This window comes from Pelodiscus sinensis, chromosome 16 (assembly GCF_049634645.1).
Source record: "Pelodiscus sinensis isolate JC-2024 chromosome 16, ASM4963464v1, whole genome shotgun sequence".
Taxonomy (NCBI): Eukaryota; Metazoa; Chordata; order Testudines; family Trionychidae; genus Pelodiscus; species Pelodiscus sinensis.
The window spans coordinates 40002285-40073786 of NC_134726.1; the positions used below are offsets into that span (position 1 = coordinate 40002285).

Sequence of the window (71502 nt, forward strand, 5' to 3'; positions counted from 1 at the left end):
TTAACAAATGTGCCATCTGCAGGAAACAAGTCACAAGAAACCAGAGCAGTGAGCATAGGAACACAAACAAAAAGGATAAGGGCTCCAGCAAGCAGCCAGCAACTTGTCTGGAGCAGGTTGCTGTTTATACTGCTGGTTATTTGAAGGCAGAAAGGTTGAGAGGACCTAAGAGAGAGATGGCATGGGTGGGGTCCTGCCGGTTCTGTTACTTGCCAGCTAGCTGGGCAGAGGCGTGTGTGGAGAACAGGCTGCCGTCTGGATTTTTCTGTTTCTAGAAATGTACATCGAGCAAAATCACTATTGAATTCACGTGCCACGGACAGCTCAGTCTCTCCTTTGACTTTTCTCCCATTTACTAAATCTCCCGTTGTCATTGACAGCCTTTATTCCGATAGCAAGCTTGTAGCAGTACAATTACTTCATCACAATCACTCCCTGAAAAGCTACTGATCACAGGAACCGCTTGCAAATCAGCACTTTCTAGGTACAGGTGCCTGTGGGGGAGGGGGACGTGCCGAGGAGCCCGTACTCTCTGAGGACTGACCAGATGGCAGCAGTGAATGACACCCTAATGTCAGTGCCTGCCCGCCGCGCTCTCTGGGCGACGTTGCTTTACAATGAGCTTTGTGGCCTTTGCATCCCCTGCAGCTTTCAGAAAGAACAGAGCCCAGTGCAGAGGGAATGACCAGGCAGAGCCGGCATCTCCTCAGCGGCCAAGTGCAGCGTGAGGTTCTGAGCTGTTCAACTGGCCTCTGCCTCGCTGTCTGAGTCAGCGCCAGCCAGTGGGTCTACGCGCAGCGAGTCGTAGTTGGGCGGGGGGGTGCCTGGCTCCTGGGGGAGTGCTTCAGGGGGAAGAGCGTCACAACTGCCGGGGATGTGGGCATCCTCGTGTTGGAAGCCAAGGTTGATGTGAGCCTCCACCAGCTCGGACACTGTTGGAGGCGCGTCTGGGTACTGGGCCCGGGCTCGCTTCTGCTTCAGGCCCTTGCCCCAGTTGCTGATCTTAATTACGGTGATCCACAGAAAGTCAATGATGATTTCTCCAAATTCAATGAGGCACAGCACCGAGCCTCCCATCCAGAACCCAAACTGGCCTCCCAGGCTTGACAGGAGCCACACAATCTGAAATAAGGAAGTGAGGTCAGGGCCCCGTACCATCGGCCCCAGGAGCAGCCGGACAGCTGTGTATTTCGGGGGATACCGCTAACGAGTTGACTAGCCACCTACATCGCTTCTGCGGCATTTAGCTCAGCCCCTCATGCTGCAGGTACAGAGGGCGAGAAGGCTGCTCACTGCAAAGGAGATTTCACAGTTTTCCTGAGCATCCCACCTCACCCTGTAGCCCCCGAGGATAAAGGAGAAGCGCAGCAGCAGCAGCAATGAAGAACGGGTTAGGAAGCAGCCTGTACAGAGCGGTGCTGACCAGGATTAGACGTGCTGTCCCCCACTGCCCTACATCAGTGCGTTTACCACACAGTCCAGGTGACGGGGACACCCCTAAATCCTTCAGATTAATCTCTATGGGGAGCTGCGAGGACACTGCTCAGAGACCGAGTCATTTCAGTGGGAACTCTGTAAGTGTTTGGCTTCGGGAAAAGGCCGGGGACATATGCTATGGCGGGGTTGTTAGCAGCAGGAGCCTGCTGCAGCACTTACAGTTGTAGCAGCAGACTCCGAGATGGTTCTGTAGTTGTACTCTTGAAAGTAAATGTTTAGCTTGATGATCCCGTTTCTGTGGGACACAAAGTTTAGTTCAGACTAAATTCTAGCCCTGTGTATTTACACACGTGCAGTTCCAGCTGGATTCTCATGAGCCGTGGGAGGGGAGGGCATTGTATCTGGGATCAGGCTTCCCAAAGCAGCACTAAGGGTGACATTTATAATATTTTTAGTATTAAACACTCAGGCTAGGTCCAGACTACTGGGCTTTATTGGAAAAAGCTGTGCAAATTGTGCTCTGAAATTTGCGTAACTTTTTCCAATTGCTTTTGCGGAAGAGGCTTTTCTGCCATTTGGCCCAGTCTATCCGGAGCGAAATGGCGGAAAAGCCTCCTCTTTCAACGGAGCCCTTATGCCCCGTGACGTGAGGTACGCAGGGCTTCCCAACAGAGTGTCTGCTCTTCCGTGAAAAAAGCAGAAGAGCAAACGCGTTCCTTGGACGTGGCAGGGTTTTGCAGTACCTCTGGTACCGCAGTCTAGATGTCGCCTCAGTCTGGCAGGTAGAGGAGGTAGGAATGTTGAGACTTGGGTGCTGGGGGAAGACCTCTTATAAAGTGCCTGAGAATATGCTGACTCCAGGAGGGGTCAAAGTGCATGAAAAGCACAGAGCAGCCTAATGGTTGCATTGGAAGTGCTTTGAGACTCTTGGGGGACTTGCCGGGAGCAGATCCCTGGGAGCCAGTTATCACATGTTCATCTGACACACATCTGAATAACCCCTGGGGTCTGTTCGGGAGGCAGCCCAGGGCTGCGTATGAACTGGGAGCGAGGGAGGTGCTTCGTTTTGCCTGTTCTGCAAGGTTTTTGCCGTTTCTGGTGGTTCTTAGAGCTGTTCTCGGGGGGAGGAGGGTTAGTTTTGTAGCCATTTGACACCACTTTGAGAGAAACATGCCACAGAGTGAGGCTTCTAAGGCCATGTTCCAGCACCTAAATAAGGAGCCTGCTTTTCAGAGAGGCCCGGCAGCCCCTCTCCCATTGAAGCCAATGTGGGCTCTGCGCACTCCTAGAACTGCCTGCCATTGAAGTAGGAACATTTTGACCATCCCCTGGACTTGCTCTCTTCTGCCAACTCCTCCTGCCTCAGTCTCTGCAACCCACCTGTGACCAGAGTACAGGCAGTCCCCGGGTTACATGGATCTGACTTACATCGGATCCCTACTTACAAACGGGGTGAGGCAACCCCGCACTGGCTGCTTCCCCCCAGCAGACCAGGGAGACGCGGAGCGGCTTTTCTCAGCAGACACCTCAGCTTGAGAATAGAAGACTGAGGGAAGTGAGGTGTGGGAGAATAAAACTGAGCTCTGGAGAAATGTTTGGCTAGAGTTTCCCCTACAATATGTACCAGTTCCGACTTACATACAAATTCAACTTAAGAACAAACCTACAGTCCCTATCTTGTACGTAACCCGGGGACTGCCTGTATATTCTAAGCTTAGGGTAACTACAGTTAATGCTCCTCTGTGGTTTGCACAGAACTTGATCTCTTGCACATCAGCAGGCCTGCTAGCTGGTTTGCTTTCATGCTCCTCCACACAATGTTCCTGCTAAGCTTTTCCACCCGGGTGTGGATCTTGGTGTGCACAGAGGCATGTGTGATGTGCACCACCAGGAGAAACACAATGCCTGGCTGTGGGTGCTCTGCTGATCAGCGTGGTGGCACTGGAACCTCTCCTGCGTGTCTGCACAAGTGCCCAGCTCACCGGGAACACTGCTGCCAAGCATTCTTATTGCGCTACCTCTGGCCATTTCTGCCAGACCTTTTATGGCCAGCCTCACGTTCATGCTCTAATTCAGCACAGAACCTGAAATGTCGTCGCTTTTCATCTCTTGGGCAAATGGGCGTCAGCAGCAGCAGACCTCCCTGTCCTGCCTCTGTTTAAAACACCCAAGTCGGCAAATAACCCCCAGCTAGCAGCAGCTAATACGGGAAGGCCAGAAGGAAAGAGTCGGGGGCACAGCCTGCTCCAGGGGGTTGCCTCTAGTTAACTTCTCCCTCAGAACCTAATCACCGGGACACATTCTGCGCAGCGGCAGGATTTCATGGCCGCTGGAGGCTGGACATAGAGCCAGCTCTGCATTGTGCGGACTGGAGGGGAATATGGAACCATTCTCTAGTTAATAGTGTCAGTGTGGGAGCTGGAGTTCTCTAGAAACAAGGAATGCAGCTGCTAGGTCTAGGAGCTCTAATGGAGCACAACTGCCATGCAGAGGTCAGCACCGTCTGTGCACTATACACAGGGCAAAGGGCCGTGGCAGAGCAGTGTGCACTCGGCTGGGAAATCCAAGGCACCGGTTGTCTGCGAGAGGAGACTGTTCCTGAGCACAGACTTAAAGCCAGTTTCCTGCTGTTAGGGCCCACTGGGACTAATTGCACTACAGTCCATGTAAGAGGACTACAGTCCATGTAATCCAAGTGTCAGGCCCATTTTGGGGAGAGTCATGTTCATGCCACTTGGTTAGAGCCACCTGTTCCCCCTGCATTTTGTTCAGCCTGCTCTTGGCTGCACGCAGAGGTGCTGAACATTGGAAACGTGTGGCATTTTCAACCCTGGTCTCTGTGAAAACGGCCTTGGAATGGAAAAGAACCTGCTGCTCAACGTTTCAATTCCTCTTGCAGGGTTTTGATTTGCCTAGTTGGTAGCTCTGGAGAGCAGGGTTGAGGGATAATCTAGGTGGGGCTTGGTCCAGTTACGAGGGCAGGGGACTGGACTCGATGCCTCTCAAGGTTCCTTCCCATTCTAGTGTTCTAGGATTCTAAGGCAGTAGTCTCCAGCACGGTGCCCGTGGGCGCCATGGCGCCTGCCGGGGCTTTTATGTGCGCCCGTCTACTGACCAGGGCTGGCCCGAGCCATTCTTGCACCCAGGGCGTGCAGCGCCACCCCCAGGCGAGTGGCACATGCGTGGCCCCCGCCCCGGCTGTGCGGCGTATGCATGGTGCCACCCCTGGGCGTGTGGCACATGCATGGCCCCACCCCCGGCAGTCCCAAAAGGTTGAGGACCACTGTTCTATGCTATCTGCATGTGCTACTTTTGTGGTTGTCCATGGAGGCAAACAATCAGGTATAAACCATAACAGGGAATTTGCTCTCCTCCGACATGCTTGGGTTGATTGTCAAAGTTTGAGCTAACCTAATGGCAACAGGTGCCTTGGAACTTTTCTCTCGAGTCTGTTTTAACTCACCTGTCCAGAGTCGCGTTTCTTGACTGATCTCTTTCATACGACAAAATATGGAAAATCCAGTCCTAGGGAAAGAAAATTGAATCCCATCTGAAAGAGCCAATGTTCTCAGAGTCATGTGTGCTCTGGGCAGGTCAGATACCAGCCTACAAGGTCCTCAAATTGTACACCCAAAGCTGGAACCTCTGGCGCCTGTCCATGCTAAATGACCAGTGATGTTACACTACATAAAGGAATTAGTGATTCAGTTAATAGCAGTTGCATACTAGTGACTTCCCTCCAGGCCAGAGACCCAAGGTCCCGAGATGCAAATCCACAGGAATAGTCCTGCTGAAATGGTAAAAAGGGTTATTTTGCAGAGGTTCCAGTTTTCTTTCAATCCATGTGAGGCGCTGGTAATTTAGCTTAACTCTTATCAAATGGGGTGAGGTGACTTATGGACACTTTGGGAAAGTGGGATCAGACTTGAGGCAGAGTTCACATTTCCATCACTGGAAGGCTTTAGGGTCTGAACTCAACAAATGAAACCTTCCAAAAGGCCAGTTTGATGAAGTGAGCTGCCTATTCTAGGGTAGGGAGTGGCAGGGTTTCTTCACAAGTGGGTCTGTAGAGGAGAACTGGGTAGAGTTGGAGCAGGAGGGGGAGTTAATTAAGGAGAAGCATGTCCCTTCACAGAATGCTCAACATAGTTTTATACCCAGCGGGGATGAGTGACAAGTTAATTGCAAATAAAACTAGAGCTCCAAAAATATATGATGATCTGCATCAGTGTGAGGGGAAAGAATGTAAGGAGATAATAAAGCACAAATGCATAGGGTAGGAGAATCAATATGCTGGAAGTCAGCAAAACTAGAGACCAGGAAGCAGAGGTGTTACGAAGAGTGGAAGTGGGTAATATCAAACCTGTTCTCAGGTCTGATCAGAAAGAGGCCAGCAGCGCTGACTAGTCTGTTCTAAACAATCACTCTTATGAGTACCTAGAGAAATGAGGGGAGAGTTCAATGTATTCCAAAATGTCACAATCTGCACAGCTCGAGTGGATCGGCTGTCAGTCTAGCTCCTGCCTTTCTATTCTCCAGGTGATTTCTTGGTTGCCTGGGGCTCTCTTCATTGTTAACAGCGGCTCTGTGCTGTGCTGATCTGAGTGAGCTGACCTAGTGAATGGCTTGTACCAGGGCAGGGTTGGTTCTGCAGAAGTGTTTACTAACTATGGAACAGTCCCTGAGTCACTCGCACATTTGCATAATTGTTCTAATCCTTTCTTAGATAAGCAGAGACTATATGGGCTTGTTCCAAAGAAGGTGACACAACTTTTTCTATTGCCTTCTCTGCTCTCAGAAACCTGCTGCATTCCTGCTAAATCCTCCTCACATGACAAAATTCCCTCTGAAGTCTGGAGGTGGGTGACAGGGGAGGGATCACATGAGGATTCCCTGTTGTGTTCCCTCCCTCTGGGGCACCTGGTGCTGGCCACTGTGGGCCAACAGGAACTGAGCCAGATGGACCTTTGGTCTGACCCAGTCTGGCCGTTCTGATGTTCTTAAGTGATAGAAATGTAGCCATGTTAGGCTGGTGTAGCTGAAACAAAATACAGGACTATGTAGCACTTTAAAGACTAACAAGATGGTTTATTAGGTGATGAGCTTTCGTGGGCCAGACCCACTTCCTCACATCAAATAGTGGTATATATGGTTGTGACTATTTTCTTCCACTATTTGATCTGAGGAAGTGGGTCTGACCCACGAAAGCTCATCACCTAATGAACCATCTTGTTAGTCTGTAAAGTGCTGCATAGTCCTGTTTTATGTTCTTAAGTCAGCCATGACTAATGAGGTTGCGGGAAGATGAGGAGAACGGAGAGTGAGAGAGAGATGGCCTTTTTAAACCAGGGGTGGGGAACCTAAGGTCTGGGGGCTGAATGTGGCCCCTGGCTTCCCTGGATCCAGCCCCAAGGCTCGGGGCTCCCCCCCAGTGCTGGGGAGCCTGGGCTGGTGCTCCAGTCCATGCCCCCCACCACCACCACAGGGCTGGAGCACACAATCTACTAGCCTGGTCCCTCCTAGACTCTGGTGTGTGAGAGGAAAGTGGAGAGTGTCTGCTTCTCAGTAGGGGACCATGTCAGTGAGGGTTTCTTTGGGTTTCTTTTGCTTCTCACTTGTGTGCAGTCCCCAAATGATTTTTCTGTAGGTCAGCAGCCTGCGACCCAGAAAAGGTTCCGCACCCCTGCTTTAAACACCAGAAGGCTTGTTTTGATTACAGAGCATGTTGAACAAGACGAGAAGGTGATCCTGGATATACACAAAGTAGCACACACTAGAGGGTGTTGCATATATTGGAACTCCTGTAGCAAATCTGTATTAAACATATACAACGTGGTCATATCATTAAAGACTTGTCATGAATATGCAGAGCCGTGTGCAAATACAAATTTGTGTCTTGCATGCGATTTGCAAACATTGTCCAGAGGCAGAGTTAAGGCTGTGTGTGAAACCTTGTTTGACATTTCCTGACCTTTGGCTGCTTAAGTGGACAACTTGAATATTTATGGTCTGTTGAACTCTCATTCTGGCTATTCCATGAGATCTTACCACACTTTTCTACTTCAGACAGCTTTTTCATCTGGCACAAAGGATGGGTTTGTTGCTCTCTGCTTTTGTGAGAGTGAAGTCAAACAGATTTCCTGTTGCTTATGTAGCAGCTCACAGCTGATGTTGGGTAACTGGACAATAGTGAGGTGTGTAAGCTAGATGGGAAGTTTATGGGGCAGTGGCGATGCTAAACCCAAATACAGTAGCCTTCTGTTACAGCTGGGAGTCCCATACTGTATTTCTGTTGCATAGCTTTGGCTGGGTGGCTCTCTGGTGCAGTGAGCTACAAAAGCGAGTGCTGTCTTTGTGACAGAGTTCTCACTGTAGTTAAGTATCAGAGGGGTAGCCGTGTTAGTCTGAATCTGCAAAAGCGGCGAGGAGTCCTGTGGCACCTTATAAGGTGCCACAGGACTCCTCGCCACTGTAGTTAAAGAACATCTAAAATAAGGAATAATTGGGATTGGTCCTGCCTTGGGCAGGGGGCTGGACTTGATGACCTCCTGAGGTCTCTTCCAACTCTAGGATTCTCCTCTCACTGACTCCAATTTTACATGATTCTGACTATCAGAAAGAAAGAAATGAAAGAAATGAGGCCTTATCTGCTTTTTAAAACCAGTTATTATATTCCTGGCTCCAGTTCTGTTAAAGAAAAAGCTTTCGCTCCCTATTCGTATTTCGCAGTCTTGAGAGTCTGTTCTCTGCTGCTCGCTGACAAAGGTGTCAGTTAGCAACAGGAGGGAGACTGTCTAGCTGCACACATGAACCTCAAATATGAAAGGATTCAGTTGGATAAGAACATCTCATGATCAATTTACATTTTAGAAGTTAGAAATTGCCTTACCTCAGAAGCTTCTGACGGCCAGTCTGCCATCGATATGGTCATCTTGTATTGAATGTCACTGGAAAGAAGACACAAGAATATTAATACACAGAATCTTTTACTTCTCTTAAATCACCAGAACTTTAGCTTGATTTCAAACGCCCCCAAAAGGATTTTATGATCAGTATTCTCCGAGCGAGGAAACGCAGGATTCCCTCCACCTTGAGAGCTACCAGAGAGAGTTAATGTACTTACTTGCATGTTTCCTTACAAGAGTCAATACAAAACTGCCTGTGTCCTATACTTGATCTCAGTGAAGAATAGCAATATGCTGTTTGGTGAAAACAAAAAGCAAACAAGCCTTTCAGATCAGAACTTAGCTGCTGCACAAATCTGTATCCCCTTAAACCTTTTGGGGTTTTTTGGAAACGGTTTAAGCAAAACCAGAAACTCTTAGGCGATGTAACACTTCTGCTGATAGCTGTTATTAAGGGCTTAATAGAGTGATTATGCTGCACTGTACTACGTAAGTAGATCTTACATAAGAAGGGCCGTACTGGGCCAGACCAAAGGTCCATCTAACCCAGTGTCCTGTCTGCCAACAGTGGCCAGTGTCAAGTGTCCCGGAGGGGGGACCGAAGACAATGATCAAGCGATTTGTCTCATGCCATCCCTCTCCAGCCTCTGACAAACGGAGGCCACGGACACCATTCCTACCCCCTGGCTAAAAGCCTTTTATCTTCATTCCTGCAGGAGGTATCCGGAGCTGGCACTTGAAATAGACCCTCGTTAAATATACGAATGCACCTGATTTTACTTCAGTTCATTTCCTATGAATGGCTGTTACAAGGAAACTGCAGCTCTCCGAGCAGACGCAAGTTGTGCTGCAGATTCCACCTTGTACTGACGGGCATGGAATCTATCTGGGGAGCTGTAGAAATTCATGGAGAAGTGCTGACGAAAATTTCCCGTGCTAGACCTGAAAGGCAGCAAGCCCAGTGCACGGCTTTCTGCTCACTGCATAGCAGAGGGTAGGAATCTTTGTCACCCCACCTGGTGTTGGTGTTACCAGCTGCTATGGAATTTGAGATTCCCTATAATCTGATGCCAGAGCTGAGAACTCTGCCTCCCTCCTCACTTATCCACCTTGTTAGCAAACAGAGCCACTGCCCAACTCACACAAGCATAAAGCCAAGAGCCCCTGGTTGTCAGCAGGAGGGATTGAACCTGCGACCTTAGGGGCTAAAGCCATGTGCCTTTACCACAGGAGCCAAAAGCCAACTGCCTCTTGGCTAAAGCTGTAGCACAGGCTTCACTCTCCCTGGTCAGTGGGCTCAGTGCAAAGTGTTATTTAAAATGCTCCTGACAGAGCCCTCTGTTTCCAATCCCTTCTCTTGTGCATCATGAGGCCTTGTTACTTTATGTTCTTACCCCAGTCTGGATCATCTTCACTGTTGCAATAGCTCACCCCTTCGGGTAGAGGAAAGAGATAGTGACCACACCCGCAAGTTTCAAACATCTGAGCTTGGAAACAGGAGCGCAGACAAGCCTGCGAAGAGGGCACAAGCAGCCAATTAGAACTGGGACAGGCTCTCACACTGATCAGTCAGCAGCTCCCAGATGCCTTCCTCTCTGGCTCCCAACAAGCTGATTCCTCTCGCAGCGAATGGAAGATTTTGGAGACTCATGTTAGGAAAAGCTAATTTCACTCAAGGAGCCAGTTTTGCTGGTTGAGCAAGACGAACTGCACTCTGTGACGGGAGGCTGATGGGTTTTTACAGGTGGCGTGATAAGCATGCTGTAAGGGATTTTTGTCTCCAAACTGCAGGTGTACAAAGAGAATGCCCTGGCAGACTATGGAACTCAGTCGGAGCAAACAGTTTGGTTTACAAATCACAGCTGTTCAATCTTCTTTGCGGTAGAACTCCAGCTTGCATTGCACTTTTACTGCTTTTATCTCTAGTGATCTCAAAGCATTTTACCATGGTAGAGATAGTAACCCCATTTCAGAAGTGGAATAATTGAGTCACAGAGAGCTTAAGCAGCTTGCCTCCCCTCCAGTCACATAAAAAACTAATTCTTTAGTGTTGGGGGGTTGGGGGGGAGTTAAGTAGGATTTCCAAACAGAAATGAAAAGTAAGTTTAACTTCTGGACCTTGAGATTGTTTCTTGGCCTTATCTGGCATATTTATTTCCTTTGGTTTATGAATGTAAATGGATAACACTCCTGACTAGATTTTCAAAATCTAACTCCTATTAAAATATGAAAAATTACAGGGAGCAGCTCTCAAAGCTGGAATTTTCTTCTCCACTCCTCCACATCCTTCCCCTGAAACAATCATGGCTGCAGCTCACCATGTGACTGAGCGCTACAACAATCTGTTTAGCTTTTCAGTCTCAAGCCATAGTGAAGCAGGGTGGTACCCCTAAGTTGTTGGGCTGGGATATTTGATGAAGGCTTGAGAAGAAATTTTGGAGCCCTTGAAAAAATCCAACACCTCCAGTTGGATGAAGGGCCATATCTCCCATGCAACAGAAAACGTCAAAGGACTGTGCCATAAATTAGTCAGTGAGCAGTGAAAATGTTCCATTTTAATGAGAGGTATTTAAACTTGACTGAGACAAAGTTTAGAAGCTTCTAAGCTAAGAATTATTTATTAAGTATTGATGATGTCAGTTAAAGTATTTGCTTTTAAAACATCTGTTAATGCTTAAATGTGTGTGTAAAGTGGTCTAATTAAAACATTTCTATTAAGTTAGAGAAATGAAATCCCTACTAATGCATATACTATCGTCATGGTTGGGCTGTGTGCGTGAACCTCCAATCCAGCTGTAAATGACTCAAACAAAAGGGCTTCTGGAAGCTGGTGCCCAGCAGTGTGACATTTACCACTCTTAGGGAATATGTTCTGCTGAAATCTCCCTCAGTTCTCTTGTGTCTCTTTATGCCTAGTTACAGCCTCTTAGATCATTAGAAACAAATGCTATGAAAAGCACCACATAAATTCTAAGCAAACATTCCCAGTTTCTGTTCCTTCTTTGATTCTGAGGCAAAAGAAAGGCTGGGGTGAATTTACATTTCCTTACAGTAAAAGCCAAACCTGTATTTTCAATCTCAAATAATTTATTTCACTTAAGGGAAACAAGATAATGAAAGAACCAAAATGAAATCTTCGTGACAGAACTGTTTGAGTGTTAGTCCCTGTAACAGGCAACAGCCGCTGTGCCTGCCTGTCTGCAGAAGGCACAATTCTTAGCAATTTAAAGTTGTATTACACCAGCGTCTAAAGATAACATTTATACAGCTACATAGACCAGAGATGCCTTTAACCTCATAATACCTATAAAGCAGCAGTAGTCATTCTGTTTCCTGAAATACCAGAATATGACAGTCTTATAGAAAAGCAAGTCACCACGGAGTGGCTTCCTATCTGGAATCATGGTTGCTCTTTGTGTTGCAATCCACCCCGGGTGGTAGTAGTACTACGAAACCAGACTGACCATCCTCCACAATTCTAACTGAAGTTGTGGGCGAAGTATACACTGATTGTTCAATAATCCCTTCTGAGTTCAAAGCACATCCCTGGTGCCCAGGTGTAATGATTATAATACAACGCCATGCCCCCGGCTGGTTAACTCACCGTTCTCTAATAAAAGGATTTCAGTCAATCATCACACACACAAAATCAAACATAATCCTCTCACGACTAACAATGAAATTCTTTCCTTATTGACACATTGTAAATAACATCACATTGCTCCCTTACTGGAGACCTGCAAAGACACTGCTTTGTGCTCTTGCTGCTCTCTGATGGGGGAGGGTCAGCACAGGGTTAGCTGCGAGAGAAGCTATCTGCTGCCCTGTTTGTGACTTAGCTGAGAGAGATCAGGAATGCAGAGACATCTCTTTTTCGTTAGAGGACGTTAGAGAGGCCCTAGTTATGGACTAGGAGCTCTCTCAGTCCATACTTGAGGGACTGGGGCATCCTGAAGCTTTATCTAACAGATCTCTTCTTCTGACCGTTTATAAGCTGCGGAAGAAACAGGTGTAATCCAACCCAAGTAGAAATTTCAAACATCCAAATAAAAATCCCACCTCCTCCCCTAGGTAGGACTTCTGGGTATCTGTGTCATCACAATTCTCTATAGCGTCTTACAAGACAAGCAGAGCTGAGAAGGCCTGCCTGTGAGAGGTATTCAGCTGAATAATTTCTCTTTACAAAGTGTTTCAGGCCCCCTTTATCCTTCATAAAGATGCACAGAGAGTCACCCCCCCACCGCCACCCCATCCCCGTTAACAGAGGGGCTGTGCCCAAGGGCAATTGTCACCTTGCCCTGCCTCCAAAGCAAGTCTAGGACTGATGGAGCAACACTAATCCTCCACAATGTCTCCCTGCTGGCTGAGGCTTTTCTTTAGGTTTTGGTCCGTTGGCTCTTCTTTCCCTCTTGGCTAACGAGAAACGTTTGCAACATGGGAGACAAACTTCCATGCAGCATCTAGCCAAGCCCCTTGGTGTCCTGTGCACTGTTCACCAGGAGGGGCGTGCCCCAAGTACGTCTGACTTTGGAATCACTTGAAGACAAATCCTCTCTCCGTAGGAAAGGCACAAGAATGATCAGTTTTCCCATAGAGTCCAATTAGCCAGATAAAATGCCCTGTTTCTTCTCACCCTCCAGCAGTGGAGAAAACATGAGGGGAGAAGAACTGTAAGGACAAAACTCCTCCCTGAGCCAGCTAAACTAGATGCTGGTGGGGCTTGTTTATGTAGGGCATTTCCAAAGTGATTGATAGAAACGGGCCATGTCATGGCCAGAGGGTTTTTAATCAGTCAGTGTCATGTTGCCTGATGTTTACATCTGAAATGTCATGGCATTGGAAGTGGGGTGTATGTGTGTCCAGCCCAATAAGGGGGGGGAGGAATCGCAAAGCTGTTGTAGGGGGGCTGCAGGATTGCACCCTCACTTCTGGACTTCCTTCAGGGCCAAGCTCATACAGTAGCTTTAGCAGTCATTTGATCTGGGCCCGTTTCTGCTCTGCTTTTGTTATGCCCTGCTAGAGTCACGCTAAATGCTGCAGGCAGTGAAAACCCACGTGGCCTTAGAGGTGGGTAATTCACAGACACAGCACTTAGGATGGGACCAGGAGGGATATTTGGAACACTGTGATTGGAGTCGCTTTGCTGATGCCTTTGCTCTGATTTCAGAATGGATGGGGACCTCTAGCAGACGGAAATCTACTCTGGGAACCTCAGGTCCGAGACAGAAACCGAGTCACAACACAGAGGCAATAACCAAAACCAGACAAAACCCACAAGTGCTGCCCGGCTGGACCAAGGAAGGAGGTAAATCAACCTGCTGTCTACCAGTACCTATTGTCCTGGGTTTGTTCACTGACGTTTTGCAGGGGGCACTTGTCCCCGAGGGCTCTGTGACTACTTCCTAAAGCCCTAGGACACAAAACCAGCGCTCTGGGTCTTTCTACACATCCCTTTGGAATTTGTTCTGGGCAATGTTCTCAATGAGTGAGAACATCTCACTGGAGTTCTTGTGCATCTTAGCATAGGGGTATTGGTTAAATATCGGTTACTTGCATCGTCTGTTAACCTCGTGAATTCTTATTGATTACTCGACTATTCTGTAGTCCCCAGGGACAGGGCCAGCAGCCAGTGAGCTCCGGCCCTGCTCCCAAGAAGCCCCGTCACGCTGTGCTGCTGCCTTTGTATCAGGGCAGCAGCGTGGGGTGCCAGGCAGGAGCTGGTCTGTGAGGGGAGCCGGTTTAAAAACCAGCTTTCCTGGCGGACCGGCTGCCTGTCGCCCTGCGCAGCTACCTCTGATACAGAGGCGGCAGCAGCGGGGGGTGGCAGCAGCCCCTCTCCAGGGGCTGGGCTCTGAGCTCCTGGACCTGGCGTGAGCCATACTGCCTGCCTGCCTGGCTTCTAACACACTTTAAATGCAGGGCCCAGAACTGGCACAAGCCAGGGCTGAGCTGAGCTGAGCTGCAGGCCAGCCTGCTAAAAATTTCCTGGCCAAGGGGGGGAAATGCTTGTAGTCTATAGCGTTAACTGATAAGCTTTAATCGACCACACTATTACATCCCTGTCTCGGCATTTCTCTCGTTATCTCTCTGGCTCCTACAGGTCCCAGCTTCGCTTTATTCAGTAATGAATTTGCCCATTACTTTTACTGCTAATGCACTTGTTTTGGTACATCACTTTTTGTTGCTTCTTGCAATTTATCCGGAAACTTTTCCTATTTCCCCTTTGCAGTCTGACCCATTCAAGTTCACCCAACCATTCCCCGTTTTCTTCTAAAATGTGCCCTACTGGAATTCAATGTATGTTCTATACTCCGCTCCGGTTTCCTTCGCAGTTTTTATCTGGCAGAGAGACATGCAAGCTTTTGGATGCTTGTATGAACGTAAATAAAAGGGAAGCAAATGGGGAGGGATCCAGGGAGAATGTATAATGTTACTGGAGGTGTACAGCTGGCCTCAATTCTGAGCACTTGGCTTCTGTGTGATAAGTGCCCCTGTCACCTGAGCAACCAGAGTCTCTCCCAGGGGCCAAAAGGACAACTAAAACATGTTGCCTTTTCAATTTACAAATCGCTGCTTTGTTTGCAAGTTTCACCTCCTGGAATTCTGTGCAACCATAAGGCTTGTTGCAAGGGAAACTTGCTATGCTACCGCTTTGCAGAAAGCTACAGAGATGCCCGAACCAAAACAAAACAAAATGAAGCTTCCGGCTGGGTGGAGTGAAATGACCCATTTTCACTTAGCGTTCACTCTGCTCAGCAGTTTGTGTAGCGAGATTTTTAGAGAATTATAATAAACTGTGTTCTCTGTCTAAGCCATTTAAAAATTCTTAGTGGCTTAATATACCTTTGAACAGCTAAGTCATTGGGCTTTGATCCTGCCAATTATACACTCCCATTTTCCAAGTGAACTCAATGGAAACATTCACATGCATGACATTACTGCCATGCGTAAGTATTTGCAAGATGAGTGGTCTCATTTGTGTTTTTAAAGTGTTTCTTTTGCTTAGTACAGGCTTAATGGTTATTTTAGAGCAGGAGTGGGCACTCCAAGATTTTGCAAGTGGTCAAAGGCTGCACGTCTATGGAGGAGGTAAGGGGTCTGGGAGGCAGTTTGAGTGAAGGGGGCAGTTATGACCTGGGGCAGGGGATTGGGGTACAGGAGTGAGGCAGAGGTTTGGGTTGGGACCTAGGGCCAGAGGGGGTTGGGACCTGGGGCAGAGAATTTGGGTGCAGGTTCTGGGAGGGGGATGTTGCAGGAGTGGGCAGAGGGTTTGGGTTACGTGGGGCAAAGGGGCAGAGGGTTGGGGGAGGGAGGAGCTGGAGTATCTGGGTGACTCGCAGCCCAGCATGTTTGAGGCGGCTCCCTGCCTGCCCCGCCCCTACACAGGCTGCAGGGGCCATGTGCATGTTTGAATAATTATGAGTTGGAGGGAAGGGGCATGGTGCTTTTCAAATAGGCACCTCCCATTGGCCAGAAACCGGCCAATGGGATTGTGCTGGGAGCAGGGGCAGCGCATGAGCCCTCCACCACCCCTACGCGCTCACGGTTGTGAAAGAGAAGCGGCTCCAGCAGCCTCTTTCCTGAGCAGCGTGGGGGGGTGATAAGGCAAACGGGGACCCTGCCTGGGGCTCCCTGCTGCGTCCGCAGGCCAGATCCGGTGGCTTGGTGGGCCAGATGCGGCCTGTGGGCCATATTTCACCCAGCTCTGGTTTAGAGCTTTTGACCCATGATGTTTAACTTTCTTACTCTCTAGAACAGTTCATATCCATTAAGCATGTAAACTGCTTAAAAGATTCTTTTAAGAAATCCCTGATTTGAATGAATAATCCCTTTACCTGTATGGAGTAAGTGGTATTATACTCATTATAAAGATTTTTTACGGGGACATCGGATCCGTTCATGGTGCAGTCGCTATAGGGAAAACCCATCCGCTCAAGTTCATCCTGAAAGAAAACCAAACCCACCAGATATAAGCATGTTGGAGTCATAGTTCCTGTCGCATGCTTGTTTGGTGCAAGACCCTTTCAGAAACAGACCCTGCAGTTCCTGGAGAGGCTACAACAGCCAGAGGCAGCAACAGCCAAGGAATATCGTCCTTGGGAGCCGCACGAAGCTGAGCCGGGGGAGACATGGGCTTCTGGATTAGACTAGACAGCGAGGACCTCCTTGGACCCCACTGCCCTGGGACCCCCTCTAATTGTCTCTTGGGGAGAGTTAGTGGCAGATCCACCCTCTCCCAAATCCCAGGGTAAAGGTTCCAGTGACAACTGGGGAAGGGGAGGACTGAGTGAAACACTGGGATCTGTGCTGAGGGGTTTGGCTTAGCCATGGTCAGGGTGAGGCAAAGGCTGATGGGCACAGCTAGCGACACTAGTAGTAACCAAACAAAACAATCAGCACCATGTTCATGGAGTCTGCAGAACTGCTGTCTGTGTAATTCTGGGAAGACGGGGATGCCTGTGACAACTGCACTGTGCTCAGAAGGGCAGTCAGGGAGTGTAACAGTCTGGTACCTGCACCTTGGTGAGAAGCAGGGGGCAAGAGAAGATGAGCTCTGCGCCAGTTACGTTAGCAGCTGCGGTGTTAAGTGTAGCATGGATGGACTCGCTTAGCCCGCAGCTGCTGACACATGGAGTGAAGAGGCAACAACCTGGACTGAGGCTTCTGGCTTCAATAAAATACTTCACCAGATTAGTGCATTTAATCTTTCATAAACACTGTTCCAAGCCATAGCCAGTATATAACTTGACTGTTTTGGATTGAGCCAGTTCAGCCAAGACTGAAAACAAACTTGGCTGCAGTCCCATCAGATAGTATTGTTCTCAGATGATTTGTTCTGATGAAATGTCACACATACCACTAATACGCCGATCGAGGTTTCCGTCCCAGACATGGCATAGATGCCCAGGTCTTTAAGAAAAGGGAAACTCCTCTGCTCATGCAACATAAGCCTGGCCCCGGCAGTAGATGTGAGGTAGGGAATGTAGTCTTGTTGGCTGATGTCCAGAATTAACTTCAGCCCTGTGGGCATCAAACACAACATTCAAAACCCCTAAACTGGAAGCGCAGAGTTTATATATAAACCAGGCTCTTTAGAGGAGCTCTCCCACTATGCAGGGAAGTCCTGCCTCATTGAGACAGGAGAACAGACCCTTCTCTTCTTAGCCTGACCTTTTCAAAGCGCTTACACTCCACCAGTGGGCGGAAAGGAAACCCCTGATTCTGTGGGCGTTTTCCCAGGTATTCGCCTGAGATGCACTTTTCTTAAAGTTATTCTGTGTGATGCCCCTTTGCCATTCCTTATGTAATCCCTGTCCCTCTTTAGGGTTAACCCCCTTTCTCTAGCCATTCCCTGCACCCCCAAGCACTAATTCATTAGAGCAGGGGTCTCCAACCTTTTGGGGCAGCTGGGCGCGGGGCCACACATGCGCCACGCACCCAGGGGTGGCACTGTGCATATGCCACGTGCCCAGGGCGGGGGCTGTGCATGTGCCGCTCGCCTGGGGGTGGCACTGCGCACCCTTGGTGCGGGAATGGCTCGGGCTGGCCCTGGTCAGTAGGCGGGTGCACGTAAAAGCCCCGGCGAGCGCCATGGCGCCCACGGGCACTGCGTTGTGGACCGCTACATTAGAGCATACAAATGGCTACAGTGGGTCAGACCAATGGTCCATCTAGCCCAGGAGCCAGTCTCCATCTGGAGCCAGTGCCAGGTGCTTCTGAGAGACTGACCAGAGAAGGCAATCATTGAGTGATCCCTCCCTTGTTGTAGCCCTATATGGTACCATAGATCAACCTCTTCGTAGCATGCAATAGAAGTTGCTTTCTGCAGGTGAAACATTTCCAAGCTCTCTTGTTTCATGTGTCCCTGGGAGTTTTAGTGCTTACCAAACTCTGCTCCAGGGTTGGAAGAAAACAGGGCTTCCTCATCCTTGCCCCAGTTAAAGATGTAGCAGTTGCCATGGTCCGGATGATAGATGGGGGTGAAATTTCTGAAAGAATCAAGCACAGTAATTCTAGGGTGGTAAAATAGTGCAACTAATTGATTTTGTGTTTTGATTTCTTGTAGTTATGCCTGGGATGTGCAGTTAACTTGTTTATTTGTTGCATATACAAATACAACAGTTTCTTCAGGCGTGCGATGCTCGGCTTTTAAGTGGTATACTTTCATCCAAATTACTCCTACTTGAAAAGATAGTAGCAGCAGCTCTCTGAAACCCAAAGAGAATTTAGCATATGGTATTTAAGGCCCAGTATTGGTGAAGGCAAACTGGGGAAAGAGGCGTTACACTTTTAAAGGCTCCCTCTGGGAATGGAACGAACTGCACAGAAGATGCTGTGACTTGGGCCTCAGTTATGCCTAAGGCACACCCTAGAATAGAGATTTGCAGAGCTGCATTGCCCCCAGAGGAACCCTGAAAAGCAGAGGTGGCAGGGAGGCACAGGCCTGCAGCTGCGGGGCGGCAGTGGCTGGAAGCCATTCTAACCCCGCTGTGCTGCTGCTGCTGGTGGCGGCCCCCCCCAGGGTGTTTGAGATTGCCCAGGGGAGCACATGGGGGCAGCATCAGCAGATGGCGAGCGGTGGTAGAACCAGCCCTGGTGCCAGGGCACCACAGACCCATATAACTCGCCACCTATGCTGGAAAGTGCCATGCCTCCTGCAGACCCCACCCAGCCCTGTGCCAGCCACAGCATGGGGTTAGCCATGGCTCATCTCGGCTCACTATCAGCACTTGCCTCAAGGGAGCAGGCCTGACCTTGCGTAGAGAAGGCAAAGGCTCCTTGTGGTACCTTCCCCCCTGCTCACCGGTGCAGGGACAGACCCAGCCTTGCCCACAGAGCCTGTCTCAGAGGTGCATGCTGTACCGTGACGGAAAGGCGCCTGCATGTGATTCTCTAGTGAATGCTATAGCGTGACACAGGTGCGGCACACCCAAAGAAGTGCCTGATTTAGGGCTGAGATAACTGACTTGCCCCGTTTGGAGAAATACCCAGCTGTTTGTTTATGGATCATTCTCCAAATTTCCAGAACAGAGCAGTGCTGTGGGAAGGGCCCGCAACAGCCTGGCTGGAATCGGACACTCGCTTCTGTAGCCAAAAAGGGTTTATAGTTGCTGAGCGCGAGGGAAGAAGCGTCTTATCCAGCAGGCAGTGTAGCCGAGGGCATGCCTTTGTTTGAGGCCAGCACGTGGGACCAAATGCCGTGCTTTGGGGGCAGGTCACAGGAGTTGGTTGGGCTCGGAAGATGTTCAGGCCACTTATTTATGTGCTTGGCTGTAGGGCATGAAGTTTCAATATCGGGCTTAGTTCCTTGTCCATGGTCATGAGGAGTCAGTGTCGGAGTTGGGATTGGGCCTCTCTGAGTCCCTGTCCTGTGCCCTGTCTGTATTGGGGCAGAGAGAAGGGAGGGCTGGGCAACGAACTGCTGCTGGGCTGAGCAGAGCACCTCTCCGAGCTCTCCTGGCGCCCAGGAAGTTAGTCCGCCCTCAGACACAGATGGGCCAGTGCATGTGGGACGTGTGCTGGACGGCAGTCCGCGGGACACGCTGCTGTCCTGTTAACCAGTATTGGAAATCTCTTCATTCGCTGCGGCAAGAACAGCAGCTACCGCCTGGACTATCGCAGTAGCTGTGTCCATCACGAAGCACAGGTCAAGCAATGGCCTTTGAGGCTGACCGTTTCGAACTAAGGGGTTTGTTTTAATTAACAAATATTCTGCCACAAAGCTGGTTACATGGCCCTCCCTCTCACTGTGAAACAGACTCAAGTGGAGCAGTTCCATTAGCTGAGACCCACGGGCTGCAGCTGAGGTGTCTTGAAAAAAATCACCTGATTAGCGAGAAGTTACCTAACATGTTGCCTGGAGGCTTTAACAGGTCTTGGTTACAATTTAAACCCAGGGCACATCCAGCAACATTCCCAGTGGGCAAGTGGTGCTGGTAATACCCGGGTTATGTTTAGGCCATTTAATACTTTGGTTTGAGATCCCATTCAGGCTGTTGAGCAGGGCGTGTGGCCGACTGAATAATGACTAGTAGTAGTAATTGACATTTCCACAGCGTCTAGGAGGCTCAGGCGTGCACCAGGCCCCACTGTGCTCACACTGGACACACACAGGTGAAAGCAGTCCTGCTCCAAAGAACTGAATACTCCTTTTGCCTAGATAGTTCCGAGAGCCTGAGAGTAAGTAGGAGTTCAGTGGGGTCCACGTACCTGTAGCTGCAGGGCTCTGCCCCATACAGACATGCGAGGATCATGTCCTCTGGCTGGTAGCCCATCTCAACGGTTTCATTCCGCGGGATCTTAGCGAAAATGCTAGTGGACTGGAGTATGTACCATTCTGTCACTGCTTGGGCCGCGCTGGTGAAGTTCCTGTAGATGCAGTTGGGGAGGGCCTTCCGGCTGCACTGAAGACGCATGAAGTTAATGTGTAGCTACCGCACAACCAGCGGGTGCCTGGCCTTGTGTTCAGAGGTCTGAGAGAACCTACAGTGGCAGTGTGACTCTTGGGGTCACACCATTGAATGTAAATCCTGGGGCCACCCCCCAGCCCATTCCATCACCACTGCCTGCATGGTGGGCACTCCAGTCACCGCTAGGGTGGCATTTCCTCCTGGTTCTAACTCACATGGTCACCACGTCCCGGGGTTACCTGCCATCTGGCCGTCTCTCTCATGGTCTGTAGCCCCGCTTTCACGTCACAAGCCCTGTCTGCCTTGTGCCCAGGGTCTAACTTCCTCCACAGGCTACTACTTAGTCTCTGTGGCTCTGTCTACACTGCCGGGGTTTTTTGGCAGAAAATATGCAAACTGCACTCTCATTTGCATATCGTCTGCTGATCCTTTGTGCGGAAGTGGTTTTGCGGCTAAAAAACCATGTAGAAGGGGCCATTTGTCGGAAAAACCCTTTTTCACAAGATCCCTTATTCCTCAACACATGAGGTTTACAGGATCTTGCGAAAAAGGGGTTTTTCTAACAAATGATCCTGTCTTTTTAGCGGCAAAACCTCTTTCGCACAAAGGATCGGCAGAAGATATGCAAAGGAGAGAGCGGCTTGCATACTGTGTGCCAAAAAACTCCGGCAGTATAGACATAGCCTGTATTATCACGACCCTGTGTGCCGTAGTGGGGGGGCTGTCTGCTCTGTGACCCAGGGTCCCCCTGCGCTGGGATGGGAGATTCTCACTGACTCCCCCAAATGTGGATTAACCCAGACACCCAGGCTCAGCCTCCCAGGGAGAGACAAAGGGAGGAGGGCGGAGACCAGCACCTGGCTGTGGGGCAGGGCTGGGAGAGCTTTAGTTTCTGGCTGGAATCATGGGGGAAGCAGCCTAAGCAAGGGGCTGGGATTTAGGGGCCCAGGCTCCCCCATCTCAAGGGGGGCTGAGGCATCCTACGCCTGCCCTGTATTCAGATTACATCTGTGCTGGGCTGTATCCTGGAGAAGCAATAAACTCCCCTGTTCTACTGGCTGGGAGAGTCTGTTCATGCCACTACGGGGGTGCAGGAGGCAGGGGAACCCCAACACGCCACCACACCCTGTTGTGCTAGTGCTGTCCCAAACCAGAGCAAACGCACAATGTAACGTGTCCTCAAGGGAAGGGCTGAGCATGTTGCATAGAGCCACAAATCTCCACTTACCAGCTTCATTGCCACCTTCTGCTTCTTTGCTTCCGATGTCACGTTGACCAGGGCCGGGGAGGAATTGTTGGGTTGGGCGCCTGAGCCACTCTCGTCGGTCTCAAAGAGATCGATAATGACAGGCCGCTCTGGGTCACTCTCGTCAATCAGAACCAAGGGGATTTGGTTCCAGAGCCTCAGGTTGAGTGTCTGAGAGGGAGTCTCACTGGAGTTCAGTGGGAGAGCGGAGGTTGCGTCCCTGTTCTTGGACTGCAGGATCCTTTCCAGGGCCGCCTCCGTGAGCTCGTCCAGCTCTCGCAATAGGTGCCTCACCTTGGAGTATCTGAAGGGGAAGGAGCAGTTAGCAAGCGCTGGGAAGCTGGCAGCAGCTTGACGGGCTCTAGGGAACCCGGACTTTAGGGAGAGTCAGATGGAGTTACTGAGAGAGGAATAGCACCCATGTACAAAGTGCGATCTGGCTGCCAGGCACTGGGGCAAGAACCAGCGATCCAATTAGCCAGTGACAAAGCAGCACTTCTCAATCTACACTGACCTGGGACCCCTGACACCAGAAAGAAGTAAATGGCCCTAGGAGCTGGAGCCCAGCCAAGCCCTAGAGTGCTGGGGGGGCGGCGGCTCTGTAATCTGAGCCCCACAGGATCCCAGGCAGTGGAGCTCAGGCTTCGGCCCCAGGCACCAGCAAATCTATCACCATCCCCGGGTGACCCTATGAAAGTGGGTGCGTTGACCCACTTTGGGGTCCCACCAGTGTTCCTGTAAGCTGAGCACTTGGGCACCCGCTCAGGAGAGACTCAGATGCCGCTCAGCTGATTAGCAGAGCGCCCAGAGCCAGGTGTTTGTTTTTCTGGGGGTGCACATTTGCACGTCTCCACACACACACACACACACACACACACACACACACGGATTCTGCACATGGATGGAAATGATTAGAAGCAACATGGGTCCCAAGTCACCGTTTGGGAGCCACTGAGAGAAATAATCAGATTTCCTGATGAATTGCCGTGGCTCACAGAAATAATGCCATTGGCGTTCAAATAATCCATGTGCCATGGCCAGGGGGCGGCTGACTTAACCTGGAGCTGCTCTGGAGGGAGAGGACAAAAAAATCAGCGTGTTCACTGTGGGTCTGCTCAGTGTTTTGGGACACTGCCTGGGATACACTTCACTGTTCACACCTCTGTTCTGTCGCTAATGTACGTGTAAGGTAATTCCAGTGAAGTCATCCGACTGCCTGATTTGACACGTGTTACTCTGAATTGGCCCTGGTCGAACAGAGCAGAGAGTGGCCTTTCCTGGCACCCAGAGAATGGGGCTGGGTTGCAGAACGAAGCTGCCTTCCTTCATTTATTTTGCTTTCATTTTTTAAAGGGCTTGCTGAATTACAATGGCCACTTTCAGGATCCCATGTCTCTGCAATGTGAGATGGAAAAGATTTAAAGGGCTATGCCCTGGACATGTTAGTGAGCCGTGGGTGCTGACTCCAGGGGTGCTCTGGAGCCCTGTGGATCAGCTCTTCTCTCTCCATCCCAGCCCCTCCTGCCCACCAGCGATCAGCCATCCAGCAGGATGCAGGAGAGGGACAGGAAGAGGCAGGGCCGTGGTGGGAGCTGTGGGAGAGGGGCCCGAGGCAGAGCACGGGTCAAGCGCCTCCTGGGGATACAGGAAGGCAGCATCTCTTCACTGAGCAATGCAGCATCACAGTCGACACTGTGTGTAACGTGACGCAGACACGGAACTCACTTGAACGGGCTGGCATTGCAGACGGTGACTGCTGGGAACTTCATGGTCTTAAAGCCTATGGAGAGAGATGAACTGACACTGTAGGAGAGGTATGTGGTAATGAGGATCCCCCATTGCCAGAAGACGAGGGATGCAAACAGCAGAGTCAGGAAAAACCAGATGAATTTCTTCTTCGGCCCCTCCCGGATGATGCGCTTGGGCCCATGTGTGTTGGTGTTATCGCAGTACCAGACCAGCAGCTCTTTGTACGTGTACCCAGGGCCCTTCTGGAGACGGTGGAGCACTCGAATGAAATACTTCTTCAAGTTCATCATGCTGCCTGTGAACATGGGAAGGGGAACAGAACGGGTTAGTCTTAGGCAGCAGGGTTTCAATTTCTTGCTGTATTCTGCTCCTTCAGACGGGAGGCTGCCAGCTGTTTCTGACAGCTCGACAGGTGGGCTTGATGGATCACAGGGCAGCAAAGTCACCTGTTCCCCAAGACAGGTGTGGTCTGTGTTGCCACCAGGGAAATGTGAATTAGATTCTCAGCTAGTTTAGAACAGCAATTAGGCTAACAGCTCAATTCTCAAGGTAGAAGGGGCCTAAAAGAATTTGGCTCGAAATGGCTGGGAAGAAGTGTCAGGCGCATCCACCTCCTGAAAGGAGATCAGGAAAGAGGGATTTGGAGACAAGTTTCCCTTTTCAAAACTAAAACCCTCAAAAGGGTGAAGGGTGCCTGCCAGAGAGCGGACAATAAGTTAATTTTTGTTAGATTCCTTTGTTTTAAGATACTATCTGTACATTTTGTGCTGCTGATATGAGGGATGCTGCATATTTGGCATTGATATTGTGAGTACATGGTACATTTTATGCTGCTATTGTGAGTTGAGAACGTGTGTTACTAAATCTTTATATCCTGGAGCAGAATTTCACAACAAGAGAGGGATCTAGTTAGGAAGAAATTTGTTCTGAGGTTTACAATAAAGAAATCAGGACTGAAACCCCATGCTAAACAGCGTATGAAGCATAGCGGGAATAGTAATACTGAAGATGTCAAACTAGAAATGTTTCAACAGTCAGCAACACTTAGAAGTGAGAATGAATTCTGCTTTTACACAATCTTACTCTTAGTACATTTAATCCCATGTAGATGATACATCAAAGAGAAGTTGCCATACAGGATGTGGGGTAGGGGCCATGCACACACGACATAGGTCTCTTTATATGACTGGAATGGGAAGACAATGGAGGCTGATTTAATTTGGTTAGATGGTCTTTTTCTCTTGGGCCTGGCCTCATTTTGATACCTTACCCAGGAGCGCAGAGGAATTGAATAGTAGTTCAGGCCTCTCAAAGGCTCACCTGTTTATGGGCAGTAGGGGAGGATATCTTCCAAATCTGGCTTGGATTGCAAGTGCAACGAGTTTCATAAAGATTTAAAATGTTGCACTGACTTCATGGTGTCTCTCAACTTCCTGCTGTGCTGGAGTCAAACTCCATCTGTCTCCAATTATTCACTGCCCCATGGGCCTGTGTCATGCCCCAGTGGTTCCTCACCACCCAAGAACAGAGGTCACGAGACTCGGATAATTACCTCCTCCCTAAGGAAAACCCACGGAAGGAGCTCTGGAGGGAAGGACCGTCCCCCAGCATGATCCTGGTCCAGAGTTATCCTAGGATTGTTCCATCAGGGACGGGATTTAGATGCCTTCCTCTTGGGAACAGGAAGCAGTTTGGTCCCCAGGCCTTGACCCTGAAAAGGGGCCGTGGGGCTCTGTGCCTCCCTGACAGCACTGCTCTGGTGAAGTCACAATACCAAGGACTCTCTGAGCCCCCTCCCCCCCCCCCCACTCTCAAGAGTTTCTTCAGCATAAAGGAGCCACTGGGTTCAATTCCCTTCTCACTGGCTTTTGTGCAGGTCTGTGGTGGGGATGAGGGCGGGTGCCATCTCTTCTACTTTCCAGCCATGGATTCATGACCCTGCAGGAGCTCTCTGCAGGGCTTGGTTTGCTGCAGACACAATGACTCTTCCCTGCATCCCACTCACCGCCCGCAAGGCAAGAGAGTTCCAGGCAGAAGGTCTCCTTCGAGCAGGCAATTCCGAAGAAATAAGCAAGCCCATAGCCCGCAGGCTGGAAGCTTATTAGAGTGGACTTTTCACCTCAGCTGACCTGCCACTAGTTGGAGATCTGATTCCTCAATCCCAGACCAAGAAACATCAAGGGCAGCCTTTGTTTCAAAAGCCAGAGAGATTGGCAAAAGGATCCTAGTAAATATTTTCTCTTCTTCTAAATTTTTAGTGGATATTTTACATTAGATTAAACCATGCCCAAACTGCACTGGCAAAATACAGCCTGCTAGACCAGACTAGCTGGATTCCCTGGGATCTGCGTTTGCTCTGCTGCTTATTCCCGCTCACCTCTGACCAAATACAAATTGGAAACGGAGAGATGTAAAGTCAGGTCCTGTGTCAGTGCTAAAAGTCTACCACCAAAGGGATCCTGGGCTCACCTGCACAGCCCTGTGGATCACTGGCTCACGTACCTGATGAGCTAGAAAGAACCAGTTCAGCTCCCAGCTCTGCATTTTAACACTCTTAAATTCACAGCCAATCGGAATCTCTTCCGTACAGCCACCTGCCAGCATCCAGAAGGGTGCCACTGGCTCCCAAGTCGGGATCGCTTTTAAATACCTCATTCTTGTCAAGCCAGTTTCTTGCTCTGATCTGCCTTATGGTCTGTGGCTGGAGGGGGAAGCAGTCTGACCCCTACTGTCTGACAAATTCAGATTCAAACTTTATCCTGAAATGAACATATGTACTTCCCTCCATCATTGTCTATCTCCCTCTTGATTTCTGCCCCACTCATTCTCCTCCCAGCCTCTACCTCCGACCCTTCAAATTCTTCTTTGCCCCCTATTTCTCGCTACACCTTGCTGCATTCTGCCCCATGTTCCTCTGCCCCCTTCAGTCTTCTCTGGTACCCCATTCCTCCCTCTTACAGCCATGCTCCCGGCTCTTTTACATTGTGCTGGGCCCCATTCACATGCTCTGTACAGCACCCTTGTCCTCCTCACAGAACTTACTCCTCCCCGTTCTCTTCCCCATTCCACTGCCATTTACCAGGTCCTCACGGTGCCCCCGCCTTCTGACAGTACAAGGGGGGCACTGCGTTGAGCCCAATCTGGCATTAATCCAGTGGGGAACAATGGGAGGTAGTGTCCATCTTTACTAAGGGCAGCCTCCTGGCTGCCTGCAAAGGCTTTTTTAATTGAAGACTGTTTTGTGGCTTCACTGCTTTAAGAGCAGTGGAGATGGGAACCATTCTGAGAAAGGGCAAAGCTGCACAAGGTCACATCTCATTATCCCAAGAAGCTTTAACAAAAGAAAAACCCACAACTCCACAAGTACTTCCTAGTGTGCAGGCACTGATGGGAAATGCATGCACTTCTAGTGCTATTTGGCATAGCTTACAGAGATAACGGTCACTGGAAGAGGTGTCACGGATTCCTTTCATTGCGTTCCCTCTTCCAACAAGCAGTCTGTACATTCCTGGCCATATAGCTTCCCCTGCTTGCTACCTTGGTTAAAATGTGTCTACAGCCCTTCTCCTCGCCCCTCCTTCCCCATCAAACCAGGACTGAGGCTGCCCTAAAGCTATTGCAGCCCCAGCTGAACATTTTTGCAAGTCCCCTTTGGGTGAGGGAATCTTTCTCTTGAAGGTCTCAGTGGAAGAAGCTGGTCGGAATCCTGTCAGCAGAGCTATGTTACAAGTGACCAACAGGGATTGCATGGAGGAGATGGGGCAGAAGACTCTGGCTTCCAGTGTGTCCCCAGAGAACAGATCTGTGGGGCTACAGGCCTGAACCTTCGGCTTCCTCTGCTGAGGTGCTGGGTCCATGTGGGGATAAATCTCTTCCCATCCCCACCACACACTTCTCAAGTGAAAAACTTAGGAGGATGTACAATAGGGTTTCTTCTCCCCAAACACCTCCTGGGGATTTCCTGGGCAGGTGGGATCAGACACACTAATCCAAGATGCTGACTCAAGTAGCTCCAACTAGGAAGGACTAAGGCTCTGAGCCCTGAACATAGATGGCAAAGAGGGCTCTGAGAACAGATAAAATTACAACCCAACACCTAGTTAGGTCACTTAGATAGGAATGCTTAGAGCATGAGCTATCCCTTTCGTGCTGGACATACAGTGATTGCCCATCACATGGAGAATGCATTCATAGCTCATCAGGTATGGGAATTGTAAAGTTTTTAAATTACATTTTCATATTGCAGCGTCTATATTAACTCAACCAGACAGCTCTGAGAAAAGAGTAGGAATGTTTCAGTGTTTCATGGAATCTTTTACCCAATCAGGTGGCTAATAGTTTGGTCTAGATCCGTGGTCACCAACCAGTAGATCGCGATCTACCAGTAGATCTCAGAGGCTCTAACAGTAGCTCTTGAGCCCTCTCTGAACTACGCGCATGCACAGTACATTTACATTAGATTTCCTTATTTGAGGAGCAGCTACTCACTGAGCAACAACACAGGTGAGTAGCTGCGAGGCATGGTGGGAGCTGGGAGGTCAGGAGGGCTGAAACACCCCAGCCAGCTGACTGTAGCTTTCAGCTGAAAGAGGCTGCCCCGCGCTCCAGCTGATCAGCGGCTTCTCCTCTGCGCCTGCCCATGTGGAGCTTGGTGCACCCTGGCTGAGCCCATGGCCAGCTGGCCGGGCAGCCGCTTCTCTTCCCTCCAGCCCGGCTGTTCTGTGCTCAGCCCAGGGAGGCTGCGTCTAGCTCCAGCTGTGCTGGAGCAAGCTTCCCAGGCTGAGTGCAGGATCACAGATGCCCATCTGATGGACTGTATAGGACTAGCAATCTCAGACTACAACCCAGACTTCAAGACACTGGCAGATACTGTTCAGTCACAGGTGTCACACTGAGACTTTGTTATTGGAAGAAGAAATATATAATTATCAATACTTGATTTTAGATTTACAAAATAGCAGAGAACAAAATGCATAATTGTAAATGCTTCATTTGACATTTAAATAGCATGAATTAAAAACAGACCATTTATTTCATAACTATAAACATGTGATTTTAATTTTATATATTGCATAATTAAAAAAAACTGTTTAACAGAGTGTATAAGGGCTGGAGATAGCAAGTGATGGACAGGAGAATAGAGAGGGCGGGGCTTCAAGGAAGGGGCGGGGCTTCAAGGAAGGGGCGGGGCTTCAAGGAAGGGGCGGGGCGGTAGATCTTCGCCTGTTCTGAGACTTAAAAAGTGATCTTGGGTGTAAAAAGGTTGGAGACCACTGGTCTAGATGCCCTGGTATGAACAAACTATGGTCAGATGTTCATTCTTCCTCACATCTGTTTGGTTTGGGGAGTTTGTTGGTTGACTTTGTGCGGATACTTATTCTTGCCTTGTTCTTTCCTTTAACAACATGAAATGGGTGAGCTGGTAGGTGGTGATGGAGAAGCAATACTAAAATGCTCCCTGAAAGCTCTTACAAAGTACAACATGGAGGTTTGTTCCAGCTGAAGGGAGAGGGTCCCTAGAAAGGTGTTTAATATGATAAGGTAGATTTAAGACTGGAGACAGCCTTAATGTGGGTGTTAAATTGCAGTGTGCCACACTGTTCCCCAGCCTCTATCACCGTTGTAGCTGAGGGTTATGTTACAGTTTCTGAAAACAATTCTATTTTCCTAGTACAACTCTTACTGTCTGTAGCTTGTAGTTTTCTGACTGAAATTGAGTGTCACTACTACTGATTTGTGTCTATGTGGTGTTCTGTGCCTCCCGTAGTGTTTTAAATCCATAGCTCATAGCTGCCAACCCTTGCTCCCCAGGAGTTGGTAGAGTGCTGTGATTGTATGAGACCTATCCCTGAGGGACGTACTAGCCGTAATCAGGAAGAAAAGCTGTGTGACCCCTTGAAGATTTCCACCATTGTGGGAAGGGTTGCCAACCCACAGAAATTTCATTTATACACAAAATGAGAAAAATTTACGGACAAATTTTTTTACAAACATAATTTTTATACTATATTAAGACAACATAAATGGCCAAAAGTGAAAAGTAATCGTTGTCATTCATACATCAATGTGCTGATGCTAACTCAGCAGGATAACGTAGATGATAACATCAAGTGGATCATGTGATTCACGTTACGTCACCTCAATCATCGAGCTAAATAAACAACTAAAATATCCAGTTTCCACTGCTCTGCAGTAAAATGTCTGAAGCAGCACAGAAGAAATTTAATTGCTATAGAATAGTTGCTGGTTTTTTAAATTTTATTTCACTTTTACAAAATTTACAGACACCTACATTTTTTTACGGACATGTCCAATTTTGGCTAATTTTTTACAGACTCTAAATTTACTGACAGTTGGCAACCCTGATTGTAGGGCTGGGGACTTTCTGCCTCCTCCTTCACCATCCCAACACTTTCTGAATTCGCTCTTCACGGAGCGCAGAGGAAAGGTTAACGCTCTTGTCTGTGCGGGGCTGCAGTTCAGGGGCACAAGGTGCAACACGCGCCATGCAGGGGTACGTCAGTGGGAGCTGGGTACCTTTATGTTTGTGCCAGCCGCATCCACTGGGGCAATGAGACAGCAGCTCTTTGGTGCACTCTGCCATGCACATCCCACCTGCCTGCATCCTGGCACAGTGCAGACATAGGCCAGATCTGCCTTGCTGCTGCTAATAGAGCGTGATGTGAGTTTATCTGCAGGCTGAAGGGACCAGTGAGAGAGAAATGTAGGAGATGACAAGGGTAGTGACCCCCCTTCCAGATTTAAGGCTGCGATTCTCATCTCCGTTGCATGGAGGCACCGTTAGTAGCACACCTTGCATCTATGCCAAGCACAGCACTGGCTGGAGACCCCTTAGCACAGACACCTAGGGGATGGCCGATGGATGGAGTGTGAGCCTTCAGATCAGGTTCCTTTGGTTTAATTTCATTTTCCTAAGGGTTTAAAACAGGACCCTCTAAAAATACCCACTCAGACTCTGCAAGCAGGACTGTCTGTTTACACAGGATGGGCATACACATGAGCAGACTTCACAAGGAGTCTCATAGGCTTACTGAAGATGTGTCACTTAGCAGGCACATAGCTTCATGTGTTTCCTTTTCCTGTCATTTACGTGCTGGCTGTGGGGACAAATTCTGCCCAAGCCTCCATGTAATGAAGTCAGTAGGATTACTCATGTGGAACTGAAGGTAATGAAGAATTCAGGACTAGGCTTTCTGTTGACAATAGGCCAAACCGGTGAACAGTCTTGCTCCTGAATTGAGTTGGCTGGAAGCAGCAGAGCTGACTAATATATCATTAAACTCTCAGGGTGACGAGAGATGTGCTGCTTTTGCAAAGTCACCAAGCAGCTGATGCAAATTGGGAACCTGATTTTGTGTGGCTTTCTTTGAAAAAGGTGTGGTCCAAAGGCATGCCAAGACTCAGCTATGTTCCAATACAACTCAAAGAAGAGAATCTCTTTGAACTTGTTAAAGGTCACGCTTCAAAATCCTCTCTCCCTCTGTTTCCTGATCTCTTTGCTGTAGGGTTCCACTGACTAGTCAAGCCAGCTGACGAGCATTACTATTCCCACCAGCAATCCAGGACTGCTTTTCTCCACACCAAGTAACAGACAGGTGAGCAATCCCCTCCAGATGACTGGAGTTTACAGGGAGCTTTCAGATTCAGTTCCTTATATTTCCCTTCCATTACATCATCATTCACAGAAGATTTGTACGTGCTAAGGAGATGTTCTCCTACAAGGGTCTGATCATGAAGTTATGGCATCAGGGCATGAGTGGCAAAGAAACTCATGGGGAAAGAAAACCAGGAAGTTGAAATGAGCACTCCCATTGGATAAATTGCTTAGTTTTTCCCTTCTAATCAAGCTGGTGACCACTGAATGGTTCCTCCTCTAGCTGGGCTTGCCAGAAGGATTCAGCTCAACATGGGCATTGTCAATGTTTTCACTCTGAATTCAGTGCTGGGAATGTGCCAGTAAAGCCGTGCTGGGAAGTGAAGCCCTCCAGACAAAGAACAGGGATGGGATGGAATGGGTGGCGGCAGTGGATAGTTCTTCCAAATTACCGTGTCAGGCTACCTTGACCCTTCATTAGAAACAGCTTCTGTAGTGGCCACAGGGGTGTTCCTCTCCATGTCCAGCGAGTCCTGTCAGAAAGTCTGTGTTTATGGGGAAACGTTGACTGGGAACTGGATGGGGAGACCCCCATCTCCTTTCACTAAGGCACGAGCAATATTTGGTTGCTACTCAACAGGACTGGACCAAGAACCGGTGACCAGCACGTTCCCTATTGCCAATCATTTTAGTCAGCAAGGACCATGGCACGGACTTCTGAGCTACAGGTGCTTGTCCAAAGTTTTATGAGTAATCTGAGATTGCAGGTACACTCAGGAAAATCAGCATTCATTAATTAGCCTTCCTCTTTACAGACAGCCCACATTCATAAAGCATGCATAAACTCTCATCTCAGCCTGTCTTTCTTATAGCCAGGATTTAGGGGTTTCTCCTTGCTTCTCTTCAAGGAAATGCTCCCCAGAAGTTTCACAAGAAACATCATATTTTCTTCAGAATAAACTGCAATATTTCTAGTCTTCTGAATATTTAAACCTTTTTGTTTACAAAACCACAGTAAGTTCTAATGCAACATATATACACCCCTGCATCCTTATCTATTTATCTATATAAGGGTATGTCTACACTACCCTCCTAGTTCGAACTAGTGGGGTAATGTAGGCATACCGCACTTGCAAATGAAGCCCGGGATTTGAATTTCCCGGGCTTCATTTGCATAAGCGGGGAGCCGCCATTTTTAAATCCCCGCTTGTTCGAACCCCGTGTAGCGCGGCTACACGGGGCTCGAACTAGGTAGTTCGGACTAGGGTTCCTATTCCGAACTACCTAGTTCGAGCCCCGTGTAGCCGCGCTACACGGGGTTCGAACAAGCGGGGATTTAAAAATGGCGGCTCCCCGCTTATGCAAATGAAGCCCGGGAAATTCAAATCCCGGGCTTCATTTGCAAGTGCGGTATGCCTACATTACCCCGCTAGTTCGAACTAGGAGGGTAGTGTAGACATACCCTCAGATTTTAAACCCTGAAGTGTTCTTACCTATATTTCTTTGTTCGCTATTTTGCAGCAGTCATTGCACACATACGTGCACACAGTTATCCATTTAAGAAATGGCCCTTTAAAATTACTTTATAGTGTATATTATACTTCCAGTATTTTCAGCACCCTTTTGTGTTCTCTTGTAACTGTTTTCACAAAATAAGCCTCTCTATCCCCACTGAAAAATGCTGTGTAGACAAGACAACAGGAGACAAAAGCTGATCCAAATCATTTTTAAAAACTACTTACACTTACTGAGGAGGTTAAAACATTGTCAGGTAAATATCCGCAGTAAAATAATTGTAACAGCAGTTACTACAGTTGACTTTATACATGAATCTCTCTATTGTCCAATCAGTCTGAATCTCTACTGACAATCCATTCAAGCTGATGTGGTTTATGTCCTCTGGGCTCTACAGCTGCTTTTTAAACACTACTGTGAAATAATTGACTGCTGCCCATGTTGGCCAGGCATCTGAGGTTAACCCAAACTGGTTTTGAACAGTGTTGAAAACTGTTTATAAAAAGTGTTAACCCCAGTGCATAGGAGTCAGTCCTTTAACAGACCTGCTTCACTTTATATCCACAGTAGATAACACAGGAGTGGAGACTTCTGTTTTAAGAACCAGGTCTGGCAGGAGGCAAACAGGCATTTTACCTGTGTACTCTGAAATGACCCTGCTCAAAGATTTAAAAGTAAGCAGGTATCTAAGACCTTTGCTGGATCAGGGCCAAAGTGCTCAGCATCATACAGGACTGAGCACTAAACTGGCTGCCAACTTAGCAAACGATCATAAAAGGGTTTAAAAGTACCTTTCCCAGCACTGAAGAACTCTGTGTGGCCTGAAAGTTTCTCTCGCCCTCCAAAGTCAGTCCAATAAAAGATATTGCCTCCCCAACCCTGTCTCTAAAATACCCAGACGTGTTTTAACAATGTTCTGTCCAATGATGGCAGCACAACCTGGTTAACAAACACCATTTGAAAGGGATTTTTTAATGTGGAAAGAAGCCAAGAACCAAGTTCACTTCCTCTGGCTGGAGCAAACGGTGCTTTCAAAGGAACAAGCTGTTTGAGAAAAGGAAATGTTGCACTTTAACGCACACAAAGGGTCCTTTTTCAAGGAGGAAAGTAACCCTACCGTTGTTTTTAACCTTACCAACAGCTTCAATGCATCTCCTCACCTTTATTTTCTAAAAACTTTCTAAGACAAATCTTATTCTTTCCTGATTTCTGCAGCTTGCTATAGGTCTGTGGTCACACCTGCAACCCTTGACAGTGCCTTGTACTCTCTTGAGCTTAATGTGGAAGGAGATCAAGTGTCTCATGTGTTCTAAAGGGATACTTCAACCCTTTCCGTCTCTGTGAGCCCTTTATGCTGCCCGGCTCTCCCATTAGCTGGGATGCACGGGGATAAGTGACTGGCACCCACCCACACTACTGCACAGATACATTTACTAGCCCCTCCCTATCCTGCCCTGAACCAGGGAACATAGGTAGCAGCACAATACTTTTTCCTTCTCCTGCTCCACATCCAAACAGAGGCTAGTGCTGAGACCTCAGGGGGTTCAGGAGCCAAGCAGAACTTCCCCATAGTCCGGATACCGCAATGGCACATGAACACAGGACAATGCATGAATTTGTCCCTGCTGTTTCCTCTAGTGTTTACAAAACTGCAGCATTCAGCAATAGCTGCAGCCATGCGTGCAGGACTTTATGGGCCTCATGGCTGCTTTTTGCTGGACTGTTTTACCTTTCCCTCTCTTGACTTGGGCACTGCTGGGTAGAGCATCTATCAGCTGCGTGTACTCTTCTACTGATCTGCACTTTGCCCCAACACACCATTCAGGTATGGGGCAGGGGTTTGCTAATATACAAGTACGGAATTAGTTGAATTTTTCTTCAATATACTGTTAATAATACTCTGCCTTTTTAAAGTTATCTGAGGATCTCAAAGCACTTTGCAAACTCTATTGAACACCTCCAGTCAACAATGGAGCAGCAGAATGATGCCTCCACCACTGTCTGGACACAGTAAAAGTTTGGCTTTTGCTGGCATTTGCCAGCATAAATGTGTGATTGGAAGTAATGTTCAGTAATCGATCCTGGAAGTCATTTCTGGAGCGCAAAAGGAGCTCTCTCCACACTATAGCATGGTTTGCCTCTGTATTGTGGAGAGGCTACTCTGACAGCACCTTGAGACCCATAAATCCAGTCCAAGGTGACACTTCTGTGCCTGACTATGCCTATAGGATTGGACTCAGTGTTACAATCTCATTCTACTGGTGACTTATTAGTCTGTCATAGGGTATGGCTAACAGTTCTCATTTAAAAAAAAAAACTCCCAGTCCATGCTGAGCGGGGAAGCTGTGCAAGAAGTTTGTTGGTAATGACTGTTTAATAACCAGCTGCTAACATGATTCCGACACTAGGGCACAGTGAAACCAGTAGTGTACATTCTCTAATGAGGAAGGAAAAACATTTACTGAACCTGTTTGATGTGATCAGCCAAGGTTTTGCTTCAGTTACTGTGATACAAATGCTTAATGCTAACAGGGTAGGCAGATGTCACATGTCACTAAAATACTTTTTAAAAGGTTCCAGGTTTTTTTTTATAGAAATAACAGCCTATTTCCAGTCTGACAAATCACAGTACTTCTGGGCTGTAGGTGCTTAAGTTCTTGTGTGGTTCTGTCCCTATATTTAAGCATCACTGTAATCCAGAACTCCCCAACTAAGCAGCCACCCAACCCTGTAGACATCTTGGCAACTGTATGTTTGCCACAAAAGGTCCCTGGGCCTTAAGTTTCAGCTTGTGGGTCTGCACATTGCTACATCAAGCATCATGTCAAAACCCTAACACGTAATATTCAAACAAGGGCATGACTGGAATTCCCCGCCTGTCTTGCCTGTGGGGCCCCATCCGATAAGTGTGTTCTTAGCCTGCTTAACTCCACACCAAATGACAGGGAAGTAACTTGGCCTTTCTTCTTCAAACACTGGAAACTTCCCTCCCTTCCCTCCATGTTAAGTCCTGTGTTTCTTTGTGAGTGTCACTTAGAACAGGCCAAGGGACCACATTCTTTGCTGGCTCTTAGTGAGGATGATGATGCTGGAGATATAGCTGTATGGAAACATACTCATGTGAAGAGAAGCCTCGGAACTAGAGCAGCAAGAGCGCTCACTGGCTGTTCCCTCAAGTTGGATTCCTCAACACTGTGCAGTAACTATCTGTAACAGGGTAGATCAGGCAACACATAATACAGCCCCAAGAGGGACAAGTCTCTGATGAGAAATCCAAGTGACAGCTGTTTGAGGATGAATAGGACATCTGAAACAAAGGACATGGCCACTGACATATTTGGAAAACCAAAACTCTGTCACTTAATTCCTTTAGTCAAGGAGATTTAAATATAAAACCCCCAGAGGTTAACACAAATTAAATAGGAAACGTTATACCTGAGTACACCTTCAGTATACTCCACTGGCAGGATGACCTGTAGAAGTGTTGCCAAATTGTAAAAGAATTGAAAGATCTCAAGTCTCCACCAGCAGATCAAACACTAAAAAGAACCCTGCTTGCATGACAAAGTTTTCCATTCAAAAAACCTTGATATAAACATATTACATAAGGAAGTAAAATACGTAATTCTTTCTTGTTATGTTAGTGAAGCAAATCATTTGCTGACAGAGGCAGAAACTAAACACACTGGGTGCGTCTAGACTGGCAAGATTTTGCAAAAATTTGCCGCCTGTCTACACTGGCCACGAGACTTTGCGCAAGAGCACTGACGTTCTAACGTAAGAATTCAGTGCTTCTTGTGCAAATACTTTGACGCTCCCGCTCAGGGATAAGCCCACTTGCGCAAGAGGGCCAGTATAGACATGCACCTTAATTTTTTGCGCAAGAAAGCCCGATGGCTAAAATGGAGCTTTCTTGCGCAAAAGCGCGTCTATACTGGGCACGGATGCTTTTGCGCAAAAGCACTTTTTGCACAAAAGCATCCGTGGCAATGTAGATGCTCTTTTGCGGAAATACTTTTAACGGAAAAACTTTTCCGTTAAAAGTATTTCCGCAAAATCATGCCAGTCTAGACGCAGCCACTAACTTTATCTTATTTGTTCAAATTCTTCCTGTGAAATTCATTTGTCTTATAATAAAAAGATTAATTCGGGACATATTTAGGATGCTGTGAACATCTGAGTTAGGAGTTTATTGACTTATGTTGAGCACTGAAATCTTGTATTTTGAATTAGTATTTCCAGAATGTTTGCCCAAATTGAGGCAACTATCAACGATAGTTACATTTGTATGACTTTTAAAATGTATTCCTCTTACTTGTACAGGTTTTTCACTGTGGTCTATGGAAAGTTTCCATATTCAGTGTCTTCTAGTGACACTGAATTAATTTTAGGACTAGTTCCTTGTGTTAGAATTTTGATGTTTCCTTTCTGAATGCTATATCCCTATTGTGCCCTCATTTAGACATGGAACCAATAAATTTTTCATCTTAATTAAGCAAGACGGGCTTGTAAATCCTTGCTCATGCTTACTCACTGGACAGCTGCATGGTATTAGCTAGGACCCGCCTCGCCTGCTTTGCTCCTGAACAGATCTCCTACATCCTGTCATTCCAAAGTGTCTCTTTCTCCCCAGGTCACCTCATACAAAGCTATCTGCTGACAGTGCTCTACTCTGCAAAACATGGCACTTAACGGACATCACGGGCTGAAGAGCGAACCTGTTTCCTGTGTTGTAACATCACAAACCCATCAAATAACAAATGAATTAGAAGAATTAAATACCTGTTTCCTACTCTCACAATCTAGAACCAAGTGTTTAAATCCCCCAGGCTCTCTGATTGGCCTCCTCAGTATGTATTTTATTATAACAAAATCCATTCTTGGCCATTGATAGTCAATATAAGGGAGTGAATTCCCAGTATACTGCACAATTTTACCCACAAACTAACCCATTAAAACTATGATTATATGCTACAAACTGCAGCCCATAATGGAAAATAGCCATTTTATAACTGCCATTTTAAGGTAGCCTTCTGAGTATATCAGTACAGGGAGTAGGGTGTTGCTGTTTTTATTAAATGAATTTTAGTGCTAATAAAAGGTGCCAGATGAAGAGCACTGAAAACTGAATTGTCTGTCACCCTAGACCAGGTAGACAGGGCGGCAGCAGTGCATGCTAATGTAGTTTCCCTCTGACCTTGATTCCTTTGCTAAGGCTGCCAACAAGGACTCAAACAGAAACTCAAATTACAATAGCAGATTTTGCAATATGGACACATGCCCAATGAGAATGTGAGGTAACTGAGACTCAATTAGTGTTGCCAATTTTTACCATCTTTGGTGTTTTTCTTAAAGACCAAGCTGCTGCAATTAGATTGGCAACTAAGAATCTCTGCTGATGTGAGTGTGGGTTTTTATTTTATTTTATGTACGCTTCTAGCCCTCATTTCTGGGGACATAATCTTGAAAATGTGACCGCTGAACATTCCAACATCAGGAGGCAAATTCAAAGAATCAAGCCTCATGATTTTTAACTCAATTTCATTGATGGGGTGGAAACATGATTTTTGAATGGTTGGGGTTGGCAATACTGTGCCAGCTACTACCAATGGGAGCTGCAACTGTTAAAGAGAAACAGGGCAGCTCTATTATACAGGCAAGAGCAGCATGGGGCCACCAGGGGCAGCAAAGTCCTCTGTAACTTGGTATGAGCGAGGGGGGGCCGAGTAGCTATTTGCCTGAAATTGGCCCAAAATGAAAGGCTCTTTGCCTAGGATCAGCCCTCCAGCCCCGCTTCATTCCTTTGGCAATGCTGCCAGAGGCCTTTGCATGCGAGCCACAGAACACATTCCGTACTTCCACACCGCACAACGGCGAGCGGGAGGGGCGCTCGGAGAGGGGCTCATGTTTTCCGTGTGTAGGGCTGCAGGGCTGGGCTCCTCTCGAGGGAGTGTCATGAACCCCTGCGTACACAGAGAGGAAAGCAAGCCCTGGTCACTGCTCTGTCCCGCCAGCGTCGGGCGCGATCCGTGCGATTCCGCCGCCAGATGCGGGGTTAGCATCGGTTGCTCACAACGTCGCAGAGGGCTTCAGCCGGCCCGGCACAAGGGGCGAGGGGAGGGATCCGGGGCCAGGCGTGGCCCGATCCAGCCGCTCAGCGGAAGCCCCGGGACCACCTGTCAGCGAGCCGAGCCGGGCCAGGCTTGGCCCGAGCCCCTGCTCCCCGGGGAGCCGAGCCTGGACCCCGCGCCCCAGCACCGCAGGTCCGCGTCCTCCCGCCAGGCCCCGCGAGCTGGGCTCGGGGCGGCAGGAGACCCCCAAAGGGTGGCGGGTCCCGCGGCTGAGTGTCCGGCAGACTTACCTGGGCAGGCAGCCGGGCTCGCAGCTGCTGAGTGCCTGGTCCCTCCAGGCGCGGGAGCGCGCGTGCGCGTCCTCCGGAGCGCGCGCCGGACTCGGGAATTGATCTGGAGCGCGCGAGCCGCCCCTACGCCTCAGACCCCAACCGCCCCCCAGGAACCTCAAACCGCCACTCCCGCCCCGCCCCCGGGGACCGCCCTTTTCACCCCGCCCCCCGGGGACCCCAACCGCCCTTTTCACCCCGCCCCCCGGGGACCCCAACCCGCCCTTTTCGCCCCGCCCCCCGGGGACCTCAACCCGCCCCTCTCGCCCCGCCCCCCGGGGACCCCAACCGCCCCTCTCGCCCCGCCCCCCGGGGACCTCAAACCGCCCCTTCTGACACCCCAACCGTCACTCCCACCCCCCCCAACCACCAACCTCTCCCTCCTCATCCTCCCTCACACTTCAACCCCCTTCCTTCACCCCTCACTCTGCACCCTCACACCCCAGCTTCCCCTCACCCACCCCGCCAACTCCAACCCCAACTGCCCCATCAGCCCCCCGACTCCAACCTCCTTCCCTCTCCCTGCCCCTCACCCCAACTGCCCCATCAGCCCCCCGACTCCAACCTCCTTCCCTCTCCCTGCCCCTCACCCCAACTGCCCCATCAGCCCCCCGACTCCAACCTCCTTCCCTCTCCCTGCCCCTCACCCCAACTGCCCCATGAGCCCCCCGACTCCAACCTCCTTCCCTCTCCCTGCCCCTCACCCCAACTGCCCCATCAGCCCCCCCGACTCCAACCTCCTTCCCTCTCCCTGCCCCTCACCCCAACTGCCCCATCAGCCCCCCGACTCCAACCTCCTTCCCTCTCCCTGCCCCTCACCCCAACTGCCCCATCAGCCCCCCCGACTCCAACCTCCTTCCCTCTCCCTGCCCCTCACCCCAACTGCCCCATCAGCCCCCCCGACTCCAACCTCCTTCCCTCTCCCTGCCCCTCACCCCAACTGCCCCATCAGCCCCCCGACTCCAACCTCCTTCCCTCTCCCTGCCCCTCACCCCAACTGCCCCATCAACCCCCCGACTCCAACCTCCTTCCCTCTCCCCGCCCCCTCACCCCAACTGCCCCATCAGCCCCCCGACTCCAACCTCCTTCCCTCTCCCCGCCCCCTCACCCCAACTGCCCCATCAGCCCCCCCCACTCCAACCTCCTTCCCTCTCCCTGCCCCCTCACCCCAACTGCCCCATCAGCCCCCCCCGACTCCAACCTCCTTCCCTCTCCCCGCCCCCTCACCCCAACTGCCCCATCAGCCCCCCCCGACTCCAACCTCCTTCCCTCTCCCTGCCCCTCACCCCAACTGCCCCATCAACCCCCCCCCGACTCCAACCTCCTTCCCTCTCCCTGCCCCTCACCCCAACTGCCCCATCAGCCCCCCGACTCCAACCTCCTTCCCTCTCCCCGCCCCTCACCCCAACTGCCCCATCAGCCCCCCGACTCCAACCTCCTTCCCTCTCCCCGCCCCCTCACCCCAACTGCCCCATCAACCTCCCCCGACTCCAACCTCCTTCCCTCTCCCCGCCCCCTCACCCCAACTGCCCCATCAACCTCCCCCGACTCCAACCTCCTTCCCTCTCCCTGCCCCTCACCCCAACTGCCCCATCAGCCCCCCCGACTCCAACCTCCTTCCCTCTCCCTGCCCCTCACCCCAACTGCCCCATCAGCCCCCCCGACTCCAACCTCCTTCCCTCTCCCCGCCCCTCACCCCAACTGCCCCATCAGCCCCCCGACTCCAACCTCCTTCCCTCTCCCTGCCCCTCACCCCAACTGCCCCATCAGCCCCCCCGACTCCAACCTCCTTCCCTCTCCCCGCCCCCTCACCCCAACTGCCCCATCAGCCCCCCGACTCCAACCTCCTTCCCTCTCCCTGCCCCTCACCCCAACTGCCCCATCAGCCCCCCGACTCCAACCTCCTTCCCTCTCCCCGCCCCCTCACCCCAACTGCCCCATCAGCCCCCCCGACTCCAACCTCCTTCCCTCTCCCTGCCCCTCACCCCAACTGCCCCATCAGCCCCCCGACTCCAACCTCCTTCCCTCTCCCCGCCCCCTCACCCCAACTGCCCCATGAGCCGCCCCCGACTCCAACCTCCTTCCCTCTCCCTGCCCCTCACCCCAACTGCCCCATCAGCCCCCCCGACTCCAACCTCCTTCCCTCTCCCCGCCCCCTCACCCCAACTGCCCCATCAGCCCCCCCGACTCCAACCTCCTTCCCTCTCCCCGCCCCCTCACCCCAACTGCCCCATCAACCCCCCCGACTCCAACCTCCTTCCCTCTCCCTGCCCCTCACCCCAACTGCCCCATCAGCCCCCCGACTCCAACCTCCTTCCCTCTCCCCGCCCCCTCACCTCAACTGCCCCATCAACCCCCCCGACTCCAACCTCCTTCCCTCTCCCTGCCCCTCACCCCAACTGCCCCATCAACCCCCCCCCGACTCCAACCTCCTTCCCTCTCCCTGCCCCTCACCCCAACTGCCCCATCAGCCCCCCCGACTCCAACCTCCTTCCCTCTCCCTGCCCCTCACCCCAACTGCCCCATCAGCCCCCCGACTCCAACCTCCTTCCCTCTCCCTGCCCCTCACCCCAACTGCCCCATCAGCCCCCCGACTCCAACCTCCTTCCCTCTCCCTGCCCCTCACCCCAACTGCCCCATGAGCCCCCCGACTCCAACCTCCTTCCCTCTCCCTGCCCCTCACCCCAACTGCCCCATCAGCCCCCCCGACTCCAACCTCCTTCCCTCTCCCTGCCCCTCACCCCAACTGCCCCATCAGCCCCCCGACTCCAACCTCCTTCCCTCTCCCTGCCCCTCACCCCAACTGCCCCATCAGCCCCCCCGACTCCAACCTCCTTCCCTCTCCCTGCCCCTCACCCCAACTGCCCCATCAGCCCCCCCGACTCCAACCTCCTTCCCTCTCCCTGCCCCTCACCCCAACTGCCCCATCAGCCCCCCGACTCCAACCTCCTTCCCTCTCCCTGCCCCTCACCCCAACTGCCCCATCAACCCCCCGACTCCAACCTCCTTCCCTCTCCCCGCCCCCTCACCCCAACTGCCCCATCAGCCCCCCGACTCCAACCTCCTTCCCTCTCCCCGCCCCCTCACCCCAACTGCCCCATCAGCCCCCCCCACTCCAACCTCCTTCCCTCTCCCTGCCCCCTCACCCCAACTGCCCCATCAGCCCCCCCCGACTCCAACCTCCTTCCCTCTCCCCGCCCCCTCACCCCAACTGCCCCATCAGCCCCCCCCGACTCCAACCTCCTTCCCTCTCCCTGCCCCTCACCCCAACTGCCCCATCAACCCCCCCCCGACTCCAACCTCCTTCCCTCTCCCTGCCCCTCACCCCAACTGCCCCATCAGCCCCCCGACTCCAACCTCCTTCCCTCTCCCCGCCCCTCACCCCAACTGCCCCATCAGCCCCCCGACTCCAACCTCCTTCCCTCTCCCCGCCCCCTCACCCCAACTGCCCCATCAACCTCCCCCGACTCCAACCTCCTTCCCTCTCCCCGCCCCCTCACCCCAACTGCCCCATCAACCTCCCCCGACTCCAACCTCCTTCCCTCTCCCTGCCCCTCACCCCAACTGCCCCATCAGCCCCCCCGACTCCAACCTCCTTCCCTCTCCCTGCCCCTCACCCCAACTGCCCCATCAGCCCCCCCGACTCCAACCTCCTTCCCTCTCCCCGCCCCTCACCCCAACTGCCCCATCAGCCCCCCGACTCCAACCTCCTTCCCTCTCCCTGCCCCTCACCCCAACTGCCCCATCAGCCCCCCCGACTCCAACCTCCTTCCCTCTCCCCGCCCCCTCACCCCAACTGCCCCATCAGCCCCCCGACTCCAACCTCCTTCCCTCTCCCTGCCCCTCACCCCAACTGCCCCATCAGCCCCCCGACTCCAACCTCCTTCCCTCTCCCCGCCCCCTCACCCCAACTGCCCCATCAGCCCCCCCGACTCCAACCTCCTTCCCTCTCCCTGCCCCTCACCCCAACTGCCCCATCAGCCCCCCGACTCCAACCTCCTTCCCTCTCCCCGCCCCCTCACCCCAACTGCCCCATGAGCCGCCCCCGACTCCAACCTCCTTCCCTCTCCCTGCCCCTCACCCCAACTGCCCCATCAGCCCCCCCGACTCCAACCTCCTTCCCTCTCCCCGCCCCCTCACCCCAACTGCCCCATCAGCCCCCCCGACTCCAACCTCCTTCCCTCTCCCCGCCCCCTCACCCCAACTGCCCCATCAACCCCCCCGACTCCAACCTCCTTCCCTCTCCCTGCCCCTCACCCCAACTGCCCCATCAGCCCCCCGACTCCAACCTCCTTCCCTCTCCCCGCCCCCTCACCTCAACTGCCCCATCAACCCCCCCGACTCCAACCTCCTTCCCTCTCCCTGCCCCTCACCCCAACTGCCCCATCAGCCCCCCGACTCCAACCTCCTTCCCTCTCCCCGCCCCCTCACCCCAACTGCCCCATCAACCCCCCCGACTCCAACCTCCTTCCCTCTCCCCGCCCCCTCACCCCAACTGCCCCATCAGCCCCCCCCGACTCCAACCTCCTTCCCTCTCCCCACCCCCTCACCCCAACTGCCCCATCAGCCCCCCCCGACTCCAACCTCCTTCCCTCTCCCCGCCCCCTCACCCCAACTGCCCCATCAGCCCCCCCCCGACTCCAACCTCCTTCCCTCTCCCCGCCCCCTCACCCCAACTGCCCCATCAGCCCCCCCCGACTCCAACCTCCTTCCCTCTCCCTGCCCCTCACCCCAACTGCCCCATAAACCCCCCCGACTCCAACCTCCTTCCCTCTCCCCGCCCCCTCACCCCAACTGCCCCATCAGCCCCCCGACTCCAACCTCCTTCCCTCTCCCCGCCCCCTCACCCCAACTGCCCCATCAGCCCCCCCCGACTCCAACCTCCTTCCCTCTCCCTGCCCCTCACCCCAACTGCCCCATCAACCCCCCCGACTCCAACCTCCTTCCCTCTCCCCGCCCCCTCACCCCAACTGCCCCATCAGCCCCCCGACTCCAACCTCCTTCCCTCTCCCCGCCCCCTCACCCCAACTGCCCCATCAGCCCCCCCCGACTCCAACCTCCTTCCCTCTCCCTGCCCCTCACCCCAACTGCCCCATCAGCCCCCCCGACTCCAACCTCCTTCCCTCTCCCTGCCCCTCACCCCAACTGCCCCATCAGCCCCCCGACTCCAACCTCCTTCCCTCTCCCCGCCCCCTCACCCCAACTGCCCCATCAGCCCCCCCCGACTCCAACCTCCTTCCCTCTCCCTGCCCCTCACCCCAACTGCCCCATCAGCCCCCCCGACTCCAACCTCCTTCCCTCTCCCTGCCCCTCACCCCAACTGCCCCATCAACCCCCCCCGACTCCAACCTCCTTCCCTCTCTCTGCCCCTCACCCCAACTGCCCCATCAGCCCCCCCGACTCCAACCTCTTTCCCTCTCCCTGCCCCTCATCCCAACTGCCCCATCAGCCCCCCGACTCCAACCTCCTTCCCTCTCCCCGCCCCCTCATCCCAACTGCCCCATCAGCCCCCCGACTCCAACCTCCTTCCCTCTCCCCGCCCCCTCACCCCAACTGCCCCATCAGCCCCCCGACTCCAACCTCCTTCCCTCTCCCCGCCCCCTCACCCCAACTGCCCCATCAGCCCCCCGACTCCAACCTCCTTCCCTCTCCCCGCCCCCTCACCCCAACTGCCCCATCAGCCCCCCGACTCCAACCTCCTTCCCTCTCCCCGCCCCCTCACCCCAACTGCCCCATCAACCCCCCCCGACTCCAACCTCCTTCCCTCTCCCCGGCCCCTCACCCCAACTGCCCCATCAACCCCCCCCGACTCCAACCTCCTTCCCTCTCCCCGCCCCCTCACCCCAACTGCCCCATCAACCCCCCCCGACTCCAACCTCCTTCCCTCTCCCCGCCCCCTCATCCCAACTGCCCCATCAACCCCCCCGACTCCAACCTCCTTCCCTCTCCCTGCCCCTCACCCCAACTGCCCCATCAGCCCCCCGACTCCAACCTCCTTCCCTCTCCCCGCCCCCTCACCCCAACTGCCCCATCAACCCCCCCCCGACTCCAACCTCCTTCCCTCTCCCTGCCCCTCACCCCAACTGCCCCATCAGCCCCCCCGACTCCAACCTCCTTCCCTCACCCCGCCCCCTCACCCCAATTGTCCCATGAGCCCCCCCCCCAGGACTCCAGCCTCCTTCCCTCACCCCCCCTCACACTCCAACCACATTCTCTCACCTCATCCCCTCACCCCCCAAACTGCCCCTCAGCCCAACTGCTGGGACTCCAAGCTCCTTCCCTCACCCTGCCCCTTCACACTACAACCACACCCTCTCACCCTGCCTCCTCACAATCCAACTATCTCATTCACTCTCTAAATGTTTTTCCTTTCCCTCCTCACACTCTTTCCATCCCTCCTCGTGCATTCCACCCCCTTATCCCTATCTCTTCTCCTTCAGAACCCCCTTTATCTCCATCCCCTGCATCCTCTTTGATCATCAACTCACACCCCTTTCCCTCTGCAGCTTTCAGCCTCCCTGAACTTGGTGCTGCCCCCAGCATCCTGTGACACCTTTCTGGGGTGAGTAGCACTTAGCATATGTTCCCTTATCACAGCTTCACCTGAGCACCAGCAAAATAGAATTTGCACAGAAAGATCCTGGAGTGTTTAGGGAAATGGTGTCAATGCTAACACACTTTAGGCCAGTGGTGAGCAACCTGTGGTCCATCAGGATTCTTTGTATGGCTCACAAGACATTTTGTTTATTGTTTCCCACATGCAGGATTGCCAGAGTGCACTGATTTCTGTCCATGTTGGCACGTTTGTTTTTTTCCTAACAGTATTACTAAAGTGACACACATGTAAAGCAAGGACATGCGAAGTAAGGTACATGCTGATTGCATACAACATTGACTCCCATGCACTCCCTTTGCATCCAGTCATGGCACTGTGACAGTTCAATTGGCACACCCTGCAAACTCTGGGGACGCAGATGCAGTTAGCAAAACTACTCTATCCTGAGAGACTGTCTTGGTTATGACAATCTTGCGGGCCACTGAGATGAAGGAGGACCACTCATGCGACCTAATCACTACCCTAGGTTGCCCATCATTGCTCTAGGCCCTGAGCTGTTTCTGCTGGGGTTAAGAAAAGAAGCTCTCTCTGATAGTATTTAGCATTAGTCATCCGTGTGTTGGTAATGCCCTCTCAGGACAGTGTCTGCAGGTGGAAATTGGGGATGGAGATGAATTGCCAGAGGTACATGGTGCAAGATGGGAACTACCTAGCTGTAGTAACAGAGTGTCTGTGTGAGGGGGGCAGGGAATGCACACTGGTAGTTATACTGAAGGGAGGGAGGTGGTTATGCTGCTGTTGGGATGCCCATTGACCATCACAAGAAAACAAATGGATGCCCACAACACTTTTACAGAAACAAAACAGATTAATCACAGAACAGACCCATATCTTATGGAATTGCAGGGAATCAGTTTTGTTTAGTGGAATGACAACTTTTTCTGTGAAGAAATGTGCCAGTAGCACTGGGTGCAAGTACATGTTTGTCAGCAAAGAGACTCCTATCCCAACTAATATTCCCCGCTCAGATGCATATCCATTTCAGGGCAGAGTCCTTCAGGCAATGCCGCACTGCAGTGGAAAGGCAAGGAATGACAGGTGTTTTCTCTGGAACCATAGTGTTTGTCACATTTTAAATATTTCATCCAATGTGTAATAGCTGTAATTTATATTTTAAATACTGGGCAGAATGGTTTATTAATGATATTGATTGTAAATCAGTTTGTTTTGTTGATAATTTTTCCTGATTGTAAATATTTATGGTTATTGATTTTGGCTGGAAACAAAGAGAATGTTCTTTTTTTCTGAAAGGAGCCTCTATTTATAACTCCATTATAACTCAGAATTTCTAGTTAAACAGTTTGTTAAGCTTTGTTTGCCTTGAAATTTACAGTTTGTTTCCTTAATGTATATTTAGGTGAATAGGTTACCATGTATGATCAAAAGATATTGTTTTTATTTGTATGGACATGATTGAGTGGAAGATAATCTAATAATGTGAGCTGAAATCAAGATTATTCTTGATAACTAGGAGGGTGGGTGTCAAAACTCAGCCACAACCTCTCTTGCTCTCTAAACCCCGTTGCCAGCTTTGTCCACATATTCATTCTGCTGATACCATTATTGGACCTAACCAAGTGAGTTACAAGATCAAGAACACATATTCCTGCGCATCCAGAAATATAATCTATGCTATCATGTGCCGAAAGTGTCCGTCTGCTATGTATATTGGACAAACATCTCAGACACTTCGCCAAAGGATTAATGCCCACAAAACAGATATCAGACAAGATCACAAAGAAAAAACAGTTTATTGCCATTTTAACCAGAAAGGACACTCAATGACTTAACCACCTGCATTCTGCTACAAAGACCTTTTACATCTGCACTTGAAAGGGAATCCTCTGAACTGTCATTCATGTTAAAATTCGACACTCTCCAAAAAGGAATGAACAAACACTCAAGCTATCTTACCCATTACCAAGATAGCTTCCCCAATTATCACTTCTAATACCATTAACTCACAAACATCCTTGAGGGCAGGGGGCTGGACTCGATGACCTCTCGAGGTCCCTTCCAGTCCTATTATTATTCTATGATCCCACTCTCCCCACCTCTAATATCATCAATTCACAGACACTTACCTTCCTTCCTTCCCCCCCCGCATCCCCCTCCTGTTCTGAAATGTGATTTGTCCTTTTCATATGTGTTCTTTTTTTTTAATTGTATCCTTTGCTATATATGGTTGTGACTGTTTTCTTCCACTATTTGATCTGAGGAAGTGGGTCTGGCCCACGAAAGCTCATCATCTAATAAACCATCTTGTTAGTCTTTAAAGTGCTACATTGTCCTGCATTTTGCTTCCACAACCTCTCTGTTACACTGTGACAAGTGCTCTTTTTTTAAGGTAACGAACGTACAGATTTCAGATCCCACCTAATTTCAGTTTTAAGTCCCCTCTTCCCAGTTTATCAGACATTAATGATTTCCCCTCCATCCACTTTCCAGTGGAATAGCCAGTTATTTTCCAAGTGATATGGTGTGGCCTATCAGCAGTCGCCAAAATGTGTGGTGTTCTGGTCTTCCTCCCACATTCCTGTACTCTTTATAATCAGCTGTTGACTGAGTATTCAGATAGAAAGAAACTATGCTTAAACCTTGCTTAAGATCTATGATGCAAGCTGCACCTCTGCTTTCAAAAGGGCAGGTTGGAGGTTATTGTTTCGCAATAAGAGAAGGACAGATTGGCTGTATTTCCCTTGTCTGCTCTTTTCTGTCCCCCATTATCTTCCTGCTGTCCTCTCACTTGGCTTTGCACCTGATCCTGAAATCAATTGTACTTTCAGCACCAGCATAGAGAGGAGTCAGCCATTCAGCTCTCTTCAGTCTGAGGAGGAACAGTGAAAGAGAGGGATGAGACCTGACCAACCACATGATGTCCTGATTAGCAAGTGAGTCAGAGTACAGACTGACTGACACCTGCTATGGCTGACCTGCCAGCCCAAAGCATTCTTTCTTGACTGGCCAGCCACCCTGTGTGCTGAGAACATCAACAAAAACCACATTGCCTCCATCCTTACTATCCTCTCTTCTCTGCCTCCTGGGTCTGTTGGTTTTATGAAAAGCTGCATTGAGTCTCATTCCGGACTCACAATTGGACAGACAACAGAACTAATCCTTTTCTCCCTACCAAGAATGTCTGTTGGAGCGAATAAGAGACTTTACTCAATATTTGCCCTCTCTCCAAAGAGGGCCTTGGATGGGTTTTGACTGTTTTTCATAATTACTCAATTTCAGTGTCAGTGTTTTTTTTCTCATTTTGATTTTTTTCCATGGATGTTTCAATCAATACATTTCTAACCTTTGTCAAGGATTTCCTAATGTGTTTGCCATTACACTAAGCAGGCTGAAGACTCTGTCGATGAAACCCCAAACCTTGTTTAAAACTGTTTAATGTGGACTGTTTCAGGGTCATGTTAGTATCTTTAACTCCTTGGGTTCTTTATTCAATCTAAATTGAGACATTTTCCTACATTGCTCCTTATAGTAATTTGTACTGGAAAATGTTCCAGTAACTGTTAAATGTTCCAGATGATGGGACCTCTCATTATTTAAAAAATGTAACTTGGAATACTGGCTCTTAGTTTGCTAATTCTGTGCCCCACCAGTTTAATACAAATTGGATACCAACTACACCCATATGGTGTTTTAAAATTGGGTCTGTACTAGGGATGTTAACTTCCGTTTAATCAGCCAATTGCTTAGTCGATGGATTTTCCATCAATTAGTCATTAAGCGAGGGAGCTGCAGTGTGGTTAGCTCCCGGCTCTGGGTGCCAGCCCCGCTGTGGCTCTGCCTACTAAATCAAGTAGGCTCTTGATACATTTAAAAAGGCTGAAGTGTAGTCGAGGAGGACCCAGCACAAGCTGGGCCAGCTGATTCCTGGCTCGCACCCGGTCCTCCAACTGTGCACCAACCTGAAATGTAAAAAGGCTGGAGCTCAGTGGGGGACTCACACGAGCCAGGAATCAGCTATTCTGGCTTGCGCCGCCCCCTTCCCCCACTCCTTGCTGTGCTTCTGATTTTTAAATATATTAAGAGCCAGCAGAGGCCAGCATCTGGAACTGCGTATGAGCTGGGAATCAGCTGATTCCTGACTTGTATCTGGTCCCTGCTACCTGCCTGCCTCCTTTGCCCCCATGGAGACAGTGCTGGGGGAGCCAGCTTTTAAGCACCTGTTCTTGCTCCCTCCCTTGCTGCCTCTGATAGATCTGATAGAGGCAGCAAGGTGGGGAAACAACTAGTTGAGGGTATGTCTACACTAGCCCCGTAGTTCGAACTAAGGAGGATAATGTAGGCATTCAAAGTTGCAAATGAAGCCAGGGATTTAAATGTCCTCAGCTTTATTTGCATCTTCCCGTATGGGCGCCATTTTTAAATCCCCTTAGTCCGAACTAACTGCCCGCGGCTACGCGCGGCAGTTAAACGTTAATTTGAACTAAGTCCTTAGTTCGAATTAACTGTTATACCTCGTGGACTTAGTTCAAATTAACGTTTAACTGCTGCGCATAGCCGTGGGCAGTTAGTTCGGACTAAGGGGATTTAAAAATGGCGCCCGGATGGAAAGATGCAAATAAAGCCTGGGATATTTAAATCCTGGGCTTCATTTGCAACTTCGAATGCCTACATTAGCCTCCCTAGTTCGAACTAGGGGGCTAGTGTAGACATACCCTGAGGGAGTAGTCAACTAGTTGCTTACATCCCTGGTTTCCACACATATGAAGTAGTTTCATGTGAGCTGTGCTAAAAGCAGTTTTCAGCAATAAATGTATGTCTTTTTTTTTTTTTTTTAACAGATGCTATGTCTGTAATTCTGCCTGTGCAGCTGTGTTTACTATCAAGACTGCTGCTAGGTTTGTTTTCTCTGTGCACATTTTGTATATTGCACATCTTGTACGTACACACTGCAGCAGTAACAGTGGAAGGCTTAGGGGTATGTGTCACAGGCTTAAAGCCAGCCATAAACCTAATCCTGAATGCTGCCGAACACTTCTTTTAAGGGGATAAATAACGTCTGCTTCCAAAAATGTACAGAGCAACAAAACCCTTTCATTCACAAACAGCAAGCTATAAGGGCACCTGGGAAAACCAGAGAAAAAAACTCTTTAATGAAGAAGATACTTCTATTGTTGCTGCTGGTGGCAGGCAAGATTTTTATACAACTGCTTACCCTGAATGCAATTTTGTATTGTAGGGTTTGAACCTGCAGTGTGCCGAGCATACCTAACTAGCAAACTTAACTATGTGGCATGTACATTGTTCTGTTACCTTTGTTAGGACTACTTTGTATGCCTAAAATTAAGCATGTGTTTAAATGTTTTGCTGGATTGGGGCCAGAGTGGTCAGCATCCTGCAGAATTGTGCCGATGAATTTCTGTACAAACATTAACTTTAATTCTAGCATATCATATTAATTTGGAGCATTTTGAGTCTGATTCTCTGAAATGCTCAGTACCCCTAACTACTTTTGACAGAAATATAAAGCCTTATAAAAGGGCTGATCACTGCATAAAATCTTGCTTTCCACTATAACCCTAGAAGTTCCTTGCTCATTCAAGTGTTTCTCAGAGTGTCCAAGATGTCCTTATATTTTGTTTGGGGACAAAAGGTTGCTGTTTTTTAAAATCTGAAATCACACATATGCAGAAAAGAAGGAAAGGTTGTGTTTAAACAATGCTTTCAAATGGAGCTAGAATAAGCAGGTTTGATGGTAGACCAGGAATTGGTCAGTTTCTGACTAAATCCTGTCAAAATAATTACCTTCTGATTACTATACACGACCCTTGAAAACAATATATGTTAACTACACACTGGCAGCAATAATAATCTGAACAGAACAGATTACACTTATTTAGCAGGGAAAATCAGTTGCAAAGCCAACCAGATACACTGACCTTGAATGTGACTTTACCTTTGTACTGTATCTTTCACTCACTTCACCAGAAAGCAAATACCTGTCAAAAATACAGCTGAAGAACACTCTGTGAATGTCCTGCAAGCACGAGTGGATGCCATAACACACCGCACAGTAGTTGCATAAGAACGTATGAACATACATACTAGAATACTTACCCGGCATTGCCCAGATCCTTCAGGGCAGGGGGCTGGTGCTGTGGGGGGTGCAGGAGTTAGGGTAGGGTCTTGGGGATGTGGGGAGTTCAGGGCAGAAGGATGGGGACATGGGAGGGTGCAGAAGTTAGGGCAGGGGGTGAGGAGGCGCTCAGGGCAGGGGATGGGAGTGACCACTGGCTTCTCCCTGGGGGCAGCCCTGGGCAGCGGGGACTGCACACCCTGCCTGCCGGCTTGTCCCGGGGGGCCAATAGGGGCTCTCTCTCCCTCCCTGGCTCCTCCTGGGCTGATGAGGGCTCTCTACCACCCTTCTGACTCAGCTTGAAGCAAGGGAGGCTCTCTTCCTCCTCTGGCCTCTTCTAAGATGGGGCTGTGTCCCGAGCAGGGAGACCTCACTTAATTTTTTCTGAAGGCAGGCAAGATGGCCCTGCTGGCCACTGCATTGGTGGTATGGATCCCCCGCACCACACGCGCACACAGTGGACTGTGTGCAGGAGAGCTGTCCCCTGTGGGCTTACTGCCCACAGTGACCACTCTCATATTGTGTCCCTCAGAACAGTAGCCCCTCCCTTTGCATGTTATGGAAAACTTTTCCAGTTCCCCTGGCACAACCAAACCCTGACCTTGCTTTAGCTTAGAAGAGGAAGCTGCCTACCAAATTTGGTGGCCCTAGCTCTTACCTTTTAGGAAGAGTTCTTGAACAAATGGACTCGCAGACAGACACGCAGACAGGTGCATTCTAATTCTCTATGTGTGTGTATGTCCATATTGGGTCAGATCAAAGGTCCACCTAGCTCAGTATCCTGTCGCCCAACATTGGAATGAATAGAACAGGTAACCATCAAGTGACTTGTTGCTCATTCCCAATTTCTGACAGACAGAGGCTAGGGACACCATTCTTGCCCATCCTGGCTAATAGTCAGTGATGGACGTATCTCCATGAACTTCTCTAGCTGTTTGTGAACCCTGTTATAATCTTGGCCTTTACAATATCCTTGGGCAAAGAGTCTCACAGGTTGACTGTGGACTGTGTGAAGAAAAACTTCCTTTTGTTTGTTTTAATCCTGCTGACTATTAATTTCATTTGGTGACCCTTAGTTCTTGTGTTATGAGAAGGAATAAATAGCACTTCCTTATCTACTTTCTCTACTTGAATTATGCTAGTTTGGAATATAGTCAGCATTTAATTGCATCTGAGAAATGATGTAAGCAAAACAGATTATTTCTCTAGAGTATCTTGGATATGAGCAGGTCCTTACATTTACTTGATGGACATCAAAACAATTTTTACAGTGATCACGGTTTTTCACATTTTATAGGCATTTATAGATGCAGGATAAGAACTTTAACTCAGTGACATTTTTATTGGCTTATAAGACAAGACATTTTGTCTAAAGGAAGCAGACAACATTGATATAGCTTTACTCCATTTTGTACTGACAAGGTTTCAGAAGAGAAAAATCTTCCTTGAAACCAATCAGTGGTTATGCTTGTTTTGGTTGAACAGGTAGCTTATTCCAGCTATTTGGTATGCAAGCATAAGGACCTGCAATTTAAGAGTTCTTTGTTTGCACTTTAATCACATTTATACTACAGAAAGTGACTGTAGTGGAGTGCCTAACTGCAGCATGGAAACGTGGACTAACATCTTTGGTTTTATAGTGTAGTTGTGAATGGCTACTGCTTTAACTCTACTCCTGAGCTGTATTTCAGCTTTGGTAAAGTTCAGCATGGCTCCATCTTGTCTACTTAGTAACGAAGAATTACTTTGTTGTAATCTGTTCCCCCATCATGGTAGTTTCTACAAAGAGGGCCTTATAATTAACCATGCTCACCAAGAAATCCCATGAGCTGCTAGGGATGGTTTATAATTCCAGAACAATTTTTAAACTGAGGTTTTATTGAATATGAATCTGTATATATAATATATATATTAAGCCTTGCACATTTTTAGTTGCTACAGATAAGGCAAATAATATGTTTAGGTGGGTAAATAACAGTTAATTTTTGTTCATTATCATAAATCATTATGGTAGAAGATATTTGAGTAGATTTTCTGTCAGAACAAATAAATGTTCATGTTAATTTTTTAAGTTCTTATAAAAGTAAAAGAAACCAATACTCAGCACTCTGATACAAATAGATACAATAGAAAAGCCGCTGAGTCAGATTTTAAACGTGCAAATGCAACAAGGTACTAGCATAATATTAATATGTGTAGTCACCGTGATTGCATATTCATTTATTTGCTTGCGTATTTATGGATATCTGCAGCTGTAAAACACTCACATTTTTGCCTGTGAAATCTTAAAAATGTTGGGCCTTGATTGTTTGTTAGTCATGAAATGGCACATTTAAACTGAGGTTACGCTACAGACAGATTTCATGTAGTGCTCTGCCAAATTTAACATCCTGAGATCCCTGAGGAACTAATTGAGAGTCAATTAGTTGCCTGGAGTAAGACCTTGTCTACACTGAGAGATACGGTTGAATTATTAAGGTCAGTATTCTAGGCCCCCCCATTTTGTAAAGTTGAAGGTTCATGTCACCACTGTGCGCAAGAATTCAACATAGTTTGAAGTAGTAGGGGGAGCGTGCGAAGCCTCCTTCTGTCCTGCCAGGAGCATGTGGCTCTTTGAAGCACTGCGTGCTACTCACAGGGTGGGGCATAGTGGAAAAGGCTTTGCATGCTCCCCTGGCCCCAGCCCCTATTTGGACTAGGGGCAGGGGAGCGTGGGAAGTCTCCTCCCATGCCAGGGGCATGGGCACCTAGGAGGAATATGGGGAGGGCAAAGGCACTCCCTCACCCCCAGACCAATCATAGTCTGGGGGTGGGGAACCCGGAAGTATCTTGGCCTCACCCTTTCCACTTGATGCCCTGCCCTGTCCTGTTCAGCCTGGGGCCACTTCAAAATTTCCAAAGTGGCCCCCTCAAAAAATTATTGCCCACCCCTGGTCTTATCACATTCTTGTTCCCTGGTTATTCATGTAGACGCCATTGCACTGTAAGTATGGAACCTGTTCAGCAGCAAAGTACTATGGCAATCATAGTAACCGTCATGCATCTTATGCCCAGTATAGACGCTTTTGCACAAGAAAGCCCCAATGGCCATTTTTGCCATTGGGCTTTCTTGCGCAAAAAATTAAGGTGCCTGTCTATACTGGCCCTCTTGCGCAAGAGAGCTTATCCCTGAGTGGGAGCATCAAAGTATTTGCGCAAGAAGCACTGAATTCTTACATTAGAATGTCAGTGCTCTTGTGCAAATTCTCGCGGCCAGTGTAGACATGCGGCAAATTTTTGCACAAAATCTTACCAGTCTAGACGCACCCAATTTGTAAGGATATGTTTTAGACAGTGAACACTTTGCTGAATCCTTTAAACACAAACAAAACCCTAAACTACTCCTCAGCTTGGTTCTGTGTGGATTTGTCTGGCTATTGATACAGGTGAGAGAACTTTTCTGTAATCAGTAGGAAAATGTCTACACGATAAAACTCTTTTTTTAAGGAGGAACATTCAATTTGTTTGATCTAATATTTACATTTTGTAAACACAATCTTTTTGCAGATGCTAAGATCAGTAGATATGTTTTCACAATATTTTAAAATCTGGTGAACAAAAGCATTTTTGTACAAACATTCTCCTGCTGTGTTTTTAATCCAAACATTGTGGCTCTGAGCGAAAGTGGAGTGGACTATACACCAAATTAAAACTGATTTAATTGATTATCGTTGTCCAAGATGAGAAATGCCCAAAGGAATCAAAGAGGAGGAGAAGTGACCAGATTTCAAAATGATGTCTCTTTCATTTAAGATCTGATTAGTACAAATGGTAAATAATTTTGTTTGTTTAACACAATTATGACAATGATGTCCCTTTAACTAGTATTCCTGATGTTCGACTAGGACCCCATTTCTGTCATTCCTCCTGAATGCTCAGCGCACAGTTGCTGGTGGTCTAAGAGTGATGGTTTGCTATGTACACAGTGTCTTGGTGATGCAGCCACTTTGCTAGCTTGGTCTGTTCTTCCTTCCGGGATGCTGTAGATGCTGACATTCCCTCATGACAGCAGCATAATGATGGAGGGGGAAAAGTGGGTAAATTAACCATCTAAATTTCGTATTCCCCACATCAGAAGTGTCTAAAACTCCATATTCCTCCAATGAGAAGGCATGTTTACCCTCAACTGTACTGCTGCTTAATGATTCTCTGCAAACCTACTCGAGAAGGATGGAAGTGAGCCTTGAGGGTTTTTCAGAATGCAGATGAGAATCTTGGAAGTAAGTGAAGGCAGGAGTCTCTTGCCTAAACATCAATATAGTTCTTGCACTTAGAAGCATAAACATTGCAATGTTGGTCCAGATCAGTGGATTCCTGTATCCCCACCGACTTTCCCACCTTATGTGAGAGCACTATGTGCATTTGACTGTATGGACAGAGCCCTGCAAATCCATGGATATCTGCTTAATATCTGCAGGTATCTGTATCTGCAGGTGTGGATGTGGATATCCGTAGCTCATTTTTGCAGATATGGCTGCGGCTAAGGACAGACATTTTGTGTCCTTGCAGGACTTTATGTATGGACATTCATGGAGTTTAGGTCCATCAATGACTATTAGCCAGTATGGGTAGGAATGGTGTCCCTAGCCTCTGTTTCTGTGGAGGTGGGTGACAGGGGAGGGATCACGTGAGGATACCTGTTGTGATCCCTCCCTTTGGGGCATCAGGTATTGGTTACTGTCGGCAGACAGGATATTGGGCTACATGGCCTTTGGTCTGACCCAGTGTGGCTGTTCTTATGCTATCTTTTTGGATTCTTCATTACTGTTGTTATCTTTTTGCCACCTTCTCTTCTGTCTGTGTCTGTGTGAAGTATGCTTTCCTCTCCTAAGCTCACTCAAATCCAAAGGGGTGCTGCGGCTGAATTGGTTTTCCATGTGGCACATACTAGCTTGGGAACTGGTCACCTGGGAGAATATTAGTTGCTGACGAGGGTTAAAAACATCACAGCTGAGAGAGGGCAGCTGGACAAGAGGAAGGAAAAGACGCTAAACTGGAATACACAGGATAGTGCTAGTGTGACTCACATGAACTGTTTTTTTAAGGCATTTCTCTGGGGAGTAAGAGAGAACTCTGCAGCACAGGTGAGGGATGGGTGTAACAGGAAAGGAGCCTCCTTGGTACAGACCAAAGGAGGGAAACCACAGTGAAATTAGATGAATTTAGCCCTCTACAAAGACAAAAACAATGAGGAGTCCTGCAGCATCTCAAAAGCTAACACACGTGTTACTCTTTAAAGTGCCACTGGACTCCTCATTGATTTTGTTGGAATAGGCTAACAGGACTACCCCCTGACACTTGCAAAGACAGTGACTCTTGTTTTCTATGGCTTTGTGGGTTGTTTTGCTTTTGGCCAGATTCTTACCCACAGCATTCTTGTGACACTTGATAAACTTCATTTCCAGAACTGTGTGTCTGACTTTCCAATTCCACTCTCATCAGTACATATAGAGTACACTCGTCACCCCTGTGGTCCCTGAGAAACCTGGGTGATTGCACAAGCCTACCCATTTCCTAGGCATGGCCTAATGGGTAGAGCAGGGGTTGGGGAGTTCTATTGTTCAGGGTTCTATTTCTGGCTCTGCTTTTGACTCTTTTTATGAGCTAAGGTCATATCACCTCTCTGTAGTTAGGGTTCCCCAATTGGGGTTAATGAAGTTGATACAACAGCAGGCTTAGGAGGCTGAATTAATGAATCTTTGTAAACTTCTTTGAGATTCTGGAATGAAAGGGGCAAAGTTTATTATTGTTATTGTTTATCTGATTCCTGTTGATGTATTTTAAGACTGCTCTCTCTTCTACACACCGGATGCTTTTCCTTAGATAACATCATCCTGTATGAACTACAAACTATGCTGTATTATACCATCCTAGCTTTTGGCACACACCCAAACAAACATTTAAACAAACTACATTGCTCTTTAACCTAGGCAGCAAGCCCTCTGTTGTGAGAATAAAGCATTCTCTTGTTTGACCTCCTGGCTGGACCACACTTCCATTTACCGGAAACTCTAAAGCAAAGCAGTAACCGGAAAGGAACAACTAGCCTTGTGTCATATTACTAAGGGTGAAATCAATAAAGTGGGTAAATTTCCAACATTTGTGTGCTATCCAAACAAATCAGGCCTCTCCTGTTCTTATACAGAACCAAAACAGTCTGTGTTACCACTTTGATTGTTTGGTTTATCTGATTCATTTTCAGACATATGTTGTGACTAAACAAAATAATATGCACAACAATTTGAGATGTGACCAGTAAAACTCCAATCAAAGGATCTGGCAGACTGCCAAGTAACATTAGTGATTGTCCTACATAACACTCCTTCAACTAGACTGAGTCCCTGAGGAAAATAAGGAGCATTTCTGATTCACAAATGACTGGAATCTAAAGGAAGTGGTGCCCATTGGTGTGCATTCAGTTTAGTGCAAGTTCCTGGGGTGGGCAGCCTTTCCTGCCAGATACAAGTGGGGAACTGGGAAGGGCAAGGCATTCTTCACTCAAACCAGCATTTTCCTTCTTGAGCTGATGGCAGTCATGTTGCTGGAGGGTGATGTTATTTATGAGATTCTCCAAGAGTGGGCAGTGGGTGAACCACAGCGTTGGTGAGACTAGTCCCTGCCCTAGCCCACCTCTTCCACCTGAGGCTCTGCCCCTTCCTCCATGTCTGCTTGAGTGTCTCCAGTCCTTGATCGCTGGGCAGGTGGCATGCAGCCTTCCTTCCAGCACAGGGGTGGGCAGCCCCAGTGCCCTCCGCTGTGAAGTGCTGGGTAGTGCAGCCTTGATGCCAGGAACCCTCCAGGGGCTGGGTGGCTTCAGCCACCCCAGGTCCCACCTGCAGGCCAGCAATCCTAGCCCCAGCATGCTTCCTGGAAAAGGATTAGCCTGCATGAGCTGGGACCAACTAGAGGTAAGCAGGAGGGAATATCGGGGCTGCTGGGTTGGCACAGCCTTCCTCAGCCTGCGATATGTTCCATCCATGTCTTCAAGGGTCCTGGATTACTTTCCTCTCGCCCACTTCTCTTACTGGCAAAGAAAAGACCCCTTGGAGATGTTATGGGGCAACTCAGATTTACAATGGTTCTTCTTTGAGTGAACGGTTACTTACCTGTAACTGTTGTTCTTCGAAATGTGTTGTTCATGTCCATTTGACTCTCCCCCCCCACCTCCCTTTTGTTGGAGCGTCCGGCAAGAAGGAACTGAGGTGGGGCAGTGCCGGCAAGGGTACTTATGCCCCGCCATGGCGGCGCCACTCCAGGGGGCGCCCTGCCGGCACTACGGGTACCGCTAGGGAAAACGCTCCGGAAGACTCAGTGCACGCGGTGCACACACCTAATTCAAATGGACATGAGCAACACATCTCGAAGAACAACAGTTTCAGGTAAGTAACTGTTCTTTTCTTCTTCAAGTGGTTGCTCATGTCCATTTCTCTCCCTACCTACCTACCAACCAACCAACCAACCAACCAATCAATCGCTGGGGTCTGCTAATAAGATAATACAGTAACTAGACAACAGGAACTCAGTTCGTTTGTTGATTGTTACTGTTCATAATTCATAGTTTATAGTTCATAGTTGTTAGTTTATAATCTGTTGTTTAAAAAAACAACCAGTTTTTAGCCTTTGCTGCTTTTCTGAGGGGGAAAAAAAGGAAAAAGAAACAATACATAGATTGAGGTGAACTTACGACAGTCCTCCTCCCACAATGCTGGGTGCACTGGGATTTAAAAAATGCGACACAAAGGCCATGCCAGCATTAGACGGGCACTCAGCTTGTATCAGGTGCCTAGGAGAGTGCTTGCTTTGCTCAAAGCTCACAACTAGAGCTCATCAGGACAAGGACATGCAATTATGCATGCTCCCGTTTGATAAAGCACTTCAGTCTGCGGACACTACACCGTTCACGGCTCTGTCAGAGACACCTAAGGCTCAAAAGCTCAGAGCGTCGTCCCCCACTGCGGGGTCTTTATCAAAGAAGCGCACTTCTTCAGCATGCTCCTTGCCACCTGTACCAGTGAGCGGGGTCAGTACTGCGGATAAGCGGGTCTCTCTGGCACCTCTTTGGCACGCCCGAGAGCACTCTTGGACCCAAAACCGTTGGTGCTGATAACAGAAATGGACTCTGGGCACCCGGCACTTAAGGCACTGTTGGCACTGGCAGCTACACCTGCAAAGGCTTCAGCACTGACATCAGCGCTGCAACCCATGGCACCAACACCACAAGCCGCGCCAACACAGGTACCTCGCCTTTTCCCGGCACTGGATTCACCTGACGCACATCCAGCACTGAGAAAGACACGGGCAAAGTCGGATAAGCCACACAGCCCTAGGGCCCTCCCTCCCCCCCCCAGAAACCTTTTCACCAGCACCATCCCCTTCACCACTGGCACCGAGGTCACTGTTACTACATTGCAGGTCTCCCTCTCCACTACCGCCGATGCCGGGGCATGCATTCCACCGCACTGCTCAGTTGAGGTATATGTCTCTTTCACCTCCCCCTTCATCAAGAGGCTTGATGATGCTTCACTACTCTCCAACCATATCAGGCCGTGCAATGGGCTGGGAGGAACACAGAAGCACATACTCTTCCAGACAGTCATCACCGAGGCATCCGTACCATGACCACCATAGGTACCATCACAACTGCCCATATTGGTCACATGACTGACATCAACACTACTTTTACTCAAGACATTGATCCCCCTGTTACTACAGATCAAAGTGTCCACATCACTATGAACCGTCCCTCCACCTACACTTGCACAATGCAGCTCACCTCATCTCCCTTCCTTCCCACCACATCACTCAGAACCAGAGGAGGATCAACTGTCTGAATCAGAGGAGCAACAGCCAGATACTTCTCCCATGGAACACGCCTCCTCACCAGATGAAACTACGTCACCCCCAGATGATCTCAAACAGTTTCAAGAACTGTCTAAGAGCGTGGCCACTAGCCAGGAGGTCCAGTTAACAGAAGTCCAAGAGAAACAATATCGTCTTCTTAAAAATCTTCAACCATCCCAGCATGCAAAAATAGCACTGACAATAGACGAAGCCATTATGGAGTCCGCTGAGGAGTTCTGGCAGACCCTGGCTTCTGCACCCCCTACAAACAAGAGGGCAGATCAAAAATATTTTGTTCCGACCAAGAGTACAGAGTTCTTGTTCTCGCACCCGCGACCGAATTCCCTGGTCATAGATGCAACCCAGCACAGGTCAAAAACTCCACAGTATAAGAACGTTGTAGCGGAGAGAGATACCAAATGCATGGACCTATTTGGCAGGAAAATATATTCCTCTTCGACACTTCTATTGCGCATCACCAATTATGCTGCACTCCTGTCGAATCATGATTTTGACACCTATACCAAACTCACGGCACTGATGGAACACCTGCTGGATGCCAAAAGGCCCATTTTAAAATCCATCATCCAGGGGGGATATGCCACTGCCAGAACTCAACTGCAAATTGCACTGAATGTGGCATACACAGCAGCTCATTCCACAACCATTGCTATAGTCATGAGGAGGTCCTCATGGCTGATGAACCAGAGGTTCGAGGATTGTCTAGGGGTGTTTTTTGTGGCAAGGGACTGGGGCTGCGAAGGAGGAAAAGCCCGAGACTTAAAAGCACTTAACCAATTACAAACTTTATTAACTACAATTTGATTATATTAAATCACTGTCTCTGATTCGTCTTAGACAGCACAGCATGCAAAAAAAGAATATAACAAATAAAACCAATACCGCAATAATAAAAACTCCTCCTGTAGCCAATCCTTCCATGGTTATCTTTGAACAGCTGGTGGAGTTAGTCATTAATCTACATATACTTAATAACCTCTAAATATGAAATGGCTAATACAATATAGTAAGCAATACTCACAAGCCCAGAAACAATTACGATGCACAGACACAAAATAGCGCGTAGCATGTTCCGGATTCATACACCCTTTCATGGGAGGCGGCCTTAGGTGATCAACCCCTTAGCCAGGCTGGACGATACGTGCCTTCTATTTTTTCATATGGAACCTCCCCGAGCTTAGGGCGCAGGGTGCTTTATACTATAATTTTTGACATCCGGTACCATATTAGGATTATTTGATATCCGGTACCATATTAGGGTTCCTTCCTTGTGATATGATGTCTGTCTCAAGGCATTGTGGTCAGTGCCTGATGCAGACATGACTGGCACACGTGAAAGCTAGCTATGTTTTTGCTTCCCTGCTCCAGGTGCTTGTTAACAGATGTATACGACAGCTCATTTCTCTTATTCCTATCTTGTCCTGTTTTTTAGTGCTCATTAACTTAGTGTATGGGACAGCTTGTGTCCCTGCTCTTATCTTTTTGGCCCAGGTGCTTGCCAAGTTAAGTTCCGTTTACTGAGAGCAGTGCTGAGCACCCGAGGGACTTCAAGCTCTGTCTCTGGATCCGCCTCAGCTGCCTGTGTTTTTCTTGTGAGGGGCTTTTGTGTGGCAGTATAGGCAATATGCGCGAGGCCAGGCCATGGTCAAAAGGACCCGCTACATGACAATGGCTACTAACCACAGGAGTTCCATGAGAGCTGCAGACTAAGGTGGAGTACCTCCCATTCAACAAACAGAAGCTGTTTGCCAAAAAGACAGACGAGGTCGTCCACTCGAGCAAGGACTCGAGGACCATTCTCCATACCCTTGGGAGGTACACCTCCCCATAAGGGATACACAGCATTACGACTTCTCTCTGCCAAGATACCACCAATGTCCATTTGATCAGCACCAATGAATGAGACAAAGACTGCAAAAGAGGCGCACTCAGAACAACTGTGCTTCTACTCAGTCTGCTAATAAGCTGAACATTTGACAACCTGATTGAGGGCTCACAAACTCCCTGTACCATGCATCAACCAATTGTGAGTTCCCATTTTCTATCACTCTCTCAAACCCTTTACCAGCATTGGTCCATCATCAGCACTGACCATTGGGTTCTGAAGATCATTTCAACAGGCTATACCATCCCATTCACATCACTACCCCACTACCCCATTGGTCCAACTTCCCCACCTTTCCTGTCCCACTTCAGGGACCCTTCTCATCAGTACTTGCTACAACAAGAAGTCCACCGACTCCTTACCAACAGAGCAGTGGAAAGGGTGCCGACCAAATTCAGAGGCAGAGGTTTCTATTCTAATTACTTCCTCACCCAGAAAAAAAATGGGAGGTTGGAGCCCCATACTTGATCTTTGAAAACTCAACCGTTACTTTTAAAAGCAGTGTTTCAAAATGGTGACTCTTGCAACCATAATTCCTGCACTAGACCGCAGGGATTGGTTTGCAGTCCTCAACCTTCAGGATGCGTATTTTCACGTTACTGTACATCCCACCCACAGAAGGTTTCTCCTTTTTGTGGTTGGGGAAGTCGACTTCCAATATTGAGTTCTACCCTTCAGACTCTCTTCAGCACCCAAAGTGTTCTCAAAAACACTCGCGGTGGTAGCTGCACACCGCTGGCACCAAGGTGTTGTAATCTTCCCTTATCTCGATGACTGGCTTTCTAAAGGGTCCAGCAGAAACTTCCCACATGAGTGTTATGGTGAGAAAGACATTCGAGTCTCTAGGCCTGATTATAAATGACCAGAAATCGACATGAGCCAACTCAGAAACTAGAATTCATAGGAACACACTTGGACTCCACTACAGCAGAAGTTTACTTTCCTATACAAAGGTCCCAAGCTATACAAGACCTGATTGCAGTACTTACCTTAAGCAGTACGATCACTGTCCTCATGTGCCTGCATGGGACATATGGCAGCCACAACATATGTGGTCCACCATGCAAGGCTGCATTTCTGATGCCTACAACACTGGCTAGCATTGGTGTACATGTCCACAAGACATCACGTTCACAAATGAGTCACTCCAACATCTGCTGTGATATCTTTCCTAGAGAGGTGGACCAAACCACACCCTCCTGGTGGAAGTCCAATTTTATCAGTCTCAACCATCCATTCAGATCACTACGGACGCCTCACTTGTCGGCTGGGGTGCTCATATTAACAGTCTGTTCATTCAAGGGCGATGGACACCATGGGAGGCAACCCTTCATATCAACGTTCTGGAACTCAGAGCTTTCCTCAATGCTTGCAAACATTTCAGAACACATTTCCAGTAGCATGGCCAGAATTCTCACCGACAACATCACCACAATGTACTATATCAACCACCAAGGGGGAGTCCGATCCTGTTCCCTTTGCGCATAGGCCATTCACCTCTGGAACTGGTGCATCCACAACAAGATTACACTCATAGCTTCATACATACCAGGAATCAGCAACACTGCAGCAGATGTGGTAAACAGACACTTTGTACCAGACCACAAATGGGAATGCTGGAAGGATGTTCTCCTGCACATCTTCTGCCTTTGGGGTTTCCCTCAAGTAGATCTGTTTGCTTCCTACAAAAACTCAAAATGTTGACAGTACTGCTTCAGGGCCGGGATTGGCAGGGACTCCTTGGGTGACGCTTTCCTTCTCAGTTGGGCAGGCCAACTCCTCTATGTCTTCCCACCCACCACGCTCTTCCCCAGGGTCTAGAGAAGATCAAAAGAGACAGAACCAAAGTAATTCTTGTAGCACCATCATGGGCTTGCCAGCCGTAGTTTCCCTTTCTTTATCAAATGTCTCTTCTGTCACTTTATCCGTTCCCCAACCTTCCTGGCCTTCTGACTCATAACCACAGAACCCTTCTCTACCCACAGCCTCATGTTTTCCTCTTGACAGCATGGCTCCTCGTTGATTCTTCAGTGCCGAGAACCTCTGCTCTTCTCAAGTCAAACAAGTTCTAATGCATAGCAGGAGGGACATGACAAGAGCAAACTACACACATAAGTGGTGTAGATTTGTCTCCTGCTATACTAACAAATGCATGGACTTACATATGGTGACTCTTCAAATATATCCTATCCTTACAACATTCTGGGTTAGCTATAGTATCATTAAAAGTGCACTTGGCAGCTATTACTGCCTTTCGACAGCCTGTGGATGGCACATCCATATTCTCACATCCTACCACCAAGCGCTTCCTCAAGGGGCTAACTACCCACAGGCCCCCACCATCTCCATAGGACTTGGACCTAATCCTGGATATCCTCACTAAACCCCCCTTTGAGCCATTGGTGACAGTACCTCTTCCAGTGGTTACAATGAAGGTTATTTTTCTACTGGCGATTACCTTGGCCTGTAGGGTCAGTGAACTGGTGGCCCTTTTGGCAGTACCACCACACACTGTCTTTAATAAACACAGTGTAATATTACTCCCACACCCACATCCCTAAGGTGTGTTCACAATTTCATATTAACAAACCTATCTATTTTCCAGTATTTTTCCCTAAGCTTCATACCTCCATTCAAGAAACTTTACTGCATAGGGTTGCAAGATGGTTTAACCAAAAATACTGAACACCCTTCCCTCCCCCCAAAAAAAATCACCAGGGAAAAAATTCTGTTGAGGAAAAACAAGGGGGAGACCAAAGTTGTTTAGCAAAAAAAAAAAAAAAAAAAAAAAAAGGCCCCCGAGACATTTTAGGTGTCTGGTATTTTCTGAATTTTTTTACTGGACAGGAGGCAAAAATACCAGACTGTCTGATTCAGTACCGGGCACCTGGCAACCCTATTACTGCATATCCTCAATGTGCACAGAACACTAGTCTTTTACATTCAGAGGATTCAGGAATTTAGGAAGTCCCAATGCCTACTGGTGTCTCTAGTGGACTGCTGTAAAGGACAGTCAGTATCCTCTCAATGCATCTCGAACCTCATAGTTTCCTGTATCGAGAAATGTTACACTATCTACAACAGACCACTTCTGGCAACATTCAGGGCTCATTCCACCAGAGCCATATCGACGTCCATAGCATTTCTGAAGGGAGTTCCTCTTTCGGACATTTGCTGCTCAGTCACGTTGTCTTCTAATGTCACCTTTATGAGGTATTATGCAATATTACGCCATTGGGCCATGGATTCAGTGGTGGCCTCAGGAGTATTTTCCACAGCCATTAGACCATCCGTCCAAGGGCTCTTAACTCCTGCTACAAAGTCACCTACAGTGGAGCAGCCACGGGGACATCACTCGAAGAAGAAGAGAAAGTTACTCACCTTGTGCAGTAATGATGGTTCTTCGAGATGTGTGTTCCCATGGGTGCTCCACTACCTGCCCTCCCACAGCTTCGGAGTCTCTCTTGGTAATTGTCTTGTTTCAGATATTCGGGCGGACAAGAGGAACTGGTGGGAGCCAGAACGTGCGTATGAGAGAAAGGGCGCGAACGTCACAAGACACTGACTATGCATGTGTAGTCCAGCTGAATACTGCTGTTAGACTCTGATCTGCGGTGCCAGGATGAGCCCAACACCTACAGTGGAGCACCCATAGGGACACACATCTTGAAGAGCCATCGTTACTGCACAAAGTAAGTAACTCCCTCTTCTTTGTTTCTATGCAAGCTTCTCTGCATGGCCTTGTGGTTTACAAAGTTAACTGCCTCTGGGGCAATAAGGTAGGCCTACTGTTCCTTGCTATATCATGAAGACTGTCTACTGCAACTTTTGTCTTAACTAGTGTCACTATAGATCAGTGTTTCTTAAACTGTGTTCCGCAGCACACCGGTTTGCTGCGAGGCAGTCGGAGGTGTGCTGTGGAGAACAACAGAATTCAAAATGGCCACCCTTAAAGGGGCAGGCGACTTTTTTTTTTTTTTTTTTTTTTTGCTCAATAATGTTCTCCCCGACCCTTTATGTGTTTTGTTTTTGCTCAACAAAGAATCCTTGGTGTTCCTCATAAAAAAAATTATTGTTTGGTGTTCCTCAGTCTTAAAAAGTTTAAGAAACACTGCTGTAGATGCATGTGTAGATGTGCAGCAGAACTTATAGACTGCACAGCAAAGAAATTCCATTAAGTCTAGTTCAGGAAGAGCAGCTAGAGCATTTGTTACTGATGTGATTTTTTAACACCTTTTCACAGTACTACTACAAAACTCACAGACATCAGTGAAAATAGTATTGCATATTAATTTTTCTTCTAAAATAGTCTTAGTGCAAAATTACCAACTTGATGTTACTTCATCTTTCTGTAAATACTCATGGCTCACATCATGTCTTCGGTTATGGGTACATGAGGTTGCACAGGCGTAACTGAAAAGAGAGTTAGTAGTATGTGCTCATTGGGGAATGGGTGTTTGAAAATCACTGGTATTAGCCAGCACTTTATTAGCTCCTTCCCATTCTCCGAGGAGTGAAGTCAGATACTTTGTGGCTGCTGAATTTTTCAGTATGAGGAAGAATTTGAAGGATTACTGATTGCGGCTATCCAACTCACAGGAACATACTGTATTTTTTTCATTAGTCATGTAAACTTTGTTGAGAAGGTTTTTATTTTTGAGCAAGATACTGTAGCATTGTTACATATGAAAGATAGCATGATTCATTACAACTCAGTGATGTATATATTAATCAGGTTTTGGCTGTGATGTTCGAAAAGCTAAGATCTGGCCCACTGGTATATCTTCTGTGATGACAACAGGTTCTGGTAAAATCACAATGTTGTTGGAGAATACTGTGATGGGGACATCTGAGGGGAGACATCTACTTTGGGGAGAGAAAAGAGACAGCAGCTGCCAGTGGAATTGGCAGTGCTGTTTCCTGAGAGGTTTGGGGAAACTTCCTAGAGTTTAATTTTGGGTCGGTTCCCACTCCTTGAGATTTGTTCTGAGTCTGTTCAAATATCAAGTTCAAAGCAATGGTCAACTAAGGAAGAAAGGATGGGCACTTCTGAATTTGTGGATCTGTGTTGTCTCTGATTCTGGCACAGACTGCATGGGTGACTTCTGCCAAGTGACTTTTTCTCTCTCTGCCTCATTCCCATCTGGAAAATGGAGAAAATAATACTTCCCTACCGCTCAGAGCTGTTGGGAAAACACATCTATGTATACGGGGCATATGCCCTGATACTATAAGGATGGGGCCATGTAAAATCATCTCTCTTAGATATTTTTCCTTTTTCTCCCAAAATAATAAATCTCTGTTGTTTGATCAAAATTCAGCCCAGGTTTATTTGAATAGTCCAAGAACTCTGATGACTTGAGAAGATCCTATGCCAAATTTGAAACATTGGACAGCTCCGTGTTGCTTCCTGAGCCACTGAATCAGAATCTGAGTAACACAGAGGATACCTGTCTTGCTCTCTTTGAAGTTAATGACAATGTTACCATTACTTCATTCGAGAACAAGCAGGACCAGTTAAAAATCAAAACAAAGCCCAATGCCCCTGCTGTGAAACTTGTCCAACACACCAAAACTTGGGGCAATACCTACAACACATTGTCACGCCAGTAATGCTATTGAAATAGGAGCTGTAGAAAGTATTGAGCAGCATATTCTGGACAGTGTGTATCAATAGAATGAGTGATTGGACAGGTATGGAAATTGCTACATAGCCAAACATAAAATGATAGTCATCGTTTTTCTGAACTCCTTTAAGGACAACAAAAACAAACAGAATGTTGTATTTCAACCTAAAGCCCGAAAACATATTTTGCCATGTAAGTTGTTATATATTTGTATTGTAGGGTATTGTAGTGAGGTTGGTCCCAGGATATGGGAGAGACAAGATAGAGGAACTCATGCCTTTTATTGCACCAACTTCTGAGGGGGGAAGGGACAAATTTTTGAGCTACAGCTCAAGAATAGTTCTGTGTAATTCAAAAGCTTGTCTCTGGCTAATATCTAATATCTTCTTAAATATCCTATTCTATGGACATTAGGTGTTTTAAATGCCCTTTGTTATATAATCAATTAGTAGTACTGTGGCACCTTAGGGTGTGTCTAGACTACGGGGTTTTGTAGACAAAAGTGGACTTTTGTCGACAAAACTATACCTGCGTCTACACTATCGCCGAGTTCTGTCGACATTATGTCGACAGAACTCGGCAGTTTTGTCGATGGTGGTAAACCTCATTCTACGAGGAATAACGCCTTTTGTCAACAGAGTTCTGTCGACAGAAGGCATTATTGCATCTACACTGTCCTTTCCGTCTACATTCTCATGTCGACAAAGCGGCTTGCTTTGTTGACAGAACAGGCTGTAGTCTAGACACTCTTTGTCGACAGAAGCTTTGTCGACAAAGCCTCTGTCGACAAAAGCCTGTAGTCTAGACGTACCCTTAGAGACTAACATAAAAAAATATAGAATCCAGAGCTTTCAGGGGTAAAACCCACTTCATCAGATGAACTGGAGTGGAAATAACAAAAAACAAGATATATATATACAGGGCTCGACAAATAATGTAATCTACTTGCCCGTGACGAGTAGATTACAACCCGGAAGAGCCTGGCACAGAGCGATCTGCGCATGAGTAGAACTGCGCAAAACCGCACGGCTGGCGAGTGGGACTTGTCGCCACTTGGCGAGCCCTGTATATATATGTATATATCAGCAGGAGAAATCTGTCAATTGTAGGACTCATGTTATACAATTTTATGTCCCATATTTGTCCCATTCATACAGGGCCAGCTCTAGGCACCAGCAAAGCAAGCATGTGGTTGGGGCGGCACATTTCCGGGGCAGCATTCTGGCCATACTTGTGTGTACTGTGCTGCCCCATTCTGCCCCCCCATCCACAGCCCCTTTCATGTGCCCCACCATGCAGGGGGTCCCAGCACTCAGGCAGATGCCCCATAGCCCTGCCCCTCCATGGGTGGCACTGCCAGAATCTCTTTCCCGCAGTCCAGGACCTGCATGAGCCCTGCTGAGCGTGCTGATTGGCCAGCCAGCACCACGTCACAGATGTGGCGGAGCCCTGTGGGGGAAATAGGAGAGGGAGGGACACGGGGCCCTACAGGGGGTCGTGGTGCACGGGCGTCCATCTGGAGGGGGTGTCCAGGGAGCCCCAGTCCCTCCGCCCTTCCCCACCCAGTCACCGCACTTGGCCACGTAGGACAGCATCTCCCTGGCTCCTGAAGGGGAAACTGAGGCAGCATGGAAGCGACTTGCCCCAGGCCAGCTGGTGGCAGGGCTGGGGACAGAACCCAGGTATCCCAGACTGGCACTCTGGGTCATTCAGGGCCTGTCCTGGTCTCAGGCTGAGCTCTTATCCCCGTGCTGGGCTGTGCCGAGCCAGATTCTGTGGCCCGAGCCAAGCGCACCGAGCAGAACACCCCCTCCTTCCGCACCAGGGGGCCTAAGATGTGGCCGGAGCCGCCCCTTCTCCGGGTCCGGGTCGCTGCCAACAAAAGAAGGAAGGGTAACAGATAACTCGAACTAAGGACGTTTGACTGCCGCGTGTAGCCGCAGGCAGTTAGTTCGGACTAAGGGGATTTAAAAATGGCGCCCGGACGGGAAGATGCAAATAAAGCCCGGGATATGTAAATCCCGGGCTTCATTTGCAACTTCCAATGCCTACATTATCCTCCCTAGTTCGAACTAGGGGGCTAGTGTAGACATACCCTTAGTCTATAAGGTGACACAAGACTTCTTGTTGTTTATGCGGATTCAGATTAATACGGCTCTCCCTCTGATACTTGCAACCAGTTAATGTCTTATTCAACCTAGGGTAACAGTGTCAAATTTGAAGATGAATTCCAGTTCTGAAGTTATCTCTGTAATTGAGTTGGCATGACTGAGTGACCAGGAAGGTTAAAATGTTACTGTTCAGGTTTGTGTGTGTTACCATTTCTGATGTCTGATTTGTGTTCATTTATCCTTTGCCATAGAGACTGTCTGTTTTGGCCAATATACATGGCAGAGAGGCATTGCTGGCACTTGAGGGCACATATCACAGTAGAGGATGTGAAGTTGTATGAGCCTCTGATGTTGTGGCTTATGTGGTTAGGTCCTGTGATCGTGTTGCTTGTATAAATATGTGGACAGAGTTGGCAACAAGGTTTGTTGCAGGGGTAGGTTCCTGGGTGAGTGTATTTGTGGTGTGATGTCTGGTTGCTGGAAAGGATTTGCTTCAGGTTGGGGGGTGTGTGTAGGTGAGGATTGGCCTGATTCCCAAGGCCTGTGAGAGTGAGGGATCATTTTACAGGATAGGTTGTAGATTGTCAATGTTGTGCTGGAGGGGTTTAAGCTGGGGGCTGTAGGTGATGACCAGTGTTGTTCTGATATTTTTCTTGTTGGGTCTGTCTTGAAGTAGTTGACTTCTGGGTACTTGTCTGGCTCTGTCAGTCTGTTTCCTCACTTCCCTGGGTGGGTATTTAAGTTTTAAGAATGCCTGATAAAGATCTTGTAGGTGTCTGTCTCTGTCTGTGGGATAGGAACAAATCCAGTTGTATCTTAGGGCTTGTATTGCCCTGGTATTTGACTGCTCAAAATCTCTGTTTAAGTGCTCTGCCTCAGCTCTCAACCCTGCCAGATAACGTTTCCCCTTGCTTTCACAAATATTATGGAGCACACAGCAAGCTGCCACCACAAAGGGAATGTTGCATTCACTGAGGCCTAACCTAGTCAGCAG

At 48.9% G+C, this 71502-nt stretch overlaps 1 protein-coding gene and 1 long non-coding RNA gene across 3 annotated transcripts; one reads left to right on the top strand and one right to left on the bottom strand.

Moving 5' to 3' along the window:
* Positions 1 to 367: 367 nt before the first annotated feature.
* On the bottom strand, positions 368 to 39423 carry SCNN1B (sodium channel epithelial 1 subunit beta). Of its 2 annotated transcripts, XM_075899946.1 has the most exons (13): positions 39239 to 39423; positions 23724 to 24042; positions 21981 to 22302; positions 20553 to 20746; positions 18228 to 18331; positions 17200 to 17363; positions 16178 to 16285; positions 9737 to 9854; positions 8561 to 8636; positions 8327 to 8384; positions 4901 to 4962; positions 1657 to 1732; positions 368 to 1122 (listed from the first exon to the last, which is right to left on the bottom strand). In XM_075899946.1, exons 2-13 carry the CDS (start codon positions 24035 to 24037, stop codon positions 742 to 744), a joined length of 1977 nt encoding a protein of 658 aa, XP_075756061.1. In that variant the 5' UTR covers positions 24038 to 24042; positions 39239 to 39423; the 3' UTR covers positions 368 to 741. The 2 variants fall into 2 exon arrangements, with proteins under 2 accessions (XP_075756061.1, XP_075756060.1); XM_075899945.1 differs by lacking the exon at positions 39239 to 39423 and having other exon boundaries at positions 23724 to 24052.
* Positions 28936 to 49364, top strand: LOC112546240 (uncharacterized). Its single transcript, XR_012896223.1, has 4 exons — positions 28936 to 31363; positions 37511 to 39140; positions 45784 to 45839; positions 48680 to 49364. It is a non-coding gene; the product is annotated as an uncharacterized LOC112546240 (long non-coding RNA).
* Positions 49365 to 71502: the final 22138 nt, after the last annotated feature.

Coding starts and splice junctions, on each gene's coding strand:
- SCNN1B (XM_075899945.1), bottom strand. CDS start 24,052: ATGTTCACAGGCAGCATGATGAACTTGAAGAAGTATTTCATTCGAGTG. Junction 16,286..17,199: donor CCTCGATCGGCGTATTAGTG/GTATGTGTGACA, acceptor GTTTTCTTTCAG/GATGAACTTGAGCGGATGGG. Junction 1,123..1,656: donor CGGAGTCTGCTGCTACAACT/GTAAGTGCTGCA, acceptor TCCTTATTTCAG/ATTGTGTGGCTCCTGTCAAG.